The sequence below is a fragment of the Macrobrachium nipponense genome, chromosome 33 (genome assembly GCF_015104395.2).
Source record: "Macrobrachium nipponense isolate FS-2020 chromosome 33, ASM1510439v2, whole genome shotgun sequence".
NCBI classification, from domain to species: Eukaryota; Metazoa; Arthropoda; class Malacostraca; order Decapoda; family Palaemonidae; genus Macrobrachium; species Macrobrachium nipponense.
The window spans coordinates 12,537,302-12,609,390 of NC_087219.1; the positions used below are offsets into that span (position 1 = coordinate 12,537,302).

The window sequence follows — 72,089 nt, forward strand, 5'->3', positions numbered from 1 at the left end:
AAGACGTTAGAAGGGCAAATCTTAGTTTCTGTAAGACGCACATCAGGAAATTTCATACTTTCAGAAAGTGAAAACAAAAACAGAGCTTGTTGATGAATGTGGAAAATTTGCATGCGATATTACACACACGCATATATATATATATATATATATATATATATATATATATATATATATGTGTGTGTGTGTGTGTGTGTGTGTGTGTGTCTAATATCATATGAAATTTCCTAAAATGCGCCTTGCAGAAACCAAGATTTGCCTTCGCAACGTCATAATTACTTAGAGATGGGGACTTATCACTTTGCTTATAAATAGCTTTATGGAGATCTATCATCTCATATCTTTAAAAGTTATTGGTCAACAGCTTGTAAAATATATATATATATATATATATATATATATATATATATATATGTGTGTGTACATATATATATATATATATATATATATATATATATATATATATATATATATATATATATATTTGATATATAATAGCACGTATACATATAATATCTTTTAATATAACATAACAGCCGTTATCGAAGGATTTCAATCCTTTCAGCCACCGTCATGTACAATGTGGATCATACTTTATGAGGATTTTTAACATATGGTGAAGGTGTTATATTCGGCAGTTGATAACCTTTATCATTGTGTCTGTTCATGAAGGATAATAGAAAAATGATAAGAGAGTAATAACTTTTGCTTTAATACGAGTTTAGGCACACTGAGGGAGACTGTCGTATTCGAAGTATTATTTACACTTTGGTGAAGATCTGCTTCGACCCACATCGCTAAAAAAAAAAGTAAGAATTACTTTCGTAATATTTCGTGGAAAATGGATCGCTGCTATATTCTGGCGCCGTCCATCGAATTAATTCATTCAGGTCTTCATTACTCGGTAGTTGCTGCTGGTACTCCCCTTGGGTAGAAGTTAGGGCCGAAGGGATACCCGAGCCCCTGGTTGTATGGGAGTGGGAATCTATTGCTGTAGGTGAGAGGGAGGTCGTGGCCGTAGGTGAGTGGGAATCGATTGCTGTAGGTCAGGGGTAGGCCTAGGTTGTGGATGAGTGGGAATCCGTAGGCTGTGGAAGAAGAAAGGAATTTCGATTATTTTCATAATAAATTAATACATTTATAGTTCTAAAAGGGATGCCTTTAATCCAACAGAGAATAAAATAGATATTTTACAAAAAAGTTTCATAGATGAAGCCTGAATTTTGGTTTTCAAAAATGGAAACTTACGGTGTGCATAGTGGAGGGTACTGGCATCAGACACTGCAATGGCCACAACTAAGACAAGCAAAAGAATCTGCAAGGAAAATTGCAAATGCTAATTATCAAATAGAAAAATAAAAAAATAAAAAAATAAATAAAAAAAACAGTATTTTGTGTAAGGTGAAGATCTAAAGAGCTTCAATTATTTCTTTTCTTAGTTGTGAAATAAAGAACTAAGAAGTTTTATTGTTGAAAATTGCAAATGCTGACTATCAATAAAAAAAAAAGAAATAAAGAAATACAGTATTTTGTGTAAGGTGAAGATCTAAAGACTTTGAAGTATGTATTTTCTTGGTTGTGAAATAAAGAACTAATTATTTTTATTGTTATATGATTATTAGAGGAATAAATATTAAGAGACAAAAATGTTTACTGTACAACTGAGTTAGATGCATTAACATAATGCTTTGGCTGTCTCTGATAACTATTAATTACTGACTGAAACTCAAGGTTTGAAATCATCTCTCTCTCTCTCTCTCTCTCTCTTCTCTCTCTCTCTTCTATAAGAAAAGCATCCAATAGCAAAATACATCGTTTCAACTCCACGAATTCCTCTACATATCGACCTTTGCATCTACCTAGAGGACCGTCCTCCTCGAATTAAAATCCCATTGTATTTCTTTAAACGATCATTATCAATAATTCCCAGTGAATAAGAATACTCAGAGACTCACCAGAACCTTCATGATGAATGAGTGAATGAGTGAGTGGGTGGGTTGGTTAGTTATCCAGTTGACTTCTCGGGAGCACTGACACCAGACCACAACGACGAATCGGTATTTATACAGAAAAGCAGCCTTGGGATGGGGGAGGGGTCCACTTGGTTACGCCTCTTTGGCAGTTTAATGAGTCTTCAAAAGGGACAATAATTAACAGCATTCCTTGGTGGTCAATCTGTTCTTAGAATGACCATTTTGTGAATTAATTTCCCCCTCTTTATTTCTTATTATTAGACGAGTAGAAGACACTAGTGGAGATTTGATACCATAATGAATCTGTTAAAAGGACTGTTAACAGCATTCCTTTGTGGTCAAATTAACTTCAAAATGACACTTTTGTAAATTGATTTTTCCTTTTATCTCCTGTTATATACAAGTAGAAAACATGAGATTAGATCCAAATTCTGCTCGCGACGGTATCGTGCAGATGTTAGGGCATTGACCATCTGCTATGAATTATTTGACTTTTCAGTTGAAGAACAATATCGTTTCCTTCCTTCTCGAGATTACTGATAATACAGAAGATTTGTCTCCGATTGTTTGGGCATTTTTTTTTTTTTTGCTTCTCTAGGCAAGTATGATATTGATGATCAATGAAAATCAGTAATAACTAGCTATACTTCCTGACAGTTGAGGGATGAAATGATCTCCTAAAGTGTTAGAATGAGAAACCACAATAGTAATGATTTCCTACTCAAGGACGAGTTAAGCCATAATTGTATCGACGTAAATCAAATTCTCACCCTATGCGGCTATATCATCCATTTTTGAAAGCGAGTTTTGTCTAATGAACTGCAGCATCTTTACAGGTATTTAATTTTATAGCTTCTGGGTCACATTAGGTCATAACATTAGGCCTTAATACCGTATTAGTATTGGATTTACGATTCTTTCCAAACTTTTATTTATTTATATGTCTATTTCCTAATATTTGTAAACAGACAGCTGTATTGTTACTTATTTGTCTTTTAAGATGTTTCTTTTAGGAATAATAATAATAATAATCACCCCTGCAAATAGACGACGTATAAATCTCCTTCCGGTAGGGGGTTACTGCCGTCAGTGCACCTCATGCGGTGCACTGTAGGCATTACTTAAGGTTCTTTACGGCGTCCCCTCGGCCCCTAGCTGCAACCCCTTTCGTTCCTTTTACTGTACTTCCTTTCATATTCTTTTTCGTCCATCCTACTTTTCATCCTCTCCTAACAATATATTTATTGAGTAACTGCTTTGAGGTTTTCCTCCTGTTACACCTTTCAAACCGTTTCAGCACTGAATGACCTCACAGGTCCCAGTGCTTGGCCTTTGGCCGAAATTCTGTATTCAGTTCAATTCTATAAATCTCCTTTGTAATGAGCCACTGACCAGTAGGACAACAGGTCTCTAGACTCACGCCAGGTATCTTATTCCCTCCAACACCTTCATCCACTTTCTGATCACCTGGAGGACAGGGATCGTGCTGACATAAGGCCACCTCAGATTAAGCCGAACGCATCTGAATTACATGAAGGAAGACCTCTGATTTTATTCATCCAGGTTGGTGGTCCTAATCCAGAGGTCCTTACCAGGTATCTTATTTACTTTACACTTTACCCTTTTTACAGGGTGAAAGGGTTAGGAGACCTGATGTGGACCGCTGGACTCGGTGCAAACAGTAGACGTTCTGTGTCCTACGAGCCCCAGAGGCGATAAATAATCCATCATAATTTCTCTCTATGTTACAATAGCGTGACTTTTTAAGAACAATACACAATTTAAACAATGATTCCTCGTTGGACGAGTGGATAAGGTGCCCGCCTACCGATTGGGTAGTCGCGAGTTCGATTCCCCGCTCTGCCACCGTGGAATCAGAGAAATGTATTTCTGATGATTAGAAATTCATCTCTCGATAGAATGTGGCTCGGATCCCACAATAAACTGTAGGTCCCGCTGCTAGGTAACCAATTGGTTCCTAGCCACGTAAAAATATCTAATATCTAATCCTTTGGGCCAGCCCTAACCTTACCTTACCTTACAGACCTTACATCTTGTTCGGGTTGCCCCAGGTCCCTCAGTGTGAGGCACCTCTAATGTCTACCAGAGAGTTGCTAGTACATCTTCCGGTATATTTTGCATCTTCCAATCTTGGATGGTCTGGGATGCAGTTTAGATATTTGTCGAGCTTATTCTTAAACACATCTACGCTCACTCCTGATATATTCCTCAGATGAGCTGGCAACGCATTGAATAGACGCTGCATTATCGATGCTGGTGCGTAGTGGATTAATGTCCTGTGTGCTTTCCTTATTTTTCCTGGTATAGTTTTGGGCACTATTAATCTACCTCTGCTTGCTCTTTCTGATATTTTTAGTTCCATGATATTTTCTGCTATTCCTTCTATCTGTTTCCATGCCTGAATTATCATGTAGCGTTCTCTTCTCCTTTCTAGACTATATAATAATTTTAAGAATTGTAGTCTTTCCAGTAGTCTAGGTCCTTAACTTCTTCTATTCTAGCTGTAAAGGACCTTTGTACACTCTCTATTTGTGCAATATCCTTTTGATAGTGTGGGTACCATATCATATTGCAATATTCAAGTGGACTACGAACATATGTTTTATAAAGCATAATCATGTGTTCAGCTTTTCTTGTTTTGAAGTGCCGTAACAACATTCCCATTTTGCTTTACATTTTGCCAACAGAGTTGCTATTTGATCATTGCATAACATGTTCCTATTCATCATCACACCAAGGTCTTTAACTGCTTCCTTATTTGTGATGGTCTCATTATTAGGTCCCTTATATGCATATAGCTTTCTTTCTCTGTCTCCATAATTTATTGATTCAAATTTATCAGAGTTAAATACCATCCTATTTACCTCTGCCCAATCATATACTTTGTTAAGGTCTCTTTGTAGAGCGTTCCTATCTTCATCACAAGTAATTTCTCTACTTATTCTTGTGTCATCTGCGAAACTACTCACTACCGAATCCTTAACATTATTGTCTATGTCTTCAATCATAATAACAAACAGTATTGCAGCTAACACCGTACCTTGCGGCACACCGGATATTACCTTGGCTTCATCCGATTTCTCGTCGTTTGCAATAACTATCTGTTTTCTGTTGTGTAAAAATTCTTTTAACCATCTTCCTACTTTATCCACGATATTGTGTTTTCTAATTTTTTTCGCTAATATATTATGGTCTACTTTATCAAAAGCTTTTGCAAAGTCTAAATAAACCACATCTGTTTCATTTCCGCTTTTCATATTTTTGAATATGTTCTCACGGTGGACTAACAGTTGGGTTTGTGTACTTTTTCCGGGTACGAAACCATGTTGTCCTTTATTAAACAAATTATTTTTTATTAAATGTTTCATAATATTTTTCTTCATTACCCTTTCATACACTTTCATAATATGTGATGTTAGACTCACAGGCCTATAATTACTTGCCTCTAGTCTTGATCCACTATTGAAAGTAGGGGTAATATATGCTAATTGTGCTCATCATATATCTTGCCTGTATCTACACTTTGTCTTAATAATATTGCAAGTGGCTTTGCGATAGAATGAACTACTTTCTTTAACAAAATAGCAGGAATTCCATCAGGCCCTGCAGCAGCTCCATTTTTAATTTCATTAATAGCCTGCACAATATCAGCTTCATTAATATCTATGTCAGCTAAATATTCACTATTTTCATCCCTTACTTCTATATCATTATCTTCATTATCTATTCTAGGGGTGAATTCTCTCTTATATCGTTCTGCCAGAATGTTGCAAATTTCCTTTTTTCATTCGTTAATCTCCCTTCAATTCTCAGAGGGCCTATTTCTATTCTTCTTTTATTCATCTTCTTCGCATATGAGTATAATAGTTTGGGGTTTTGCTTGATATTTAATAGGGTTTTTTCTTCCAAGTCCCGTTTTTCATTTTCTTTTGATTGTATAATCTTTTGTTCTGCATTTTCTATCTTACTTTTTCCACTTTCTGATTTTCTGGAACAAGATCCTTCTGTCTCTTGGTATGCATGAATGATGTTTACTTTTCTTCTTCGGTATATATTTTCCACTATTTTCTCCAATATTTTATATAATATCTCCGTATTTACCCTTAGTCATCACTTACGAAAATGTTATCCCAATCTTTGTCTAATTCTTCATTAATTTCTGACATTTTTATATTTTTACTGTAGAAGTTGTATTTTCCATATCCTTCCCACTTTTTCATTTCTTGCTTATCTCTATTTCACTTGACTTTGGAATGAACTGTTAAGTCTATGACATTATGGTCTGAAATACTCGCATTATAAACTATTATTTCTTTAACATAATTCATCTCGTTCACAAATACTAGGTCTAAAGTATTTTCCTTTCTTGTTGGCAGGTGATTTATTTGTTGAATGTGTATTCTAGTAGCATATCTAATAGCTTTTCAAATTGCCTCTTATCTTCTGCACTACTATTACTCTCTTTTTTATGTATAAGTACACAATCTCCTATTCGTTCTTTCCATTCTACGAAAGAAAGTTGAAGTCACCAGATAGGAGAATAGTCCAGTCCTTGTGATTTCTACATATATCATCCAATTTTTCAATTATTAAGTCAAACTCTTTAGTATTAGGAGGTCTATATATTACTATGTTCATCAATTTTTCAGATTCAAATTCTACCGCTATTAGTTCACATTCTGAGTTACTATATTTCTCATATATTTTTCCTTGTTTTTTGTCTTTCCCATATATTGCAGTTCCCCCTTGATTCCTATTTTTTCTATCTGATCTATAAGTTTGGAACCCTTTTATTTGATCATCATTCCCAGTCTCTTGGGAATACCAGGTTTCACTTATATTCATTATATCTATTTTCTTTTCATTTTGGGTTAGTTCTTCTAAGTACTCTATTTTTCTTTTTGAGTTACTCGTAACTAAACCCTGCGCATTCATCACTATGATGGTTTGCGTGTTTTCTCCTTCATTTAATACTGGTAGTAATAAGGATTTTCCCATGTCTCTTTCCTGTTCTGGTATGTTGTTCTTTTTTTCATTTCCAGAAATTCTGACATTAAAAATCCAACTTTTCCATAATATTTGATCTTCCTTCATCATAATTATTAATTTTGTGTCTGAATCTGCAATTTTCTCCGTTTCTGCAATATCCTCTTGCATAATAAATACAGTTATTATCTCTTGAGTAGAATTTCGGAGCTGATGCTTTGTAATTTTTTGCTGACACCTCTGCATATCTCATTGGTGGTTTGCTTTTCTCTTTTACCTGATATTCTTGATTTCTCTCTTTATTTGTTTCTTTCTTATTTTGGATTTTATTACTTGGTTGGTTATTTATTTGATTATGATTCATGGCTACAGGGTGCATATATTTGCATTTTTTGTCGAACTTAACATCCTTTTCCTTCTTTTAGGTTTTACATATTTTTGATGCAGATCTCTGCAATCATCCCCATATCCATCTAAGTATGCACATTTACCATATATTTCATAGTTTTGGACATATCTTAGGATGTTTGTAGTAACATCTTTCTCCAAATCTGCAATTCCCTCTTTTCAAAAGGTTGCAGATTTTGTCTTTCTTGTCTATTTTTTCCTCTTTCCCGTCATTGTATAGATCTGGGTAGAGCCTCTTCGGGATTTGCTTTTCTGTTGTCATATCGTAATTTATTTCTTCGTAGGTATGCTGCTTTATTGCCTCATATGTAGTATCAATGAGTATCTCTGCATCCATACTTTTATCTTGTTCTTTGTTTTCCTTCTTTTTTTCTGTCATTTCATTTTTGTTTACTTCTCTTCCGTTTTCCTCTTCTTCTTTTTCTTCTTCTTCTTCCTCTTCCTCTTCTTCTTCATCCTCAACTATTTGTACATTCAATCTTGATTTAATAACATTGTCTATCCATGATAGACATGTTGAACAAAAAATTCTTGTATCTTTTCTCAAATCTTGTATTACCTCAGCACACTGTGGATGGGTCGGAATGTTGCATGCAGCACATTTTCTGATTAGGTTTTGTGGATTAACTATGCTATACCAAACCTTACACAGTTTGCATGCTTTTGGCATTCTTTTTCCTAATGCATCAATTAGGATATTCACAAGATTCACCTTATTCATTTTCTTTGTCGGAATATGTTGGTTTATGTATATTTTCTTTATGAGTCTCTTGACCACTTGGATTTTATTTGGAACTTCTTCAATTATTTTCAAGATGTTTTCATTAGATTTGTTCCAGTTTGAAGGATTATATCCTTCTAATATATCTATGATGCTTTTGTATCTTTTGGTTAGGACTGTTGCTGATTTCATAGATGAGAAATGCCAGTTCCCTTCCTGCTACCTCATCGTATTGCGAATCTGCTAAACACGCCAAATTACGCCACCTCTTCCCGCAGTTGGAACTTACTGCCATACTTGTTCTGATTTATAGTATTACACTTGATAAACTAACTTAGAAGACGCTTTATCCTACTATTTTCACACTAATCTTATCACCGATAGTTCACGAACACTTCTAGATATTTCTCAAATTCTAGTCGTATGTTAAACTTGTGATATCTGTTGATTATTGTGGTCTGGTTAAACTGAGATAGACTTAACTTTTTTAAGCCTTACAAGACAACCATCAGGAGCAGAACACAGTGGGGAAAAGTCTATGAGTTGCAATATGCACCGATGGGTCAAAATCTCCTCCTGGTGTGCTATTTGGTTCCTTGTTTCTACAATAAAACCCATTTCCGTGACCTAGTTTAGCAGTTGTCTCCGTAAGAGAATTATCCATACTCCAGAATAAAAAAAATCGCCTGACAAAAATCTTTTCCCTCATGTGGTACACTGCAGGCATTCCTTAAAGTTCTTTGCAGCGTCCCTTCGGCCCCTAGCGGCAACCCCTTTCATTCTTTTTTTTAGTGCACCTCCGTTCATATTCTCTTTCTTCCATCAATCTTTCCACCCTCTCCTAACAGTTGTTTCATGGTGCAGCTCTGAAGATTTCACCTGTTGCTTTTTTCAAAACTTTTTATTCTCAATTTCCCTTTCAGCGCTGAGTGACTTCACAGGTCCCAGCGCTTGGCTTTGGGCAAAAATTCTATATTCCATTCGGGTTCTAGCTGCAACCAGTTTCATTCCTTTTACTGTACATCCGTTTATATTCTCTTTCTTTCATCTTGCTCTCTATCTTCTCCCAACAATTGTTTGGCGGTGCAGCTGCTCTGAGGTTTTCTTCTTGTTACACTTTTCAAACCTATTTACTCTCAATTTCTCTTTCAGCCCTGAATGACCTCGTAGGTCCCAGAGCTTGGCTTTGGCCTAAATTATATATTCCATTCCATTTCGTAAGTTATGTTGAAGAGAAACAAAGAAAATAAGAATAACAGAAGAAAATGAAAGCATCTAGAGGAAAGGAAGTTATTCTCAATTTCTGTCAACTTGTCAAAGGAAAATGGTTCTGCATTTCTTGCAATCAAGGTCAACCTTTGAAGGGAACAATATCGTCGATTGATTGATCAACTGCAATTCATGTGGCGTAACATCAGGGGGGAACAGAAATAACACAAATCTAATTCCATGTAAGTAAATTTAATTCATTCTATGAACAGAAATATAGAAAAAGATGAAAAATCAGCTTAATTACAGATAATCAAGAGATTCCAGTTTTATCCAAGAATGCTCTGATTTGTGGATTCCATAAAAATTCCAGGTGTCTATTCCTCGGTACTGGCGGTCTTAACAACTGGGTATGAGTAAGGGTATCCCAGGGGATAGGCTGCTCCATACCCGGGGGTAAGGGGATACCCATGACCATAAGAGAGTGGATATCTGTGGCCGTATGCGAGGTGATGCCCATATGCTAGAAAAAGAAAATAAATTGTTGTTAAAAATAAGTAGGTATATATATATATATATATATATATATATATATATATATATATGACTGGTAAAAATGTTGTTACAACAGAATTCCATCTAATAAAAGGAGCCCATAAAAACGCCAAAATATAGAAGGTAAGTAGTATGATATTTTTTTACCTATACCAGAAGAGAGAGACAGCAGTCTCTGAAATATAATACTTACTATCTATATTTTGGCGTTTTTATGCGCTTCTTTTATTAATTGATATATATATATATATATATATATATATATATATATATATATATATATATATATAGACATATATATATATATATATATATATATATATATATATAGCTGTTGAGTATATCAAATTATGAGTGAAAAATAATTAACAGTACTTCCCCAATGCACTTACGGTAGTGGGAGCCCCCAGCGTTGATGGAGTGGACGAAGGGGTTGAAGTAGTTCAGGGAGTGAGGGAGGAGGAACTGAGGATCCGCCTCAGGTTCTGCCTCAGGGAGGGCGAGGGCCACAGCCAAGAGGCACAAGAAGACCTGCGGAGGATTCATACGAAAGTTATCATTGACCTTTTGCTAAATTCAATTTGAAAATCCAGAGTTTTGCTTAAACGTAAACTGAAATTCATGACTCGGTTAATATGACAATTACGAGTAAATGTAATTCAACTTAAATTAATTGAAAATTACGGGTAAATGTAATCGATTTGTCACCATTTGTCGCATTAAACAGCTTCTGTTGTAATTACAGATATTTACCCGTAATGAAGAATAATTATCGAATTATCTCATTCATCTTAATTTATTGAATAATCAATTATACTTACATGATGCATTTGCCTATTAATGGTTTTTATTGAGTGATTATAAATGAGCACCATTATAAGTAAAAATTAAAGATATAATAATAATAATAATAATAATAATAATCAACTGAAAAATAGAAAAATTTTCAGACAAGGAGGATTAGAAATAAATTGTCTTCAATAATAATAATAAATAATGATAATAATAATATCTAAGTAAACATTACTTAACAAAGCATTAAAGGAGCCTTACCATAGAACGCATGATGAATGTATGTGCAAATTGGTTCCTCTGGAGGTAACTGACGTCCGAAATCTCAGGACATCCGATATTTGGACCAGAGGGAGAGGCGACCGCGCCCCTCGCTCCTTGTGGGACTCGATTTGGTGCACAAAGACTTGGGAGAGTAATTGGTGTCATTAAGCCTTTAGATTGTGAGGTTTTTATCTTCTTCTTCTGCTTCTTTCTTCTTCATTGGTTTGGGGCATAATGCTAATTCTGATAATAATAATATAATAAAAAATAGTCCTAATAATAATAATAATATTATTATTATTATTACTATTATCATTATCATTATCATTATTATTCTGATATTACTTTTAATAATAATAATGATAATGGTTGCAGGTCCACAATATTATCGCAAGTGAAGTATAAAGTATTTAATGGATAATAAAGCTTTTGAACCTTATACTAGGTTCATCTTCAGTCAAGTGAATATTATGACTTTAAAAATCCGTCGAAGTAAACTTCTGAACAAGACAATTCCACAATGACGAACGCAGATGGAGGAAGCGCTTAACAGCCCAACTAGGTAATTCCGTTGTTGATGTTCGAATTCCTGTTTGCTGTTCTGCTGGAACGTCTTGTGGGTTGTGATGATGCTGCACGGTGTTCCCCTGGCGGCACGGCTGCAACATTGCTGGACGTCACGTCCCCCGTGCCGTAATCTGTCTGAGGGAGGAGAGCAGAAGAGGGGGCAGCAACAGTATTCTCCCTCCATAAAATTCACAATAGAGAGAGAAGTAGATTACAAGCTACCTTTTTTGGACGTACTAGTCATTAGAAGTCACAATAATCATAAATTTAAATTCTCTGTGTATCGCAAAACAACCAACTCAGAAAGTTACATACATTTTTATTCATTCCATGCCAATAACATTAAGAGCAATGTAGTAATAAACTTTGCCCTACGTGCGTTTAAAATATGCGACCCGGAGTTTGTCGATGGAGAAATTCAGCATATACGATCAACCTTCCGAGGACTAACATACCCCGATCATTTTATTGACAAAGCCATTTCACGAGCTAAGAAAGCATTTTATCGTCCCGGGGGACGTGACGTCCAGCAATGTTGCAGCCGCGCCGCCAGGGGAACATCGTGCAGCATCATCACAGCCCACAAGACGTTCCAGCAGAACAGCAAACAGGAATTCGAACACCAACAACGGAATTACCTAGTTGGGCTGCTGAGCGCTTCCTCCATCTGCGTTCGTCATTGTGGAATTGTCCTGTTCAGAAGTTTACTTCGACGGATTTTTAAAGTCATAATGTTCACTTGACTGAAGATGAACCTAGTATAAGGTTCGAAAGCTTTTTTTTATCTATTAAAGACTTTATACTTCACTTGCGATATTATTGTGGACCTGCAACCATTGTCATCATTTTCGACACGGAAAATTGTGCCCCCTAATAATGATAATAATAATAATAATAATAATAATAATAATAATAATCTCCCATGCGAATATACGGCGTATAAATCTCCTTCCCATAGGGGGTTACTGCCGTCATTGCACCTCATACGGTGCACTGTAGGCATTACTTAAGGTTCTTTGCAGCGTCCCCTCGGCCCCTAGGTGCAACCCCTTTCGTTCCTTTTACTGTACCTCCTTTCATATTCTCTTTCTTTCATCCTACTTTCCAGCCTTTCCTAACAATTGATTCATAGTGCAACTGCTTTGAGGTTTTCCTCCTGTTACACCTTTCAAACCTTTTACGGTCTATTTCGGTTTCAGCGCTGAATGACCTCATAGATCCCAGTGTTTGGCCTTTAGTCGAAATTCTGTATTCAATTTTATTCTATAAATCTCCTTTGTAATGAGCCACAGACCAGTAGGACAACAGGTCCCCAAACTCAAACCAGGTCTCTTATTCCCTCCAATACCTTCATCTACTTTCCGATAGCCTGTAGGACAGATGTCGTGCTGGCATAGGGCCATCTCAAATTAAGCCGACCGCTTCTGAGTTACTTAAAGGAAGACCTCTGGGTTATTCATCACTGTTGGTGGTCCTAATCCAGAGGTCCTTACCAGGTATCTTATTTACTTTAGCACTTGGCCCTTTTGACAGGGTGGAAGGGTTAGGAGACCTGATGTGGACCGCTGGACTCGGCGCAAACAGTAGATATACTGTTTCTTACGAGCCACAGAGGTGATAAAGAGTCGATGATAATCTCTTTCCGCATATCAGTAACGTGATTTTTTAAGAACATTACAAATTATTAAACAAAGATTCCTCGTTGGACGAATGGTTAACGTGCTCGCCTACCGATTGCGTAGTCGCTAGTTAGATTCCAGAGGAATGCATTTCCGGTGATTACAAATTTATTTCTCGATATAATGTGGTTCGGATCCCACAATAAGCTGTAGGTCCCGCTGCTGGGTAACCAATTGGTCCCTAGCCGTGTCAAAATATCTAATCCTTCGCGGCCAACCCTAGGAGAGCTATTAATCAGCTAAGTCAGTGGTTTGGTTAAACAAAGATATGCTTAATTCTTTTTAAGCCTTAAAATTTTAGGCAGCCATCAGGAGCAGAACACAGTGGGGGAAAAGTCTACGCGTTGCAATATGCACCGATGGGTCAGAATCTCCCACTGGTGTGCTATTTGGTTCCTTATGTCTCGGTAATAATACCCCATTTCCGTAATCTAATTTGCAAGTTGTCTCCATAAGAGAATTATTCGTACTCCACTAGAAAAAAAATGCCTGACAAAAATCTTTTCCCGTAAGGGGGTTGTGTCGTCAGTACACCTCATGTGGTATACTGTAGGTATTACTTAAGGTTCTATGCAGCGTCCCTTCGGCCCCTAGCGGCAACCCCTTTCATTCTTTTTTTACTGTACCTCCGTTTATATTCTCTTTCTTTCATCTTGCTCTCAATCCTCTCCTAACAATTGTTTCATGGCGCAACTGCTCTGAGGTTTTCCTCCTGTTGCATTTTTCAAAACTTTTTATTCTCAATTTCCCTTTCAGCGCTGAAATACTTCATAGGTCCCAGCGCTTGGCTTTGGCCTAAATTTTATATTCCATTGCATTCCATTCAGTCTCTGGCTGCAACCACTTTCATTCCTTTTACTATACATCCGTTTATATTCTCTTTCTTTCATCTTGCTCTCAATCCTCTCCTAACAATTGTTTCATGGCGCAACTGCTCTGAGGTTTTCCTCCTGTTACATCTTTCAAACCTTTTTTACTCTAAATTTCCATTTCAGCGCTGAGTGACCTCGTATGTCCCAGCCCTTGGCTTTGGGCTAAATTTCATATTCCATTACATTTCATAAGTCATGTTGAAGAGAAACAGAGAAAATAAGAATAACAGGAAAAAATGAAAGCATCTGAGGGAAAGAAGTTATTCTCAACTTCTTTTAACTTCTTAAAGCATAATGGTTCTGCATTTCTTGCAATCAAGGTCAATCTTTGAAGGGAACAATATCGTCGATTGATTGATTTAGCTGCGATTCATGTGGCGTCGTAACATCAGGGGGAACAGAAATAACACAAATCTAATTCCATGTAAGTAAATTTAATTCATTCTATGAACAGAAATATACAAAAAGATGAAAAATCAGCTTAATTACAGATAATCAAGAGATTCCAGTTTTCTCCAGAATGCTCTGATTTGTGGATTCCGTAAAAATTCCAGGTGTTTATTCTTCGGTACTGGCGGTCTTAACAACTGGGTATGGGTAGGGGTATCCCAGGGGATAGGCTGCTCCATACCCGGGGGTAAGGGGATACCCATGACCATAAGCGAGTGGGTATCTGTGGCCGTATGCGAGGTGATGCCCATATGCTGGAAAAAGAAAATAAATTGTTGTTAAAAATAAAGTAGTTATATATATATATTATATTATATATAGGTATATATATATATATATATATAGATATATATTTATATATATATATATGACTGGTAAAAATGTTGTTACAACAGAATGCCATCTAATAAAAGGAGCCCGTAGGCCAAATTATAGAAGGTAAGTAGTATGATATTTTTTAACCTACCTGAAGAGAGAGACAGCAGTCTCTGAATATAATACTTACTTTCTATATTTTGGCGTTTTTATGCGCTCCTTTTATTAATTGATATATATATATATATATATATAGATATATATATATATATATATATATATATATATCTGTTGAGTATATCAAATCATGAGCGAAAAGTAATTAACAGTACTTCCCCACTGCACTTACGGTAGTGGGAGCCCCCAGCGTTGATGGAGTGGACGAAGGGGTTGAAGTAGTTCAGGGAGTGAGGGAGGAGGAACTGAGGATCCGCCTCAGGTTCTGCCTCAGGGAGGGCGAGGGCCACAGCCAAGAGGCACAAGAAGACCTGCGGAGGATTCATACGAAAGTTATCATTTGACTTTTGCTAAAGTCAATTTAAAATCCAGAGTTTTGCTTAAATGTAAACTGAAATTTATGACTCGGTTAATATGACAATTACGGGTAAATGTAATTCAACTTAAATTAATTGAAAATTACGGGTAAATGTAATTCAACTTCAATTTATTGGCAATGGCGGGAAGAGAAATAATTGATTTGTCACTATTTGTCAAATTCAACAGCCTCTCTCATAATTACTCGTATTTACCCGTAATTATGTATAATTATCGAATTATCTCATTCATCTTAATATATTGAGTAATCAGTTATACTTACATGGTGCATTTGCCTAATAATGGTTCTTATTGAGTGATTATAAATAAACAGCATTAGGAGTAAAATGGAAAGAATAATAATAATAATAATAATAACCTGAAGTGGATGTCATGCTTCAAACAATGTACTTTAGAGGTAGATTATATGATAATAATAATAATATGAAGAGGAGACCATGTTTCAGACAAGGTGCACTAGGAATAAAGTATCTTTAGTATTAATAATGATAATAATAATAATAATATCTAAACAAACGTTACTTAACATAGCATTGAAGCCTTACCATAGAACGCATGATGAATGTATGTGCAAATTGGTTCCTCTGGAGGTAACTGACACCCGAATTCTCAGGACATCCGATATTTATAGGGAGATTTGGGCCTTGGACCAGAGGGAGGGGCGGCCGCGCCCCTCGCTCCTTGTGGGACTCGATTTGGTGCACAAAGACTTGGGAGAGTTGTAATTGGTGTCATTAAGCCTATAGATGGTGAGGTTTTTATCTTCTTCTTCTTCTTCTTCTTCTTCTTCTTCTTCTTCTTCTTCTTCTTCTTCGCCTTTCTTCTTCATTTGTTTGGGGCATAATGCTAATTATAATATAACAATAATAATAAAAATAGTCCTAATAATAATGTTATTATCATTATTATCATTATTCTGGTATTACTTTTAATAATTATAATAATAATAATAATGATATTACTATTATTATTATTATTATTCTGAACTTACTTATTATATAATAATAATAATAATAATAATAATAATAATAATAATAATAATAATAATAAATATATTATTATTATTATTATTATTATTATTATTATTATTATTATTATTATTATTATTATTATTATTATTATTATTATTACGCTTAACACCAAACTAAGAGGAAATCGATTGGACGGAGTTGTTCAAATTTCAAATGTAAATACCGTATACCTAAAATCAATACTTTTGATAACCATTCTGACAACGCAAATCACTTGACATAGAGGCCATAATGGATTCTGTAAGAAACATAAATTCATAAAAACATAAATGTATGTGGCCATATTTATATCTTACTGTCTGTCATGATTGCTAAAAGAAAAGTCTTCATAATTTGCAAGATTCCTCTCTCTCTCTCTCTCTCTCTCTCTCTCTCTCTCTCTCTCTCTCTCTCTCTCTAGATATATATATATATATATATATATATATATATATAGATATATATATATATATACATATGTATATATATATATATATATATATATATATATATATATATATATATATATATATATATATATATATATATTTATTGGAAAATGGAGCTGTCAATCTGGTGCTGGTGCCAATTCGTCAACGTTATAGAACTTTCAGACTAATTGTTCATTTCCCTCCCTTCAAATTTGGTTGACAGTAGACAGGTTAGCATATATGAGACAAAGCGAATTATATAGGAAAATCAACTCAGTACCATATATATATGTAGATATGCATATATATATAGTATATATATGTATATATATGCATATATACACATATATATTATATAATATATATATATATATATATATATATATATATATATATATATATATATATATTTATATATATATATACATATATATATTATATATCTAATATATATGTATATATATGCATATATATATATATATATATATATGTATATTTACATATATGTATGGTACTGAGTTGATTTTCCTATATAATTCGCTTTGTCTCATATATGCTAACCTGTCTACTGTAAACCAAATTTGAAAGGAAATGGACAATTAGTCTGAAAGTTATATTACGTAGGACGACAATTGGCACCAGCACATGATTGACAGCTCCATTTTCCAATATATATATATATATATATATATATATATATATATATATATATATATATATATATATACAGAGAGAGAGAGAGAGAGAGGAATCTTGCAAAATATGAAGAATTTTCTTTTAGCAATCATGACAGACAGTAAGAATATAAATACGCTCACATACATTTATGTTTATATGAATTTATGTTTCTTACAGAATCCATTATGGCCTTTATGTCAAGTGATTTGCGTTGTCAGAATAGTTATCAACGTATTGATTTTAGGTATATGGGTATTTACATTTGAATTTGAACAACTCCGTCCAATCGATTTCCTCTTAGTTTGGTGTTCATATTATTTTTTAAAAGCCATACTCATGTTTCAGTACGGTTACCATGTTTTGTGGCAATGACGTCATTTCTTTTGGCGTGGATATCGTCTTACAAAATAATATTGGCGCGTATTTATAAGATATATGTATGCATATATATATATATATATATATATATATATATATATATATATATATTTATATATATATATATATATATATATATATATATATATATATATATATGCATACATATATTTTATAAATACGCGCCAATATTATTTTGTAAGACGATATCCACGCCAAAAGCAATGACGTCAATGCCACAAAACATGGTAACCATACTGAAACATGAGTATAGCTTTTAAAAAAATAATATTTTTCTTCAGAACTACTATTCAACGAATGTCATTTAAAAGTGATAAATGAGACAGCTTCTTGTTCAAGGTAGAATTGTATTCGATTGCCTTAGGAAATTTGCTATTATCTAGAGTTAGTTTGGAAGCAGTGAACAAAGAGAGACTCGAGTATAGGATACAGACCAAAAAAATAAAAATAAAAAGGAAAGAAGGAGAAGAAGGAAGAAAGAAGAAATGAAATATGGGAGAAGATAAATAAGACTCAAGATTAGTTAGTAGAAGTAAGTATATCTTAGTTTAACTAGACCACTGAGCTAATTAACAGCTCTCCTAGGGCTGGCCCGAAGGATTAGATATTTTTACGCGGCCAGATACCAATTGGTTACCTAGCAACGGGACCTACCTACAGCTTCTTGTGGGAACCGAACCACATTACATCGAAAAATGAATTTCTAATCACCAGAAACAAATTCCTGTGATTCCACGTTGGCAGCGCACAAGGAAAGTCATGGTCTTAGTAAGAGTTGGTATACGGAGCGTTCTTTAAGGCACTTATAAATTCTTCTTCTTCTTCTTCTTCTTCTTCTTCTTCTTCTTTTTCTTCTTTTATTCCAAGAGTGAATTATAATTATTCATATCTCTGGAAAGGAAAGATTTACATGAATTTTCGTTAATTTTTTTTTATCTTATTTTTATTCCAAGAGTGACTTACTCATGTCTCTGAAAATGAGAGTTAATGAAATTTCCGTAAATTTTGTACTTTTCATTCCTTATTTTATTTTATTTTTTATTCCAAGAGTGACTTATTCATGTCAGGAAAGTAAAGACTTGCACTAATTTTCGTGTAAAAATGTATACTTATGACCTTAATAAATCATGCTTTACTAATATACTATTTCTCACGATATACTTCAGTTTACTTATTTCCGTGAGTTAGAAAATGAAAAAAAATGCGAATTAATTTAAATATTTTTTTTACGTACATTCCCTGGATAATAATGTTCATCTATCTTCATGTTTCACATAGCCAGCTTAATCTTCATTCCCCCTTAGGAGGGAATTACCGTCAGTGCACATCACGTTCTGCACTGTAGGCATTACATACGGTTCTTTGCTACATCACCTCGGCCCCTAGCTACAAAACCCTTTCATTCTTTTACGGTACCTCCGTTCATATTCTTTCTTCCATCTTTCTATCCACCCTCTCCTAACACTTAGTCCATAGTGCAACTGCTTTTAGATTGAATTATACCTTTAAAACCTTCTTTATTCTCAATGTCTCTTTCAGCCCTCAATGACCTCATAGGTCCCAGCGCTTGGCCGTTGGCTTAGATTTTATATTCCATTTCATTTTCATATTGTTCCTGTATATTGTGGGATATGGAGTTCTGATAACAATAAAATAATTTCTGTCCATTTTTTCATTATACTTTCAGTTTGGAAGAAGGAATGAAAAATAAATTTGGAACAACTAAGATGATTTGTTTTATTATTGGAAATGAAAGATAATATTACAAAGTTGTTCTGATAGTTTTCCTGTTGGATCAGAATTTAAATAAACGGACTGTTATATATATATATATATATATATATATATATATATATATATATATATAATATATAAAATATTCTTGTGGCTTTGAGGAATAATGTAAGAAGGGTTGGAAAAAAAATTGAAACTCAATTAAGATGATTTTTTTTCTTTTTATTGGAAAAGATAGATAATATTACAAAGGTTTTCTGATATTTCTCCTGTTGGATCAGAATGGAAATAAAGAGGCTGTTAAATCTTTCTTTCCTGGAGACCAAATCATTAAGTCGAATTATTGGTAAAGACTTTCCATGCCTCTTAATCTTGGGCACCTGCTGATGCTGCTGCTGGTACTCCTCTTGGGTAGAAGTTAGGGCCGAAGGGATATCCGAGTCCCTGGTTGTAAGGGAGTGGGAATCTATTGCTGTAGGTGAGAGGGAGGTCGTGGCCGTAGGTGAGTGGGAATCGATTGCTGTAGGTCAGGGGTAATCCTTGGTTGTGGATGAGTGGGAATCCGTAGGCTGTGAAAGCAGAAAAAGACATAGGCCTATTAGGAAGATGTATATGACCTAAAAGACATTAGCAGAAAAGAACGAGGATTTGAACTCTTTTTGTAGGCCTAGGTTGTGGATGAGCGGGAATCCATAGGCTATGAGAGAAGGAATGTATTTAGAATCGCTAATAATAATTTAAGTAAAGAGAATCAAAATCTATCCTGAAAACAAAATTAAACTGGCAGATAAAAAATGGAGGGATATCTTTACTGATTTTACACAAAATATACTCACTTCTAGACTGATTCAATTTTAAAATTCAAAATATTTCACGAATAAAAAAGGTTATACTCAGAAGGACTCACGATGGCTGTAGTGCAGTGGGTGACCGGCCAGCACCTGCGGGTTGTAGTAGGGCTCAGGTTCTGCCAAGGCAACGGCCAAAAGGCACAGGAACATCTGCAATGGGGGTCAGATAAACAAGCATGAACTTAATTAATAACATAATTGAAAGCTATTTTATATCAACACTAATTTTGAAATTATCAAAAATATCTAAAAAAAAATATATATATAATTGTAGAAACACTGCAATAGAATAAACAAAGTTCATCTATAGTACTAGTAGTGACGAACATATAGGATCATGTATAGGCCTACCACTGTGTTAACTATTCTGGTCGATCTTTGTGAAGATTTAAATCTATTAGTACTTACAACAACCTTCATGATGAATGAGTGAGTGAGTAGCTGAGGTTCCTCCTCGGAATATACTGACGACAAACCATTCGAAGAACCGTCATTTATACAGAAAAACCAGCCTTGGAGGGGAAGGATTCCAGTGGACACGCCCCTTCTTCGTGATAATTGCCCGTCAGAGGTAATCATTCAGGACAAAGATGAAATGCGAAAGGATTATATAGTCCGTCTTCTTTGTCAGAGCATAGCAGATTCATGTCGTTAGAGAGAGAGAGAGAGAGAGAAGAGAGAAAACAGTTACTCCTTTCAAACATTTCATATTATAATACAAAAGTTAATCATTTTTCTCTTTTACTGCAAGTCATATTATTATTATTATTATTATTATTATTATTATTATTATTATTATTATTATTATTATTATTATTATTATTATTATTATTATTATTATATTGAAACTGCTCACAAGTGATATCGTGTTAATTTTATAGTTAATTTTATTTTTTTTTGGTATTTGTTATACTTTTCATTATTATCACTATCGTTTCCATTTATTATTATTATTATTATTATTATTATTATTATTATTATTATTATTATTGAGAAGTTTGTTATTATTATTATTATTTAGAAGTTTGCAAGATAAAAAGACCATGTGAGAGCTTTTAAGTCTACTGATATTATAGCTATTTACCCTCTTCATCTTGTGTAATTTCCTTTTGTATAAAGCGCCGCCATCATAGTTATACCTAGGTAAATCAGTCCTCTATGTATTTCCACAAAGCACCATTCCTCTTTATTTCAATCTGTTTCAAAGATATCCCTGCGAGTTCTTTAAAAATAAATAGAAATAAAAACTAATCCAGTTTTGACAAAGCATTTGTCAGAACTCGTTCCCACTCTCCCATCTGGAAGTCAAAGATGTGGTTAATGGCAACTTTTTTTTTTCTTTTTTACGAAACACGAATAAAGACGATGAATAATAACGTCACTCTTATTTCAAATACTTGCAATACAACTTTGCAATAAGAGCAAGGATGATGTTAATTCTAACAGAGAATAGGAGTCCCAGCATAAATGGCCGGTAATTACAGATGTTTACTGTATGTTAGTACCATGTATAGTTTGGTGAGCCGTCAGAGCACCATATAGGTACTATAGTAGATTCGCATCAACCGTGCATCTGATGTCTAGACCAGTCCCTTACGACGCTCCTGATTGGCTGTTGATAAGCCAATCACAGGGCTGGAAACTCGAGAGAGAGAGTTCACATAGGCGTATCACTCAGCAGAGGTGGAACATACATCTTGCCTATGTGAACTCTCCAGTCTCTCTCGAGAGTTCACATAGGCGTATCCCTCGGCAGAGATGGAACATACGTACTGCCTACGTGAACTCTCCCGAGAGACTGAGAGTTTCCAGCCCTGTGATTGGCTCATCAGCAGCCAATCAGGAGCAGTCGTAAGGGGTTGGCCTAGACATCAGATGCACGGTTGATGTGAATCTACTGTAGTATTGCACGAGCAACGGTTTTTTCTTTATTTTTCCATGCCCTTAGGGCAGGTTAGGTTAGGTTAGGTTGGTTCAAAAATATATTGGTTAGAAATTTGGGCGTGGGAAACATAATGAGATTATTTTCAAGAAGATTCTACTGTTAGTTTTTAAAGATGTGGCATCCCGTTTTTACAGGGAAGGTTCGGTACTCGCTTACAGTTCGGTTTATTGCTCAGCAAACTTTAACCCTTAATGGACGGATTGGTCCCCAGGAGTGGCAATAACAGATTTGGGGTGGTGGACGTTAATATAAGAGAGGCTGATTATAACAAAGACAAACTTCGTAAAACCCATTCCTCCTAAAGGAAGTCACTCGGAACTCCGAGTTTAGTTTACTACAACTGAAAACAACTGAGATGGCTTTGTCTGCCCGTCCGCACTTTTCCTGTCCGCCCTCAGATCTTAAAAACTACTAAGGCTAGATGTCTGCAAATTGGTATGCTGATCATCCACCCTCCAATCATCAAACATACCAAATTGCAGCCCTCTTGCCTCAGTAGTTTTTATTTTATTTCAGGCTAAATTTAGCCAAGATCGTGCGTCTGGCAACGCTATAGGACAGGCCACCACCTGGCCGTGGCTTAGAGCTTCAGGGTCCACAGCTCATACAGCATTATATGTATGCTGTGAAGCAAAAGTGAATTTTTTTTACATTTTTTTTTTACAAGACTGACGTATTTTTTGCATTTTATTTAGTTATTATAGGCCAAACTAGAAGTAAATTGTAATATTTGTTTATTTTTGCAGAAGAGTTTCTGTTATGATGTTATTTACTTAAACTTTACCATAAGTGTATTTTTGTTTCTACTGTTGTATATTATTAGTATTGTCATTTTTTCATTATTTCAATTTTTATAAATTTATTCATATTTTTCATTATTGTATATTTTCTATTTTCCTAATCTTATTATTCATATGTTTGTATTATATTTTAAATTTTCATAAGAATTTAAGTTTTATTCTTATTCATATTAAATTTAACTTCATTCCGTTACGATTCTTCCTTTTTTTAAATATTTTTCCATTTATCTATTTCCAAATGTTAGGAAAACATTAAAAAATATTGCTTAATGTTTATTTTTGCGTTTTATTTACAGTTTAAGACAGGTCTATTGCGTGGTAATATTCGGAATAATACTGGAGATCATGAACAATCACCCATCACTATTATACACATCAATTTTATAATACAATGTTGTATTTTAAATTTAGGTTATTATACAGCTTATTACATCTTTGTCCGTGAATTATCCGCACTGCCTAAACCTGGGCACCTCCTGCTGGTACTCCTCTTGGGTAGAAGTTAGGACCGAAGGGGTACCCAAGTCCCTGGTTGTAAGGGAGTGGGAATCTGTTGCTGTAGGTGAGAGGGAGGTCGTGGCCGTAGGTGAGTGGGAATCGATTGCTGTAGGTCAGGGGTAGGCCCTGGTTGTGGATGAGTGGGAATCCGTAGGCTGTGAAAGCAGAAAAAAGGCATAGGCCTATGAGGGAGCTATACAGTAACTTAGAAGTCATTAGCTGAAAAGAAAGAGGATTTGAACTCTTTTTGTAGGCCTAGGTTGTGGATGAGTGGGAATCCGTAGGCTGTGAAAGCAGAAAAACACATAGGCCTATTAGGAATAAGGACGCTATCCAGTAACCTAGAAGGCAATGGTGCAAAGAACGAGGCTTTGAAGTCTTTTTGAAAACTGCTTCGCTCTTACAAAACCAAATACTTCATGAAAAAAAGTATAAACAATAAATATTTAGGACTCACGATGGCTGTAGTGTAGAGGGTGGCCGCCCAGCAACTGTGGGTTGGCCTCAGGTTCTGCCAAGGCAACAGCCAAAATGCACAGGAAAATCTGCAAAGAGCGTCGGAAAAGCTATCAGTAACTGTTATATGTGTAACATAATGAATAGGATTTAATTATATTGATAATCACAAATCATCAAGAATATCAAATTATGATTACAATAGAAACGCTGCAACAGATCAAACAAAAACCGTCTACAATAGTACTACTAGGAATACTCGTGAAGAACGCATTAGATATTGTAAGCTACTAAGTTACCCATTCTGGTCGATCTCTTTAAATATTTGAATTTGTCACAACTTACAGCAACCTTCATGATGAATGAGTGAGTGAGTGAGCAGCTGAGGTCCCTCTTCGGAATACTGACGACAAACCATTCGAAGAACCGCCATTTATACAGAAAAACAGCCTTGGAGTGGAAGGATCCCAACGGACACGCCTCTTCTTTGTGATAATTGACCATTAAAGGTAGTTATTCAGGACAAAGATGAAATTCCAAAGGATGATACTGACCATCTCCTTTGTCAGGACTTGCAGACTCATCTCCATGAGAGAGAGAAGAGAGAGTTGGGACAAATGCCCTTTTCACACATTTAATATTCTAATGCATGTGTTTGATAATGTTTTTTTTTTCTATACTGTACGTCAGATTATCATTATTATTAAGCTGCTCACTTATTATTATTATTATTATTATTATTATTATTATTATATTATTATTATTATTATTATTATTATTATTATTAATTAGAAGCACGCAAGAAAGCGATACCGTGGAATAACTTACAAAATTAATAATTTAATAACTATTGTTCATCTGTGCGTTCGTAACTGGGAATCTTTTTATCTATGAAGCGTTTCCTGCGATTGCTTCTTAAATTTTGTTCATATAAAGCACAGATATCTTAGTTATCGCTACGTAAATCGATCACAGTATATTTTACAAAAGCAGCATACCTTTTTATTGTAATTTTATCCGAGAATCTCAACTGCGTTGAAGAAATATTCCGGTTCTGACGAAGCGTTCATCCGAACTCATTCGTAGTAACCGCACCCTATCGGTTGGCGGGGAGGTGGTTAACTGCTCCGACGCACCGCAAATTACGACGATATAACATGACGTTCCGTTTATTTTAAATACTTGTAGCACAAATTAGGAATAAATTATGTTTAGTTTTAGTGATAACAACAGTTTTTGTATATAGGGAGACGTGTACACCCACCAGGTCGGTGCTGTTTGTAGCCAGTCTTGCTAATGCTCGTTTGCTATGCTCATCGACTTGTTTTCGTTATTATCGTGATATTAATAAGTCGTGCTGCTTCCAATATCAACAATGGACACGAGAATTCTTCAAGAGGAAGTGGAGTAACATATCACAGGTTAGCAAAGTATATTGAAGTTTATTTACCCATAATATTGTGCTAGGCAGATCGGTGTCACTAACTAGGCCTATATAACAGCCTTCTATTAATCTGTCGCATATTTTCAGCGTATTTGTTGCTTATAAGAGCAGTGGCAATTTAGATTTTGCAATATGACATCATTATTCTTATACATGCCATATCGTACAGAGTAAAAAGAAAAGATTTGTTCGTTATTAAAATTGCAAAGACCAAAGATTCAGAGGTGTTGTATCAACACCCTCGTCTTTACAACTTAAACCTGTTACGCATAATGACACCTGTCGTATTTTTTCATTCACTAAGGATTTCTTGCAGTACGTAAGCCTGTGAGTCCACCCCCCCTCCCTCTCCCCCTGAAGCAGGGGAGCGAGGGGAGACGATCCAATATTGGAGACCTGATAACACAATTTAAATGCCTTACCAAGCCCTGTTTGCCGCCTCCATCACACAACTACACAACGAAATTAAATTGTCCACAATACAACAACACCACAAGGACTACTTTTAGCACTTCAAGACAAATGGGTGTCCCAGTCTTTATTCATCTCCCTAATATTATCCTTTCACATCCCCCCCCCCCCCCTACCACAACCCTAATTCCCCGTTCCAAAACCCTCTATCTTCCTTCCAAGGGAACTCTCCCTATCCCATCCCGCCCCCCCCCCCCTCACCCCTACCTAGACCTAGGTTAGCCTGGAGGATATTGTGTTTGACATCTGTTTTACAGTTTTAGACTTGTCAAGGCAGCGTTGAAGTGATTAAACTTCAACGAACTAACGAAACGTCTCACTTGGCGAGAGTATTATTCAGGACGACGAAAGAAATCGTAAAAACCAATCCAAGTTTTAAAGAATGGATTATTCATTCTACGTAATAAATCCTGGTTTGATTTTAGCTATCATGGAACGCTATCATTTAAGTTTTCATCGGACGATAAGTTGCATTAGATTAATGTCTAAGAAAATTTATTTTGTTAGCCTAGCTTGAGCCTACGTCTTCGAACTAAAGTCAGGAAAACTTATGCCTAAGTACAACTTAATTTCAAATTCATAGAAATAATTTCTCAAGATAGATTTATGAATATATAAAAATACTTTGTATATTGTGAAAGTTATTGAATCACCTTGAATTGTAACACAGAGAAGAAAGTAGGCCAAAATCACCAAAAGCTAGGCCTATGCGTGTCTATAGATTCGGTATCTTCACGGTTTTTTCCTTCTTTAAGAACTACCTGAAGAACTTACTCTCTTCTGATAGAACCCATTTCATAATACGATCTAATTATTATTTCAAATCATATATATATATATATATATATATATTTTATATATATCAGTATATTATATATATATATGTATATATATATATATATATATATATATATATCATATATATGTATATAATATACATATATATATAATATATATATATCATAATATATATATATATATATATATATATATAAATATATATATAACACATACATATATCTGTATATATATATATATATATATATATATATATATATATGTATATATATATATACAGTCCACACACACACAGATCTATATATATATATATATATATATATATATATATATATATATATATATATATATATATAAGTGTGTGTGTGTGTTTGTGTGAACAGTGTATAAACGTACATACATATGTATATACATATGTATATTTTTTCTTGTGTAAACGCGTGTGTTGGAAGAAATGTATAGATAGATTGATTTTTATTTGTTTATAATACTGTTTTGTTACATGTAATATTTTTAATGTTTTGTTTAATGTATTTGAATCATTGATTTCTCGTTATAAATCAACATTTCACTTTTCAAAGATAATGTTTACTTATTTATTGATATGCATATGATTTTCTGATCATTCAATAACGGTAAATCATTTGTTATACTGAAGTTGTATTTGACTTTCTTATATTTTAGATATCTGCAGATTTAAGATGGGTGATTCTTTTATGTAACATTTTGTTTAATGCAAATCAATCTTACAGGGTATTTTTTTTAAAGAGAATATATGGTTATTTGTATGCATATTAATAACTCAGTGGTTAATAAGGGAATAAATTAAATTATGCTTTTTAAATATTTCGAAATACATGATGCACGAAAGGATCACAGTAACACTGGTTCTAATATCATTTCAGAACTTTTTTCCATTTTAAAAAAATGCGAAACTGGCTTCAATACCGCTTCGGCACTAATTCATTATTAAGAAGTTCAATACTGGTTCTAATACAACTTCAGCACTTCTTCATTTTTAGGAAGTGCAATGCTGGTTTTAATACCATTTTAGCACTTTTTAATTTTGAAGCAGTGCAATACTGGCTCCCATACCACTAAAACACTCATTCATCTTTAAGAAGTGCAAAACTGGTTTTCATACCACTTCTGCACTTATTCGTTTTTTCAACAAGTGCAATACCGGTTCTAATACCACTTCAGTTTTTTTATTGTTAAGAACTGCAACTTTTTCCCATTTTTGAAGCACTTCTTTGTTTCTTCGGTTTTCAGAAGTGAAGTCCTGGAGTACTTCTAAGCTTTTTAATTTTTAAAAAGTTCAACCCTAGAGCACTCTAAAGTTTCCTCACTTTTAGAAATGCGATTTTGGGTCATTCAGAAATTTCCTCATTTTGGAGAAGTGCAGTTCTGGACCATGTGAAGTTTTTATTCTTAAGAAGTGCATTCCTGCACCCCTGTAAGAAGTGGCACTCTGGAGCACTTCAACATTCCTTCATTGTTAAGAAGTGCACAAGTAGGCCACTTCCACTTAATTTTAATTATTTTTTCTATTTTTGCTTGTTCATTTATTATTCTTTTTATTATTTCTATTATTCGTATTTTCATTCTGTAAATTATTCTTATATCTTAATATACATCATCCCATTTCCTTAATTTAAATTGCCGGAAATATTTAGAAAGATCAAGTTTATTATTTTTCCGTTTCGTTATTTTATTTACAGTTGAAAATAAATTTTTTTTAGTCTTACTTTACAATAATCACAGGCATTTCGGTAATCATAAACAGATCAGCCTTAAGTATGCTTCTTAATCTTGGGCACCTGCAGCTGCTGCTGCTGGTACCCCTCTTGGGTAGAAGTTAGGGCCGAAGGGGTACCCGAGTCCCTGGTTGTAAGGGAGTGGGAATCTATTGCTGTAGGTGAGAGGGAGGTCGTGGCCGTAGGTGAGTGGGAATCGATTGCTGTAGGTCAGGGGTAGGCCCAGGTTGTGGATGAGTGGGAATCCGTAGGCTGTGGAAGCAGAAAAAGACATAGGCCTATTAGGAATAGGGAAGCTATCCAGTAACCTAGGAGACATTGGCTGAAAAGAAAGAGGATTGGGACTTTTTTTTTTTTTTAGACCTAGGTTGTGGATGAGTGGGAATTCTTAGGCTGTGAAAGCAGAAGGTAAAATAGATAGCGAATTTTTTTTTCATATTTCAGAATAAAAAATAAATAAATAAGTAAAAATAACGTTTAGGAAAGAGATGAGGAAAACTATTTCCTTCTACCTGTAAATTCTTTGTTTTCTCGTAAATTATTGCTTTGTAAAAGAATGAATCTTCTAGTGTTCCGAGGTGTAACACAGCTGGAGTAAACCATAGCTGTGTAAAATATAACAACACCTGAAGATGTATTTTTTTACAATAGTATTTCAGAAAGAAACAAAGTATTTACAGATGAAAAGAAAATAGTGCCAGCGAAGATTTTTTTTAGATAAATGTTAGGCTTAATGAAATTAGATTTAAATTCATAAGCCACTAAAGTCGCTTTTAAGGGATAATCCGAGATTTACAAAGAACAGAGAGAATTTTGCTTCTCACAGTAAGGAACTTACGGTGTGTGTAAGGGACGAGACTTGCTTAAGACATTGCAGTGGCCACAGCCGAAACAAATAAGATAGTCTGCAAAGAAAATCACAAAAAAATATCAGTCATATGATTGTAACTCTCTCTCTCTCTCTCTCTCTCTCTCTCTCTCTCTCTCTCTCTCTCTCTCTCTCTCCCCTTATGGGGTGCACTCTAGGCAGTGCTAAAGGTTCTTTGCAAACCCTTTCATTCCTTTTACTGTACCTCCATTCATATTATCTTTCTTCCCTCTAGCTATCCACCCTTTCCTAACAATTACTTCATAGCGCAACTGCTTTGAGGTTTTCCTCCTGTTACACCTTTCAAACCCACCTACTCTCAATTTCCAGCGTTGAATGACCTCACAGGTCCCAGTGCTTGGCCTTTGGCCTAATTTCTATATTCCATTCCATTCCTCTCTCTCTCTCTCTCTCTCTCTCTCTCTCTCTCTTCTCTCTCTTCTCTCCTTCTCATATGTAGTTTTCATCACAATATCGAGTTCAGTGTGCTAGAAAACTAAGGATGTTCAGAGATTCTACTCACCACAACCTTCATGACGATCGCGTGAGTGAATTAGAGGGTGAGTGATCGAGAAGCGCTTCCTCGGAATAACTGACGCCCAAATACTTCGAGGAACCGACCTTTATACTTTGAAGAGTGACCTTGGAATTGGGGAAGAGTCCTCGGACAAAGAATTCGTCATGCACCTGGCCCTCGTAATCGCAACCCTGGTCAGTGAGTTGGTTTACACTAAGCTGCTAGTATGCCAGCCTGGCCCTTGTAACCGCAACCCCTGTCAGTGAGTTGGTTTACACTAAGGGCCATTTTTCCTACGTGTGATACGGTGTGTGAGGGAACAGGAGAGCCTGGTATCGCCTTTAGGACTCTGCCCAACCAACAGGGACAAAACCGCACCTTTTTAAATGTTGTGGTAACGTTGGTTAATGTGGGCGAAGCACCGGTTTTTACGAGTCATAAATAAAAGTTATGCACAATCATGTTCCTTTTATAACATATGCTGCGCTAACTGAGATGACAGCAGTGATATGATTTACATTGTAAATGACACACACACACACACAGAAGTCAATCAATAAAAAAATTAGTTAAAAGAAACTTGGGTGATCATATCCCAAAATCCCTCCAATCGGGACTACGCTCTCACGTTTCTAAACTCATAAGTAATTTCAAAACTTAAATCTGGTACAGCATTGCTGTTTCTCGTATACGTAGTAGCTGTGATGCTGTAAAAAAAACATATACTATTAAATTAACATTTCCATAAAGCCAATCTGTGTCATTTATGCAATCATGACAGTTACAGAATTTGTTTGGTCACTTTATCTCGTTTCTAATTTCAAGAATCGAATTCCCTGGAATGGAGCGCTGATGAATAGTTGTGGTGACGCCAGTTTTCTAAAATCAATCAGTCAGTCAGTCAATATGCACATCCTAGCAGAGACTGTCTGCATTATTGAGACTGTCAGGTGAGATTTGTTTGTTGCTGATAAAGGCAACAACAATAGTAATAAAATATTAATGATAATAATGCAATGAATGAAAATGAAGAAATATACGCAAACTGTGAAAACACTGGTAATGACAGTAATGATTACAACAACAAAAATGTTAACTATAATTGTAATAAACATAATATTTATTAGCTTATTAGCGCTCCAAATAACCAAGAAGGATTTCACTAAAGTCCTATGAAGGACAATTCTCGCAGGTTGCTCGCATTGTCGGATCTGTGAGTCTTGAAGAAGATTCCAGACCGTAATCCTCTGTTTTTTTTTTTTTTTTTTTTTTTTTTTTTTTTTTTTTTTTTTTTTTTTTTTTTTTTTTTTTTTTTTTTTTTTTTTTTATTTTTTTTTTTTTTGTTGTTTTTTTTTTTTTTTTTTTTTTTTTTTTTTTTTTTTTTTTTTTTTTTTTTACTTGCATGGAACCAGGGGTTATTCAGCAACGGGACCAACGGCTTTACGAGCGCCTCAGTGGGGTGGTTGGTATGGTCTTTACCTGCCACCTCGGTGACCGCGAGTTCGATCTCGACAAGCCATTGAGGGGTCAGAGATGTGTATTTCTGGTGATAGAAGTTCAATCTCGACGTGGTTCGGAAGTCACGTAAAGCCGTTGGTCCCGTTGCTGAATAACCACTGGTTCCATGCAACGTAAAAACACCATGCAAACAAAGAACGGCTTGACGTGACTTCCGAACCACGTCGAGACTGAACTTCCATCACCATATAAACAAAAACAAAACAAAACATAATCTTGGTCTGTGTAAAATGATATAGTTATCTTCTTAGCCTCTTGCGAACTGACACTACGCATTTTGGAGTAGTACAAAATTATTACCTCAATAAATCAAGCGTTCATCTTTGTCCAGACTTTTGGTGGTGATAATTGCCGAAAATGAGGCGTCTTGTTACGTTACGTAACCCGTCCTGGAACCCACGTAATTATGCACAACGAGAAAAACGAGACAACCAACGGAACCAAGCATTGATGAATAAAGGCCTTATTAACCTACGTACGTGATGATTCACATTCCATACAATGTCCTTAGAAAATCGCGTGGGAGCGGCTCCGTTCTCACGCCCTCTCATCCCAAGGCTCCGACGTCTTATAAATATCGAATAATCCGAGTGATTCTTCGTCAGTCGGCAAAAGGAGAGCGGCCCTGTTCATCTATACAACATGAAGGTTACGGTAAGTAGGGGTAAATCAGTCAGTAAATAACAGGCAAAGTGCTCTGTTCTGAAATGGATATTCGTTTCCTTCCCTGGAATCACAAAGTCAACATTTCCCAAGAGTTTACTACCATTACTACGGCTACTGCAAAGTTGCAAACAGTAAAAATATTATGGAGAGAAGACTAGACTGTGATGAAAATACCCTTCACCATTACCTTATCTGAAGCCTCCTTCACTTAGGTCAAATCAAATAGAATATTGCTGAGTAACTATGAACGATATCAACAATTAAAGATAATAATCACTTCTAGAGACTGCAGCTGAAGTATTTGATCTATCGTGTTCAAAGTTTCTACTACTGTTATGATGACTTATATGATTATACATCAACGTCATAGATATCTGATTAACTGACCTTTTAGGCTAAAACTTCGATCACCCGGCAACTAGCCCGTCTCTAAACTGTGATTTATTTCCATTATTATTCTTTCGTCCAGGTGTTCTTGTGCCTGTTGGCTGTGGCCCTCGCCTTGCCTGTAGCAGAACCTGAGGCAGATCCTCAGTTCCTCCTGCCTCATTCCTTGAACTACTTCAACCCCTTCGTCCACTCCATCAACGCTGGGGATTCACACCTGTATTCCTACCGTGAGTATAGCAAGGTTAAATGTTAACCCAATTGGATTCCTATGAGAGTCGTCTGGCTTCAGCTAGAAGCGTAGTAGGATAGCGCTTCAGTGAGACCTGAGACCTAGGTATTTGAGCAATGGATAGGAAAAGACTGGCTCTGTAGGACAGTGCCCACTGGTGTCCTCTGGGAAACATCTTAGGAGGGTTTCTCAACCAAGCATGGCCTTAAGATCACTCCAGAATCCCCAGAGGGTACCCTAATAATGATTTTGATTCGGGTTAGGCAAAGCAATGTACTCTTAACATTTGACACAACTAGATTCTTAAAGGGTTAATTAGTATTGAGTTTTACTTTGATATGTTTCGCAGATAATTCCCTTTTTCTATAAAATAACATATATATATATAGATATATATATATAATATATATATATATATATATATATATATATATATATAACACGACTTTTCAACTTTTAATGATATTTCTAATCTAATTTTTCCAGCATACGGGCATCACCTCGCATACGGCCACAGATACCCACTCGCTTATGGTCACGGGTATCCCCTCACTCCCGGGTATGGAGCAGCCTATCCCTTGGGGTACCCTTACTCATACCCAGTTGTTAAGAAACCCGCCACTGAGGAATAGACACCTGGAATCGTTATGGAATCCATGGAATGGAGGATGCTTAGAAAAAGATTTAAGTCCTTTGTTCATCTGTAATTAATCTGAATAGTCTTCTTTTGTATATTTCTGTTATGAATTCCATAAACTCACTCAAATGAAACTGATGTTATGTCATTTCTGGTCCCCTGTTGTAACGCCATAAAAATTCCACACAATCAATTAATCTATTTGTTTTTTCTGACTACATTGTTGATTGGGATGGAACGGAATACCTCATCAAATTGCTTTTTTTGTTTATGAATTTTTTTGGAGGTACCTGTACGTTTATTTGTTTCTCCCTTTTAAATTTTTCGTTTTCTTTAATTTCACACACCAGTATCAAGAACACAAGAGTAGATTAACTATGCAGGTTGAATGAGAGAAAGAAAAGTAACAAATAAAGAATCAATATATTTTGACCAGAAATAAAATTTAACTAAAAGTTAGTAAAGACAAAAACATAACAAAAAACTATTAATGACAATAAATTATTCTTAAATTCTTATAACTGCCAAAGAAAGGTGTAAAGGTAACGTAAACTAGATGAAAAAAAATTCCCAAAAAAACTAAGAAATCTATAAAAAGAAAGAAAATCCTTTCTAAACTTTTGGTGTTTTTTGTGGAATAAAAAATGAGATGAGACTTTTTTTTTTTTTTTTTTTTTAGGCTGCTTCATTCTTTCCTTTATAGAGATTGGCAAGACTTCCAGCTTCAGCTTCCTTAATTACAAAGAATGGTCTTGCCTGTATTCTTTGAGGTCAGGTCAGCTGCAAACTGAGAAGGTGCCTCGTCATATCCTAAAAGTAAAAAAAAAAAAATGTGATAGATTAGTAGACTTAGAGGGACCCCACTTTTCCCTGGGCTTATTTCATAGTTAATTATTTTTCATGTCCATTTTACTTTGTTATTTATGTTTATTAATGAATTCGCTGTTTTCTTTCCCTTCAACTCGTCCATCCACTCGATCCAAGGTGATGGTTCCCACAGCTATCCCTGCCATAAGTACAGCAAGGTTGTCGACTGACCAGCATTCGTTTATGCTTTGATATATGCAATAGATTATTCCGTGCTCTTTATCCCCTCTCCGTGTATGTTCTGAAGCCTTTTCTTAAAAGAAAATCATCACTTTTTCTCTCTCTCTAATCCTTTTCATAAAGCAAAAGTACTTTTGTTCTAAACAAAAAAAAGTAATGCTACTATAGTCCCTTTTTTGGAGTTTTGCCATATTACTTGAATGGTGTATCTATTTCCGTTTTTCTAGTTTATGGGCATCGATACCCATGTGCTTCCACTTCACCATGGGCATGGACTGGGCTATCCTTGGGCTTGCCCTTCCTCATGCCCCTATGTCCCAAAGACGGCTGAAGAATTGGTTTTAAGAGTGGACCTTGCCATGAAGTTCTCTCTTAAAATATAGGAATACTACACTTGACTTCACCTTCAGATATCCGTAACCTTTTTCATTTAGTCTTCTCTCTCTCTCTCTCTCTCTCTCCTCTCTCTCTCTCTCTCTCTCTCTCTCTCTCTCTCTCACAGAAGGATTCCCATCTCCTTTGTCACCTTTTTCATTAGTCCTCTCTCTCTCTCTCCTCTCTCATCTCTCTCTCTCTCTCTCTCTCTCTCTCTCTCACAGAAGGATTCTCATCTCCTTTGTCACCTTTTTCATTGAGTCTCTCTCTCTCTCTCTCTCTCTCTCTCTCTCTCTCTCTCTCTCTCTCTAAGAAGGATTCTTCCCACCAAAGGATTCCCATCCAGAACGAACTTTGCCTACAGGATTCTTTTCCTAATGGAGAACCTTCCTTGAGAAGACTTGTTTCATCAAAGTGATTCTTTTTGAAGAACTTTTCCTAAGAATGATTCGTATGCTTGAAGGATTCTTGTTCATCAAGGATTCTTTCCTCCAGCAAGATAATTATTTTTTTCTTAATATTTGTCAATCCTTTAGCAATATTTTCATATATAATAGCTTTCAGTTACGTTTGACTTCTGGTCGAATATATTATTTGATTTATTATTCTTTTTATCACTTTTGCACTCTCATGCAATTAGCTTAGTGAATCTACTTCTATGTTCTTGAAAATGGTGCAAAAAAAATTAAATAAAACGAACAATGTGCGCGAGCACCTCAGTGGCGTGGTCGGTATGGTGTTGGCGTGCCACCTCGGTGACCGCGAGTTTGATTCTCGGGCATTCCATTGAGGAATGAGAGATGTGTATTTCTGGTGACGGAAGTTCACTCTCTCGACGTGGTTCGGAAGTCACGTAAAACCGTTGGCCCCGTTGCCGAATAACTATAACGGTTCCACGCAACGTAAAAAAACACCAAACAAACAAAACACGACCAATGGAAATACAGAAAATGAACATAGAAGTAACACTGATCCTTTGAAATATAATAATGAATTATGAAGATCAGGTATTTCTTAATCTTTATAGTCAGAAAAAACACCAGTGTTCGATTGATTATGTCCAAATTTTATGGCCTGACCACCACCAGGTGAAAATAAATGACACAAAATAGTTTCATTTGTGTTTATGTATTTCATAAAAATATACAAAAAAGAAGGAAATTCAGCGTAATTACAGATGACCAGATCAATTCAGTCTTTCCCTAAAACTTCTCCGATCGGCGGATTCCATGACAATTCCAGGTGTCTATTCCTCAGTAGCGGCTGTCTTAACAACTGGGTACGAGTAAGGGTATCCCAGGGGATAGGCTGCTCCATAGCCGGGGGTGAGGGGATACCCATGACCATAAGCGAGTGGGTACCTGTGGCCGTATGCGAGGTGGTGCCCGTATGCTGGAGAAATAAGGTTAGGTATATTATTTAAAATTTATATATATATATATATATATATTTGTGTGACAGAGAAAAATATATGTTAAATGGATCAAAGTACAAATTAATCTAATTACTTATTTACTTAAAGTTCTTTGCACCATCCTTTCGGCCCCTAACTGCAACCCCTTTCATTCCTTTTACTGTACCTCCTTTCATATTCTTTCTGCCGTCTTACTTTTCACCATCTTTTAACACCTGTTTCGCTGTGGAACTGCGACGTTTTCCTCCTGTTACACCTTTTGAACCTCTTACTCTCAATTTTACTTTCAACGCGGATTGACCTCATGGGTCTCAGCCCTTGTATATTCTATTTCGGAGTTCCTATCGTAGATTCACATCAACCGTACATCTGATGTCAAAGCCTATCTCTTGCGACGCTCCTGATTGGCTGTTGATAAGCCAATCACTGGGCTGGAAACTCTCAGTCTCTCGAGAGAGTTCACATACACAGGACGTATGTTCCACCTATCCTGAGGGAGAGGTGGAACATAGATCCTACCCATGTGAACTCTCGAGAGAGGCTGAGTTTCCAGCCCTATGATTGGCTTATCAACAGCCAATCAGGAGCGTCGTAAGTGCCTGGCCTAGACATCAGATGCACGGTTGATGTGAATCTACTATAGCTGAAGTCAGTCAGAATCTTAAGGTTAGAGAAAGCGAAAAGTTCCTTTATCTCACGGGAATTCAATGGGGTTGACCTTTAACCTCGTTATACTCACGGTAGGAATAGAGGTGGGAATCGCCGGCGTTGATGGAGTGGACGAAGGGGTTGAAGTAGTTCAGGGAGTGAGGAAGCAGGAACTGAGGATCCGCCTCAGGTTCTGCTACAGGAAGGGCGAGGGCCACAGCTAAAAGGCACAAGAAGACCTGCAGAAGAATCATTCCAAAATTATCATTATACTTTTTCAAAAAATGTAATATGAAAATCAATTTTTTCAAGAGCAATTATGCTGAAAATATGATTTTAAGATTCTTTCCAAAATTATCATTTTTTGTTTTTAATAAGTGAGATATGAAAATCAATTTTTTCGAGAAGAATTATGCTGAAAATATGATTTTCAACAATGGATTTTTGCTGTTGATAGGGATTTCATAAAGGAGGAAAGATAATATGATGCTTTATCTCTTTTATCTTCAATATATAAGTTGTTGCATTATCACTTTGCCAAATGTCTAAGCTTTGTGAATTTTCGTATCATCCGTTAATTCTGAAATCTAATGGACTTTATTATATTTTCCAAATGTTATCATCTGTAATTTTATAATAACATAATGGCTGAGCTACAGTATTTTCACATAAACCAGTTCAAAAACATTATCAACGTTAACATAGCATATCGATTTACTTAAGTGATATTTCTGTATTACTTTTGCTTTAAAGGCGAAGATTAGGCAGTATCTAATTTTACACATACAGGTTTAAGTAGATACATTTCAGTTTATCTATCAATTGTCATGATAACAATGATTTACCTTCCCAACTTGTTCAAATAAAACTTCTTGTTGTGCAATGCGATATTACGATGATGAGCAGTCACTGTACATAATAATTATACTACTACTACTACTACTAGTAGTAGTAGTAGTAGTAGTATTAATTTCCCTCAAGCGGATGAGGACTTACCATACAACGCATGATGAATGTATATGTGGATTGTGTTCCTCTCGAGGTAACTGACGCTCGAATTCTCAGGACATCCAATATTTATACGGTGATTCGAACCTTGAAATAGAGGGAGGAGTGACCACGCCTCTCGCTCCTAATTGGTCTGTGATTTGTTGTACAAAGACTTGGGGCTTGGCCACGGGCTTCCTCTTCGCCATGGATATGGACTGGTCTAACGTTTGGCTTACCCTTGCACATACTCCTAAGTGCCAACGACAGCTGACGAATAGGTTTTTGGAGCGAACCTTGCCCTGAGGTCATCCCTTGGAACCCACGAATATAGCCTTTTCTCTCTCTCTCTCTCTCTCTCTCTCTCTCTCTCTCTCTCTCTCTCTCTCTCAGGAGAATTCTTTCCACAGAAGGGTTCTTCCCTCCAAAGGATTCCCACCTAGGAGGACGCCTTGCTCGACAGGATTCCTTATTTCAGAGGAATTCTTTCCACAGAAGGACTCTGCCTGCCAAAGGATTCACATCTAGAAGGATTTTTTTGTATAGAAGGATTCCTTTCCTCAGAAAGATTCTTCCCTCAATAGGATTCTCACCGAGAAGGATTTCTTGCATAGAAGGATTCCATTCCTCAGAAGGATTCTTTCCGCACAAGGATTCTTCCCTGAAGAGGATTCCCACCCCGAAGAATTTTTTGCCTAGCCGGATTCCATTCCTCAGAAGGATTCTTTCCACAAAAGGACCCTTCGCTCCATTGGATTCCCAACCAGAAGGATTTCTGCTGAGCAGGATTCTTTTCTAATGAAGATTCTTATTTTAGAAAGATTATTTCGTCAGTGGGATTCTTTCCCAATAAGAATTCTGTCACAAGAAGGATTCATTCTCCTGAAGGATATTTGCAAGGTCTTTTTACCCTACAAGATTCGTCATGAATAAAGTTCCTTGCGTAAGTACCTACTGAAAATGCAGTAGTCTTAACGATTTAGAATTTTTTTTATTCTGTCAAATCACATAACGGTTTATTTATTATTCTCAGATTATCAGAAGTAAATTAATTAAGAAATAATGTTTTGATATCCAAACTTATAATGAAATAAATTTCCAAATAAAATCTTTGGAGGTTTTGAAATGTCTCTTTCTATTCTTGCACATGGTGACAGAGGTGTCTTAACCCTCTGAATCCTACTAATACTTTAAAATTGACTTCAGCAATAAATAATTAAATTCTTTACTCATTCCTTGTTTCATAGTGGGTCACTCTAAGCTTATAAATAAATACGGTATCTTAGTGTGATGGTAATTGCTTCATAGCAAAGGAAGATAGAGGAAAGGAGAACGCATTTTCGAGAAGTTCGGCAGTAAGGAGGTTTTCGCGCCCGTGTTGGAGGCGCCTGTACCTGTTTCTCGCGGCTGTTCTGGAATCGTCGGGCGTGTTGTGGAGCGCAAAAACGCGCCAATGTGACATGAGAAATGCCGCGTTTTCTGATGAAATACCTCGTCTAGATTCATCTAGGGAGTCCTAGTAAACTCGGGAGTCTGTGACGTTCGCCGTAGGTTCCGCCCCCAGAGTGCCGTATAAATACGACGAACGAACTTTGGAGAGCAGTGATCGTCAGAAGGAAGAGATCGTAAAAGAGAGAGATCACCAGTTAATCACAGAGAGATATCCTCAGTAAGAGCCACAGATCAGATTATCAGTGAGAGATCAGCAGCAGTGATCGTCAGAGAGAGACTGGAGACGAAGGAACCGACGAAGTATCAATCAAAAGAAGAGTTGTTCGAGAGTTGGTGGGATATTGGTCTAGTCGTCTTCAGGAGTGGACGGCCGTGTTTTTTCGACGTCGAGCAGACTTCAGAGAAGAAAAGGTCCTGCTACAGGTTTTGGGGAGTTCCTGCCTTTCAAGTAGACTAGTTTCTGCAATACGGAGTCAAGAGACGACTGCAATTGCCGCTCTACATTTATGAAGCCAGCGCATCGAATTGCCAAATTGCCTAGCAAGTATTTGAATTGCCTCACTGTTCCCCCAGTTATGCAGTGTAAGATTCTATCTTTTTATGTAAATAGGAGATACAATTCTGCATTTACCTTTGTTAGTAAGCTTGTAAATAAACCTTTGTTGTGTTAGTGTTTCTTTCTATATTCGTATCCCCAGTTTCAACTGTTGGTATTGAAAAATATTTTTTTTTATTATTTCATATCGAACCTGAAGCGGACCTCACTCAGAGGCCGTAACATTGTGTCGACCCTTTCCACGATATTCGACACCGTAAACATTGTCTCTGAGATCTCAGAGGCCGTAACACTTAGCATATGAAAAATGCCGTTATTCCAAAATAAATTACACTATTTCGTGATCATTTTCTACTGTAATAAAGTATAGAAGTCATTTTTAATTAAATTTCATTTATTATTACACAAGATATTATTCATGAAAAATAACAAGATGGAACCTGACATTTCAAAGTAAAAAAAAGTTTTAATTTGTTGATTGCAAGACCATTAAATATAATTCATTGAAAGAATGTTAAATGGTTTTCAAATACAGTTAGCTGCCTTTACGTAGACCACGGTACAATGACTGACATCTTTTGGGAATTTAAAACTCAAATTAAAATCAGAAACAACTGAAATGATTCTCCCACATTGAAATGATTTTCTCAGAACCTTTCACACCATTTGAGGAAAACAACTCTTGGAAGTTGATATTTATTAATGTTTTAGCGGACAATCTTGATAACACAGGGTGAGAGTTCGTGTCCTCCCTCAGGCGAAGAAAGACTTCTTCCCCTAGGGAACAGGGCCGTTGGGCTTGTTGTCTCATTCCCCACCCCTGTCATGAGTCGCACGAAAGGAAGGTTCCAAGGGCATCGAGGTCAGCTTTCATGCGAGTCTTGCCCCTGGGTGAAATTGGATGGTCGAGACTCCTACTAAAAAAATAATCTTAAAGAATATCGCTTACACAGGGAGTAAGCCTACAAACTACTTTGTTTTTGTTGTTTTTCTTCTTGAGGGATTAGGAAAGAATTGAAAAGCCTAAAAAGATATGAACAAGTTGTTTCGCGTTGAGTTAAAGGTTCAGGAATTTTAGGATAGGATAATTATGATTTATTCATTTGAATGAAAATGTAAAAAATAAATAATGTGCATGTTGAACAGTAGAGACAAATTATTTCTAATAAAATACAGCGTATTTTATTTTAATTTTCGTTATTGAAAACAAGGCTCTATTTGACCGTAGATTTTATTACGTTTTAATTTAAGTTAGATTAAGAATATAATGTTTACAACTTATGCATGAGGAGAAAATCTTGCTTGCTCCCCTAGTATGCTGGAGGTCTGATCATTGTTTGAATAAGATCTCTGGAAAGTGAGACCATCTTCAACGGTCTGGTTCGAGCAACTGTATACAAGAAAGGAAAAGAATTCAAGGTTGAACTACGAAAGAGAAATAACAAAGGAAAAGTCAGCAAGATAAATGACAAAGTGAGATAGATTAGGCAAATAACAAATGAACTATGAAGCGAGACCAGAGGAGAGTTTTCTTTCGCTTGACGAGGTACAACGTCAACTAGCAGTTTACCTGACCTGAAGAATGCAGGTGAAACCTTTTTTGGCAATTACGGAGGCCTAAGTTCTCGTAGGTATTTATAAAGGTATAATAGAGGCACCCCAGAAGAGTCTTATCTTTATTATATTTTTGAAAACAAACAAAAAATAACGACTTTAGATAGGATTTTCTTTGAGTTTATACATTTGTCATTGTTTTATGTATTATTGTTTACAAGTTTTTGCATTTTTCTTTGGAAGTTATATCTTCTTTTGAGATATTTTTTAAACCTTCTTATTTTTTATTTTATTTATATATTTATCTATATATAGCATTTTCTATCTTTATTGGCGTAAGGTACATTTGATTTGGGGTCAACTCCATTTAGTTTATTCTTTATTTATGACTGTTTCATTCTCATAATTTGTAGTTCATTTATCCCCGTTTTTATTGATACTGGTTTATATAATAAATATAACAACCAATATAATAGCGAAACAAAGAAAATATACATACAGGTAACAAAATAGTTCTACAAAAGATATGAAATATAATAAAATCAGATATTTCATTCCATCTTTATAAAATGTTTAGCCAGAAGACACAAACGATCGATTGATTAAGTCTAAATTTTATGGCCTGACCACCACCAGGGGAAAAGAAAGGAAACACTAGTTTTATTTGAGTTTATGTATTCCATAAAAAAAATACAAAAAAAAAAAGGAAATTCAGCGTAATTACAGATGACCAAATCAATTCAGTCTTTCCCTAAAAATTCTCCGATCGGCGGATTCCATAACGATTCCAGGTGTCTATTTCCTCGGTAGCGGCTGTCTTAACAACTGGGTACGAGTAAGGGTATCCCAGCGGGTAGGCTGCTCCATAGCCGGAGTGAGGGATACCCATGACCATAAGCGAGTGGGTATCTGTGGCCGTATGCGAGGTGATGCCCATATGCTGGAGAAAGTAAATTGAATATGTTATTTAAAATTGACCGGCAGGGAAATATAGATAAACAAACACAGATATATATATATAAAGTAAAGTTTATATATATATATATATATATATATATATATATATATATATATATATATATATATATATATCCTTTGAGACTATTTATTGTGTAAAATGCTAAAGTACATCATTACTTTTTCTCCAGGGCAAATTAAAATCCATTATTAAGACGTCCTCAGGGATTCCGGAGGGATCTTTGGGCCACGTTCCGCCTGGGAGCTCTCTTACAATGTACCCCAAGGGACACCAGTGGGCACTGTCCTACAGAGTCAGTCTTCTCTACCTATGCTAAGAACCCAGAACTTAGAAGCGATGACCTACCTACTTTAACGTCATGGGACCTCCGAATGGGTTGACCTTTTAACCTTCGCTATATCACGGTAGGAATAGAGGTGGGAATCGCCGGCGTTGATGGAGTGGACGAAGGGGTTGAAGTAGTTCAGTTGAGTGGAGGAAGGAGAAACTGAGGATCCAGCCTCAGGTTTCTGCCTACAGGGAAGGGCGAGGGCCACAGCCAAGAGGCACAAGATACTGTAGAGGATTCATTCCAAATTTATCATTTTATTTTTGGTAATTCAAGACGTTTTCGAGAATCATATCCATTTTTATTATTTAAAATATGAGATTTGTGTTAAGGGAGAAGGAGTTTATAAAGGAGATAACATAGGAACGATATATTAACTTTATGTCTACATTATAGTGTTGCATTCAAACTTTGTCAGATTTTTCACCTATCATACCATTTGGAAAGGCATTTATGCCTCTGTCAATTCCCAGTATTGATATCTTTACGGTACTTTTTTGCGTAAAAGAAGTAAAATTTAGCAATGTGTAGTATTTTATTTGAGTAAGTTTATAGGTCTTCCAGCTTCATCAATCCAGTAATATGGTTAATAACTACTTCCTTTCCTAACTTATTTGCACAAGGCTTCTTGTACAGCAATCGGATATTAGTTAAATGAACAAGCTAACGATACTAATAGTAAAGTAGTAGTAGTAGTAAGGGTAGTAGTAGTAGAGTAGTAAGTAGTAGTACCCCTCAAGTGGATGAGGACTTACCATAGCACGCATGATGAATGTAATATGTGGATTGTGTTCCTCTCGAGGTAACTGACGCTCGAATTCCTCAGGACATCCAATATTTATACGGTGATTCGAACCTTGAAATAGAGGGAGGAGTGACCACGCCTCTCGCTCCTAATTGGTCTCGATTTGTAGTAAAAAGACTTGGGGCTTGGCCAGGGGCTTCCTCCTCGCCATGGATATGGATTGGTCTAACATTTGGCTTACCCTTGCACCTACTCCTAAGTGCCAACGACGGCTGGGGAATAGGTTTTTGGAGCGGACCTTGTCATGAGGTCATCCCTTGGAACTCCGGAGGAATGTTACACTTGGCCTCAACTTCTGAAAATTTTCTTACCCTTTTCATTGAGTTCTCTCTCTCTCTCTCAGAAGAAGAAGAAGAATTCTTTCCCACGAAAGGATTCTTCCCTCCAAAGGATTCCCACCCACCCGAAAAACGTCCTTGCTTAGTGCAGGATTCCTTATTTCAGAAGAATTCTTTCCATAGAAGGACTCGTCCTCCAAAGGATTCCAACCTAGAAGGATTTCTTTTCATAGAAGGATTACTTTTCTCAGAAGGATTCTTCCCTTTAAAGGATTCCCACTCAGAAGTATTTTTTGTATTGAAGGATTCCATTCCTCAGAAGGATTCTTTCCACAATAGATTTCTCCCTGCAGAGGATTCCTACCCCGAAAGATTTTTTGCTTCGCAAGATTCCATTCCTCAGAAAGATTCTTTCGCTCCATTGGATTCCCACCCAGAAGGATTTCTACGCAGGATTCTTTTCTAGTGGAGAGTCTTGCTTTAGAAGGATTATTTCATCAGTAGGATTCTTACCCAAGAAGAATTCTGTCACAAGAAAGGATTCTCTCTCAAGGAGGATTCATTCATTTTTTCCCCCCTGAAGGATATTTTGCAAGGTCTTTTTACCCTACAAGATTCGTCATGAATAAAGTTCCTTACATAAGTACCTGCTGAAAAGGCCACCTGGTCTTCACAATTTGAAATACGAGTTTTTTTTATTCTTTCAAATCACGAACGGTTTATTTATTATTCTCTCATATATCAAAAGGAAAATCTTTGAGAAGAGAAATAACGTTTTGATATCTAAACTTAAAATGATATAAATTTCCAAGTAAAATCTTTGGAGGCTTTGAAATATCTCTGTCTATTCTTGCACATGTGACATGTCTTAACCCTCTGAATCCTACTATTACCTTAAAATTCACTTCTGCAATAAATAATTAAATTAAATTTACTCATTCCTCGTTTCATAGTGCGTCAGTCTAAGCTTTAGAGACAACACGGTATCTTAGCATATAAAAATGCCGTTATTCCAAAATACATTCGCTATTTCGTGATAATTTTTCGAGGGTACTTAGTATGAGAGGTCATTTTTAATTAAATTTCATATAGTATTATTCAAGATCTTATTATTCATGAAAAAAAAAAAAACAAGATGAAACCTGAGACTTTAACGTAAAAAAAAGTTTAGGTTGTGATTACAGACACCGTTAACTATAATCATTGAAAGAATGTTAAATGTTTTTATATACAGTCAGCTGCCTCTGCGTAGACCACAGTACAATGACTGACACCTTTAGGGAATTTAAACTCAATTTAAAATCAGCAACAAGTGAAATAACTCTTCCACCTCGAAATGATTTTCTCAGAACCTTTCACACCATTTGAGGAAAACAACTCTTGGAAGTAGAGATTTATTAATGTTTTAGCGGACAATCTTGATTACCATAGGGTGAGAGTTCTTGTATCCTTCCTGAGGCGAAGAAAGACTTCTTCCCCTGGGAACAGGGCCGTTGGCTTTCTGTCTTATTCCCCCCACCCCCACCCCCCCCCCCCACCCCCCCCTGTGATACGACGTATGAAAGTAAGGTTCCAAGGGCATCGAGGTCAGCTTTCATGCGAGTCCCTGCCCTTGGAAGAAAAAATTGGATGCAGACTCGTACTAAAAAATAATCTTAAAGAATTTTCGCTTACTCGGGGAGTAAGTACAGACTACTTTGTTGTTGTCGTTTTTCTTGTTGGGTTAGGAAAGGTCTCTTGAAAGACTAAAAAGTTGTGAAAAAGGTGTTTCGCGTTGAGTTAAAGGTTCAGGAATTTTAGGATAGGACATTTATGATTTATTTATTTAGAAATGAAATTTCAAGAAATAAATAATGTACATGTTAAACAGTACAGACAAATTATTTCTAATAAAATAGTGTATTTTATTTTAATTTTCGTTGGTGAAAAAAGGCTCTATTTAAACCTAGATTTTAGCACGTTTTAATTTACGTTCAGTTAGGAATATAATGTTTACAACTTATGCATGAGGGGAAAATCTTGCACGCAAAAACCCGAGTAAGCTGGAGTCTGGTCAAGCCTTGTTTCAATAAAATTTCTGGAAAGTGAGACCATCTTCAACGATCTGGTTCGAGCATCTGTATAAGGAAAAGGAAATGAAGAATTCAAGATTAAATTACGAAAGAGAAATAAAGGAAAAGTCAGCAAGATGTATGACAAAGTGAGATAGATTAGGGAAAAAAAAGAACTATGAAGCGAGACCAGAGGAAAGTTTTCTTTCGCTTGACGAGGTACAACGTCAATTAGCAGTTACCTGACCTGAAGAATGCAGGTACAACCTTTTTTGGCAATTACGGAAGTCTAAGTTCTCGTCAGGTTTATAAAGGTTTGACAGGCAGCCCAGAAGTGTCTTATTTTTACTATAATTTTTAAAACGAAAAAAAAAAAAATAACTACTTTAGATGTGATTTTCTTTGAGGTTTTAGATTTACTTTTGTTTTATGTATTATCTTTTACAAGTTTTTGTATTTTTCTTTGGAGGTTACATCTTCTTTTGAGATTTTTTTATCCTTATATTTTTCATTTTCTATTTTTTTTTTTTTTTTTTTGCCTTTTTTATTTTCGATTGGTGTAAAGTACATTTGATTTGGGGTCAACTCCATTTAGTTTATTCTTTATTTGTCACTATTCCATTCTTCCTCATACTTTGTAGTTCATTTACCCCCGTTTTTATTGATACTGGTTTATGAAATATATATAACAAACCAATTATAATATCGAAAATAAAGAAAATAGGCATACAGGTAACAAATAGTTCTTTAGAAATAAAAAATATTAATAAAATCATATATTTCATACCATCTTTTATAAATATTTATCGAAAACACAAATGATCGATTGGTTAAGTCCAAATTTTTATGACCTGACCACCACCAGGGGAAAAGAAATGACACTACAATAGTTTCATTTGAGTAAGTTTATGTATTTCATAAAAAAAATAAAATAAACACAAAATAGTAATTCAGAAATTCGGAGTAATTACAGATGACCTGATCAATTCAGTATTCCCCTAAAAATTCTCCGATCGGCGGATTCCATAAACGATTCCAGGTGTCTATTCATCGGTAGCAGCTGTCTTAACAACTGGGTACGAGTAAGGGTATCCCAGGGGTAGGCTGCTCCATAGCGGAGTGAGGGATACCCATGGCCATAAGCGAGTGGGTATCTGTGGCCGTATGCGAGGTGATGCCCATATGCTGGAGAAAGTAGATTGAATATGTTATTTAAAATTGACCGGCAGGGAAATATAGATAAACACACAGATATATATATATATATATATATATATATATATATATATATATATATATATATATAGGTATTATAATATATATATATATATATATATATATATATATATATATATATATATAGATATATATAATATATATATATATATATATCCTTTGAGACTATATTAGTGAAAAATGCTAAAATACATCATTACTTATCCGAGGGCAAATCAAAATCTTTATTAGGACGTCCTCAGGGGATTCCGGAGGGATCTTAGGGCCACGTTCTGCTGGGAGCTCTCTTACAATGTACCCCAAGGGACACCAGTGGGCACTGTCCTACAGAGTCAGTCTTCTCCTGACCTATGCTGAGAACCCAGAGAACTTACAAGCGATGAACTACCTACTTTAGCGTCATGGGAATCCAATAGGGGTTGACCTTTAACCTCGTTATACTCACGGTAGGAATAGAGGTGGGAATCGCCGGCGTTGATGGAGTGGACGAAGGGGTTGAAGTAGTTCAGGGAGTGAGGAAGGAGGAACTGAGGATCCGCCTCGGGTTCTGCTACAGGAAGGGCGAGGGCCACAGCCAAGAGGCACAAGAATACCTGTAGAGGATTCATTCCAATTTATCATTTTATTTTTGGTAATTCAAGACGTTTTCGAGAATCATATCAGATTTTAATATTTTTAAATTTAGTTTTTGTGTTAAGGGAAAAGGAGTTTATATAGGAGATAACATAGGAACGATGTATTAACTTTTGTCTACATTATGGTGTTGCATCCATAACTTTTGTCCGATTTTTCACCAATCATAGCATTTGGAAAGGCATTTATGCCTCTGTCAATTTCCAGTATTGATGTCTTTGCGGTAATAGTTCTATTTAAGTAGGTTTAAGTCTTCCAGCTTCATCAATCCAGTAATATGGTAACTACTTCCTTTCCTAACTCATTTGCTAAGGCTTCTTGTACAGCAATCCGATATTAGTAAAATGAGCAGCTACCTAATCAATAGTAGTAGTAGTAGTTAGTAATTTAGTAGTATCCGTCAAGTGGATGAGGACTTACCATAGCACGCATGATGAATGTATATGTGGATTGTGTTCCTCTCGAGGTAACTGACGCTCGAATTCTCAGGACATCCAATATTTATACGGTGATTCGAACCTTGAAATAGAGGGAGGAGTGACCACGCCTCTCGCTCGTAATTGGTCTTTGATTTATAGTACAAAGACTTGGGGTCTGGCCAGGGGCTTCCTCTTCGCCATGGATATGGACTGGTCTAACGTTTGGCTTACCCTTGCGCATCCCCCAAGTGCCAACGACGGCTGGGGAATAGGTTTTTGGAGCGGACCTTGTCATGAGGTCATCCTTCAGAACCCAGGAATGTTACACTTGGCCTCAACCTCTGAAAATTCTTACCCTTTTCATTGAGCTCTCTCTCTCTCTCTCTATCAGAAGAATTCTTCCCACGAAGGGTTCTTCCGTTCAAAAGATTCCCCCACCCGCAAGGGCGTCTTGCTTAGCAGGATTCCTTATTTCAGAAGAATTTTTACCACAGAAGGATTCACACCCAGAAAGACTTCTTCTTAAGCAGGATTCCTTATTTCAGAAGAACTTTTTATTTACAGAAGGATTCACACCCAGAAGGGACTTCTTAGCAGGATTCCTTATTTCAGAAGAATTATTTCCACAGAAGGACTCTTCCCCTCAAAGATTCCCACCTAGAAAAGTTTTTTGATTTTTTTGCATAGAAGGATTCCTTTTCTCAAAAGGATTCCTCCCTACAAAGGATCATTCCCACTTAGAAGTATTTTTTGTATTGAAGGATTCCATTCCTCAGAAGGATTCTTTTCACAATAGATTTCTTCCCTGCAGAGGATTCCTACCCCGAAGGACTTTTTGCTTAGCAAGATTCCATTTCCTCAGAAGATTCTTCCACAAAAGGACCTTCGCTCCATTGGATTCCCACCCAGAAGGATTTCTGCTGAGCATGATTCTTTTCTAATGAAAATTCTTACTTTAGAAAGATTATTTCGTCAGTGGGATTCTTTTCCCAATAAGAATTCTGTCACAAGAAGGATTCTTTCTCAACAAGGATTCGTTCCCCTGAAGGAAATTTGCAAAGTCTTTTTACCCTACAAGACTCGTCATGCATAAAGTTCCTTACGTAAGTACTTACTGAAAATGCAGTGGTCTTTACCGTTGTAAATACTTTTTTTTTAATTCTGTCAAATCACAAACGGTTTATTTATTATTCTCTGACATATAACAATAAATTCAAGGAGAAATAATGTTTTGATATCCAAAATTACAATGAAATAAATTTCCGAGTAAGATCTTTGGAAGCTTTGAAATATCTGTTTATTCTTGCACATGGCGAATAGAAGTCTTAACCCTCTGAATCCCTCTGTTACCTTAAAATTGACTTCTGCAATAAATAATTAAATTCTTTACTCATTCCTTGTTTCATAGTGCGTCAATCAAAGCTTATAAGAAAACACGGTATCTTAGCATATGAAAAATGCCTTTATTCCAAAAATAAATTTCGCTATTTCGTGATCATTTTCTTATGTTATAAAGTATGTTAAATCACTTTTAATTAAAATTTCATATAGTATTATTCAAGATCTTATTATTCATGAAAAAACCACAAGATGAAACCTGACACTTCAAAGTAAAAAAAAAAATATTTGAACTTGTTGATTGCAAGACCATCAACTATAATTCATGGGAAGAATGTTAAATTGTTTTCAGGTATAGTCAGCTGCCTCTGCATAGACTACACAATGACTGACACCTTTAGAGAATTTAAAACTCAAATTAAAATCAGCAACGAGTGAAATAACTCTTCCACCTCGAAATGATTTTCTCAGAACCTTTCACACCATTTGAGGAAAACAACTCTTGGAAGTAGATATTTATTAATGTTTCCATGGACAATCTTGATACCACAGGGTGACAGTTCGTGTTCTCCCTCAGGCGAAGGAAGACTTCTTCCCCTGGGGAACAGGGCCGTTAGGCTTCCTGTCTCATTCCCCCCTGTGTTAAGGCGCATGGAAGGAAGGTTCCAAAGGCATCGAGATCAGCTTTCATGCGAGTCTTGCCCCTGGGTGAAATTGGATGGTCGAGACTACTACTAAAATAAAATTACTTTGAATAATTTTCGCTTACTCGGGGAGTAAGCCTACAAACTACTTTGGTTTTTGTTATCGTTTTTCTTGTTGGGGGACTAGGAAAGGTCTATTGAAAAGACTAAAAAGTTCTGAAAAAGGTGTTTCGCGTTGAGTTAAAGGTTCAGGAATTTTAGGATAGGATATTTATGCTTTATTTATTAGAATGAAAATGTAAAAAATAAATAGTGTGCATGTTAAACAGTAGAGACAAATTATTGCTAATAAAATACAGTGTATTTTATTTTAATTTTCGTTGGTGAAAAAAAGGCTCTATTTAACCATAGATTTTAGCACTTTTTAATTTACGTTCAGTCAGGAATATAATGTTTACAACTTATGCATGATGGGAAAATCTTGCACGCAACCCGAGTAAGCTGGAGGTCTGGTCAACCTTGTTTCAATAAAATTTCTGGAAATGAGACCATCCTCAACGATCTGGTTCGAGCAACTATATACAGAAAAGGAAATGAAGAATTCAAGATTGAATTACGAAAGAGAAATAAAGGAAAAGTCAGCAAGATAAATGACAAAGTGAGATAGATTAGGCAAATAACAAATGAACTATGAAGCGAGACCAGAGGAAAGTTTTCTTTCGCTTGACGAGGTAAAATGTCAACTAGCAGTTTACCTGACCTGAAGAATCCAGGTCAAACCTTTTTTGGCAATTACGGAAGCCTAAGTTCTCGTAGGTATTTATAAAGGTTTGACAGGCAGCCCAGAAGTGTCGTATCTTTACTATAATTTTCAAGAAGAAAAAAAATAACAACTTTAGATGTGATTTTCTTTGAGGTTTTAGATTTACCATTGCTTTATGTATTATCCTTGACAAGTTTTTGCATTTTTCTTTGGAGGTTATATCTTCTTTTGAGATATTTTTTATCCTTATATTTTTCATTTTCTATTTTTTTGTTTTATTTTTGCCTTTTTTATTTTCATTGGTGTAAAGTACATTTTATTTGGGGTCAACTCCATTTAGTTTATTCTTTATTTGTCACTATTCCATTCTCTCATACTTTGTAGTTCATTTACCTCCGTTTTTATTGATACTGGTTTATGAAATATATATAACAACCAATATAATAGCGAAATAAAGAAAATAGGCATACAGGTAACAAAATAGTTCTTTAAGAAATATGAAATAGTAATAAAATCATATATTTCATACCATCTTTATAAAATATTTATCCAGAAAACACAAATGATCGATTGGTTAAGTCTAAATTTTATGACCTGACCACCACCAGGGGAAAAGAAATGACACGGCAATAGTTTCATTTGAGTAAGTTTATGTATTTCATAAAAAAAATAAAATAAACAAAAAATAGTAATTCAGAAATTCGGAGTAATTACAGATGACCTGATCAATTCAGTATTCCCCTAAGAATGCTCTGATCGGTGGATTCCATAACGATTCCAGGTGTCTATTCATCGATAGCAGCTGTCTTAACAACTGGGTACGAGCATGGCCACCGAGAGCTCGGTGGCCATGGTACGAGTAAGGGTATCCCAGGGGGTAGGCTGCTCCATAGCCGGTAGTAAGGGGATACCCATGACCATAAGCGAGTGGGTATCTGTGGCCGTATGCGAGGTGATGCCCATATGCTGGAGAAAGTAGATTGAATATGTTATTTAAAATTGACCTGCAGGGAAATATTAATAAACACACAGACTATATTAGTGTAAAATCCTAAGGTACATCATTACTTTTTCGAGGGCAAATCAAAATCAGTATTAAGACGTCCTCAGGGGATTCCGGAGGGATCTTAGGGCCACGTTCTGCCTGGGAGCTCTCTTGCAATGTACCCCAAGGGACACCAGTGGGCACTGTCCTACAGAGTCGGTCTTCTCCTGACCTATGCTAAGAACCCAGAACTTACAAGCGATGAACTACCTACTTTAATTCATTCATGAGAATCCAAACGGGTTAACTTTTGACCTTGCTATACTCACGGTAGGAATAGAGGTGGGAATCGCCGGCGTTGATGGAGTGGACGAAAGGGTTGAAGTAGTTCAGGGAGTGAGGAAGGAGGAACTGAGGATCCGCCTCGGGTTCTGCTACAGGAAGGGCGAGGGCCACAGCCAAAAGGCACAAGAATACCTGTAGAGGATTCATTCCAAAATTATCATTTATTTTTGGTAATTCAAGACGTTTTCGAGAATCATATCAGATTTTATTATTTTTAAATTTAATTTTGTGTTAAGGGAGAAGGAGTTTATATAGGAGATAACATAGGAACGATGTATTAACTTTTATGTCTACATTATGGTGTTGCATTCAAAACTTTGTCAGATTTTTCACCTATCATACCATTTGGAAAGGCATTTATGCCTATGTCAATTTCCAGTATTGATATCTTTGCGGTATTTTTGCGTAAAAGAAGTAAAATTTAGCAATATGTAGTTTTATTTGAGTAAGTTTATAGGTCTTCCAGCTTCATCAATCCAGTAATATGGTAATAACTACTTCCTTTCCTAACTTATTTTCATAAGGCTTCTTGTACAGCAATCGGATATTAGTTAAATGAACAGCTACTATACTAATAGTAGTAGTAGTAGTAGTACCCCTCAAGTGGATGAGGACTTACCATACAACGCATGATGAATGTATATGTGGATTGTGTTCCTCTCGAGGTAACTGACGCTCGAATTCTCAGGACATCCAATATTTATACGGTGATTCGAACCTTGAAATAGAGGGAGGAGTGACCACGCCTCTCGCTCCTAATTGGTCTCGATTTGTAGTACGAAGACTTATGGCCTGGCCAGGGGCTTCCTCTTCGCCATGGATATGGATTGGTCTATCTTTTAGCTTACCCTTGCACATACCCCTAAGTGCCAACGACGGCTGGGGAATAGGTTTTTAGAACGGACCTTGTCATGAGGTCATCCCTCAGAACCCAGGAATGTTACACTTGGCCTCAACCTCTGAAAATTCTTACCCTTTTCATTGAGTTTCTCTCTCTCTCTCTCTCTCTCTCTCTCTCTCTCTCTCTCTCTCTCTCTCTCAGAAGAAGAAAAATTCTTTTCACAGAAGGGTTCTTCCCTCCAAAGGATTCCCACCCCGAAAGACGTCTTGCTTAGCAGGATTCCTTATTTTAGAAGAATTCTTTCCATAGAAGGATTCCCACTCCGAAGGACGTCTTGCTTAGCAGGTTTCCTTATTTCAGAATTATTCTTTCCACAAAAGGACTCGTCCCTCCAAAGGATTCCAACCTAGAAGGATCTCTTTGCATAAGGATTATTTTTCTCAGAAGGATTCCTCCCTTTAAAGGATTCCCACTCAGAAGTATTTTTTTGTATTGAAGGATTCCATTCCTCAGAAGGATTCTTTCCACAATAGATTTCCTCCCTGCAGAGGATTCCTACCCCGAAGGATTTTTTGCTTAGCAAGATTCTATTCCTCAGAAAGATTCTTTCCACAAAAGGACCCTTCGCTCCATTGGATTCCCACCCAGAAGGATTTCTGCTGGGCAGGATTCTTTTCTAATGGAGACTCTCGCTTTAGAAGGATTATTTCATCAGTAGGATTCTTACCAAAGAAGAATTCTGTCACAAGAAGGATTCTTTCTCAAGGAGGATTTATTCCTCTGAAGGATATTTGTAAGATCTTTGAACCCTACAAGATTCGTCAAGCATAAAGTTCCCTGCATAAGTACTTACTGAAAATGCAGTGGTCTTAACGATTTAGAATGTTTTTTATTCTGTCAAATCATGTAACGGTTTATGTTATTATTCTCTCATATATCAAAAGTAAATTTAATGGGAAATAATCTTTTGATACCAAAGCTACAATCAAATAAATTTCCGAGTAAGATCTTTGGAAGCTTTGAAATATCTTTGTTTATTCTTGCACCAGGTGACAGAGGTGTCTTAACCCTTTGAATCCTACTATTACCTTAAAATTTACTTCTTCAATAAATAATTAATTTCTTTACTTATTCCTTGTTTCAGTGCGTCAATCTAAGCTTATAAGACAACACGGTATCTTAGCATATGAAAAATGTGGTTATTCCAAAATAATTTCGCTATTTCGTGATAATTTTCAAAGGTAATAAAGTATGTGAAATCACTTTTAATTAAATTTCATATATTATTATTATTTAAGATTTTATTCATGAAAAAAAGAAAAAAAAAAGATTAAACCTGACACTTCAACGTAAAAAAGGTTTTAATTTGTTGATTGTAGGAACATTAACTATAATTCATTGAAAGAATGTAAATTGTTTTCATATACAGTCACCTGCTTCTGCGTAGACTCCACAATGACTGACATCTTTTGGGAATTTAAAACTCAATTTAAAATCAGCAACAAGTGAAATAACTCTTCCACCTCGAAATGATTTTCTCAGACTCTTCCACACCAGTTGAGGAGAACAGCTCTTGGAAGTAGATATTTATTAATGTTTCAGTGGACAATCTTGATACCACAGGGTGACAGTTCGTGTCCTCCCTCAGGCGAAGAAAGACTTCTTCCCCTGGGGAACAGGGCCGTTGGGCTTGCTGTCTCATTCCCCCTGTGATAAGGCGCATGGAAGGAAGGTTCCAAGGGCATCGAGGTCAGCTTTCATGCGAGTCTTGCCCCTGGGTGAAAGGTCGAGATTCGTACTAAAAAATTATCTTAAACAATTTTCGCTTAATCAAGGAGTAAGCCTACAAACTACTTTGTTTTTGTTGTTTTTCTTCATGAGGGATTAGGAAAGAATTGATAAGCCTAAAAAGTTGTGAAAAAGTTGTTTCGCGTTGAGTTAAAGGTTCAGGAATTTTCGGATAGGATAGTTATGATTTATTCATTAGAATGAAAATGTAAAAAATAAATAATGTGTATGTTGAACAGTACAGAAATTATTTCTAATAAAATACAGTGAATTTTATTTTAATTTTCGTTATTGAAAACAAGGCTCTATTTGACCGTAGATTTCAGCATGTTTTAATTTAGGTTGAATTAAGAATATGATGTTTACAACTTATGCATGAGGGGAAAATCTTGCACATGCCCCGAGTAAGCTGGAGGACGGATCACGTGTTGTTTGAATAAGATTTCTGGAAAGTGAGACCATCCTCAACGGTCTGGTTCGAGCAACTGTATACAGGAAAGGAAATGAAGAATTCAAGATTGAATTACGAAAGAGAAATAACAAAGGAAAAGTCAGCAAGAAAAATGGCAAAGTGAGATAAATTAGGCAAATAACAAATGAACTATGAAGCGAGACCAGAGGAAAGTTTTCTTTCGCTTGACGAGGTAAAATGTCAACTAGCAGTTTACCTGACCTGAAGAATGCAGGTCAAACCTTTTTTGGCAATTACGGAAGCCTAAGTTCTCGTAGGTATTAATAAAGGTATAACAGACGCAGCCCAGAAATGTCTTATCTTTACTATAATTTAAAAAAAAAAATATAACAACTTTAGATATGATTTTCTTTGAGGTTTTAGATTTACCATTGTTTTATGTATTATCTTTTACAAGTTTTTGCATTTTTCTTTGGAGGTTATATCTTTTGGGATATTATCTTATCCCTACGTTTTTTTCATTTTTATTTATTTATCTATTTATTGCATTTTTTATCTTCATTGGCGTAAAGTACATTTGATTTGGGGTCAACTCCGTTTAGTTTATTCTTTATTTGTCACTATTCCATTCTCTCATACTTTGCATTTCATTTACCCCGTTTTTATTGATACTGGTTTATGAAATAAATATAACAACCAATATAATTGCGAAATAAAGAAAATATACATACAGGTAACAAAATAATTCTATAAAGAATATGAAATATTAATAAAATCAGATATTTCATTCCATCTTTATAAAATGTTTAGCCAGAAGACAGAAGACACAAACGATCGATTGATTAAGTCCAAATTTTATGGCCTGACCACCACCAGGGGAAAAGAAAGGACACAATAGTTTTATTTGAGTTTATGTATTTCATAAAAAAATACAAAAAAGAAGGAAATTCAGCGTAATTACAGATGACCAAATCAATTCAGTCTTTCCCTAAAAATTCTCCGATCGGCGGATTCCATAACGATTCCAGGTGTCTATTCCTCGGTAGCGGCTGTCTTAACAACTGGGTACGAGTAAGGGTATCCCAGGGGGTAGGCTGCTCCATAGCCGGGAGTGAGGGGATACCCATGACCATAAGCGAGTGGGTATCTGTGGCCGTATGCGAGGTGATGCCCATATGCTGGAGAAAGTAGATTATGTTATTTAAAATTGACCTGCAGGGAAATATAAATAAACAAACACAGATATATATATATATATATATATATATATATATATATATATATATATATATATATATATATATATCCTTGAATAACTTGATCACAAAGTATATAAAACGTGATGCTATGTATAAATAAAGGTTTTTTTGCCATGAAGGAAAAAATTAAAAAGCGAGATAGCCAAGTACTTTCGGTCCTGTTCGGACCCTTTACTGAGGCGCCTCAGTAAAGAGTCCGAACAGGACCGAAAGTACTTGGCTATCTCGCTTTTTCATTTTTTCCTTTGTGGCAAAAAACCTTCATTTATATATATCCTTTGAGACTATATTAGTGAAAAATGCTAAAGTACATCATTACTTTTCCGAGGGCAAATCAAAATCATTATTAAGACGTCCTCAGCGGATTCCGGAGGGATCTTAGGGCCACGTTCCGCTGGGGGCCTCTCTTACAATGTACCCCTAGGGACACCAGTGGGCACTGTCCTACAGAGTCAGTCTTCTCCTGACCTATGCTAAGAACCCAGAACTTAAAAGCGATGAACTACCTACTTTAACGTCATGGGAATCCAAAAGGGGTTAACTTTTAACCTTGCTATACTCACGGTAGGAATAGAGGTGGGAATCGCCGGCGTTGATGGAGTGGACGAAGGGGTTGAAGTAGTTCAGGGAGTGAGGAAGGAGTAACTGAGGATCCGCCTCGGGTTCTGCTACAGGAAGGGCGAGGGCCACAGCCAAAAGGCACAAGAAGACCTGTTGACGATTCATTCCAAAATTATCATTTTATTTTTGGTAATTCAAGACTTTTTCGAGAATCATATCAATTTGTCCGATTTTTCACCTATCATAGCATTTGGAAAGGCAATTATGCCTCAGTCTATTTTCAGTATTGATATCTTTGTGGTATTTTTGCGTAAAAGTTGTAAGATTGATCAGTATGTGGTTTTATTTAAGTAGGTTTATAGGTCTTCCAGCTTAATCAACCCAGTAATATGGTAACTACTTCCTTTCCTAACTTATTTGCATAAGGCTTCTTGTACAGCAATCCGATATTAGTAAAATGAGCAGCTACTATAATAGTAGTAGTAGTAGTAGTAGTAGTAGTAGTAGTATCCCTCAAGTGGATGAGGACTTACCATAGCACGCATGATGAATGTATGTGTGGATTAGGTTCCTCTCGAGGTAACTGACGCTCGAATCCTCAGGACATCCAATATTTATACGGTGATTCGAACCTTGAAATAAAGGTAAGGGTGACCACGCCTCTCGCTCGTAATTGGATTTGATGTATAGTACAAAGACTTGGGGCTTTTGGGTGTAATCTCCGCGTCATTAAGTTTACTAATTGTGAGGATTCTGTTACGTCAAGAAGCTCTTCTTCGTTTGTTAAGAACATAACCAATTTGCAGTCGCTGTAGTGTGTGAAGTGGCTTTTATCATTGAACCTTATTATTCAAAGCACGAATTAATTTTTTCTGGACAAGAAGAGGTTATACAAATGGATGAAACTTACATCAATTATAAGGTCATCAATTATAAGTCAAGAGACTTTTAGGAATGTGTTCTAACTCAAGAGATTTCTCTGTTTATATGTGGAATAAAATTGTCTCATCTGGGAGTAACAGAAACCGACATTTATTTTAACCTCAGTTTATTTGAATGAGAAATGAGAATATGTTATTCAGGCTTGAATACTTTACTTGGAAGCTAAGCTTGGTCTAAAACGACAGAAAGCATATGAAGAGTTAGTTCATGGTGAAAGCTTTAATATGCAACTAATGTGTATCTGTAGGTTGGGGATTTCTTAAATTTTCATTCATCAAGAAATTTATCATCATAAGACATTTTTGGAAAGGTAAAGAGAAAATTATGGTACTTACTATTAAACAACAGCAATTATTATCATTATTATTATTTTTTTTTTTTTTGTTCTATCACAGTCCTCTAATTCGACTGGGTGGTATTTATAGTGTGGGGTTCCGGGTTGCATCCTGTCTCCTTAGGAGTCCATCACTTTTCTTACTATGTGCGCCGTTTCTAGGATCACACTCTTCTGCATGAGTCCTGGAGCTACTTCAGCCTCTAGTTTATCTAGATTCCTTTTCAGGTCTTGGGATGGTGCCTCGCTAGTGTTCCTATGATTATGGGTACAATTTCCACTGGCATATCCCATATCCTTCTTATTTCCCTTTTCAGGTCTTGATACTTACCATTATTATATTATTATTATTATTTATTATTATTATATTATTATTATTATTATTATTAGAAAATACTCATACTAGCTTTCGGGGAATCGAACAGTTTCCCGATAGCTTTCTGTACAGATTTATCTTTAAATTTATGTGAATATACATAACTGTGGATTTGTTTCTCCATGATTATTATTATTATTATTATTATTATTATTATTATTATTATTATTATTATTATTATTAACCGGACCTTCGTTCAGGTCGTATGTACCCGAGCTCCTCTTGTTCCAATATTTTTTTCTGGCGTGAGAACCACCATTTGACCGTCACCGTTACTTTTAGAAGTAAACAAGATTTGAAGCTGCACTGTGACCTTGTTTCGTGGTTATCCTGCTTTTCTTGGTTCTGTCCCAGTGTTATAAACGGCCTTAGCTAATGAAATTACCAAATTGAAAGCTTTAGTACTTTGGTGTTTTGCAGAACGAATCGCTGGAGTTGGAAGGAGTCTTGGTGCTACGATTTCGTTTCTGAAGATCAGCAGATACCCCCATTGCACTGAACGTCCTACTTGATGGCGTCTCTCAGCGTTGGAAAACGAAAAACTGAAACGAATTTCGAATATCGTAATCTGCTTCTGTCCTGCTGTGAATAAGTTGTTACCTAAGATAACTGTTTGAACGTCAGCCAATTTGTAAAAGTCTCAAAGAAGAAATCTGTAAGGCAGTGTGTGGTTTCCATGTGGTCAGCTTCGATGTAGCCAGGCTCTACTGTTCTCTTTGGACGAGAAAAGGAATATTCTTGAAAACCAAGAACGCAAACCCGTCCACTACAGGCTGCATTTACTAAGGTAGGCATAAGGCATAAAAAGCCTACTGGTTTTTTCTTGTCAGAGTGATTATTTTTTTTATTTATTTTTAAGTGTTCTGCATTTTTGTATTCTTATAACCTCCGCGATGTATTTTATTCTTTAAAACGCCTCGAATTACTTCAGACAACAAAAAATTACCGGATTACTTCGTAGTAAAACAAATGACGAATTAGCGATTCGCTAAAGACTCAGAAAGAATTTGAGCTAATTATCTTTGAAATCCTGACACCACAAATTCCATAACTACTTCTTCTTCTTCTTCTTCTTCTTCTTCTTCTTTTCGAATAAAAGACAAGACGAACAGAAAAAAACCTTGAAGAAGACTTACCCTGGGAGCCACACCTCGCAATCATGGTTAGTCTTAGAGTTCGGGACAACAATTACATTTAAAAAAAAACAGAATTTTAAAGAGAACAAGAGATAATTGAATAGCGGAACAGAATTTTCAGGATGCTCCTATCATCTGTAACTGGGAAAGAAAAAGAATTCTTTGTTCAGTCTTTGATGACATAGTGAGAAGTATCGTATTCCTTTTTTTTTTTTTTTTTTTTTTTTTTTTTTTTTTTTTTAAGGATCAAGACCCATTTTCTGTTTACAGTTATTTTTGTATAATTCGTGTGGCTTAGTTCAAGGCACTATTTTACAACTCTATTCAGATATTGATGAAAGCGTCTATGAATCAGTCGAATGTGGATGACACCGATTCATTATCTCTCTCTCTCTCTCTCTCTCTCTCTCTCTCTCTCTCTCTCTCTGGGTGTCCTATACGATATGACAACGGTCTGTCCTGGGCCCTCTGTGTGTGTGTGTGTGTGTGTGTGTGTTTGTGTGTGTATGCAGGCCGTTGGTGCGTATGTTGAAAATCATCTATTATAATCAGAATCCTAAACATGAGGTGTCCTATAACGACATGGTCTAAGGCTTCCTATAGTGGCGACGCCCCCCTGGGAATTTCCCTTTACCGTCTTCATCCCCATCTCCATCCTTGGGAGAAGTGAATTGTAGGAAAAATAGAAAAAAATAAACAATATATAAAATCAACTCGCTTAATTCTGCCAATCTCTTTAACAGTATTATTATTATTATTATTATTATTATTATTATTATTATTATTATTATTATTATTATTATTATTCAGAAGATGAAACCTATTCGTATGGAATAAACACACTAAACAGGGCTACTGACTAGAAATTCAAGCTTCCAAAGAATATGGTGTTCATTAGGAAGAAGTAAGATATTAAATTAAGTGATCCCACTATTAATAAAATAACTAATAAGCATAAAAATGAATAAAAATGCAAAGTGAATAGTATTATGGTGGTCATGCACTGAATTGCATCTACCTGAAACATATCGATAGGAGGTGAAGTTAGTGAAGTTCGAGACTTTTTTCCATTAATTAATGTCACACCAAGCTTCCATATCATGAATCACACGAATGTGTATATAGTGACTTAAGTAACCACTTGAATCTATATATCTTTTCTCTATGTTCTTGTATGATTTACCACAAAACGCCAAGACGAGACTTGTCCATAATCTTCCTAAAATTGTGGATATGACATCGTTACCCGTCTTGTGCTTTAAATCTTTTATTCCATAATCGCTGGAAAATGATCGCCCCTCATGGATTCCAGTACCATGCGCGGAGCATCTTCCTCCTTTAGTAGATCACATCAACCGTGCATCTGATGTCTAGGCCAGCCCCTTACGACGCTCCTGATTGGCTGTTGATAAGCCAGTCACAGGGCTGGATACTCAGTCTCTCTCGAGAGTTCACATAGGCAGGGATACGTCTTTCAAAATTATCCCTCAGGAGAGGTAGAACATACATCCTGCCTATGTAAATTCTCTCGAGAGACTGAGAGTAAGTTTGGTAATTAGGAAATTATCCTCAAGCATTTTTAATGTTATATGAATTTTAATTCGGATAAGTTATTCGTCCTCAAAGCAGAATGATTAATTTAATTGGGGTGGAAGCTCTGGCAAATTGCCTTCCAAGGTTCTATTTTCGGTATATATATCAGTATCGCGTGGGGTTTCAGTATCAGTATCCTGAAGGCAAGCAGTTCTCAGTATCCTGCAAACAAGCAGTTCTCCAAGCAGTCATCATGAAAGCAATGGTAAGACTTTTAACTTTGATTTTTAACATTATTTTTCATATTTCACTCAACTTTGATTATTTTTAAAATGATTTTTCATCATAATTCACTCAACCTGGCCTTCTAGAGGATTAGTATTTTGAGCCATTTCTATTCTGTTTGGGACCTCTGTTGTATAAATTCATAAAGCTGTCTTATAGACTTATATACAAACGCACAGCTAGAACCACGTTTACACTGGCGATATGGATTAGCTATTTTGTGACTATTCCACGGTTTGACCAAAAGAATGGATCTCTAATGTCACGCAGAGATGAAAAGTGTAAGCAGACTGAATTTAATAGGTTTCATGAGCTAAAGATGACAAGTATCCCTACAAGAATTCAATGTCTAAGTATAGAGATTCTCCAAGCTATTTCCTCTGAAATATTAGTATTCTGATCCAAATTTACAGAGCTGGGCCTCAAATCAATAATCCTAGCATCTTAGCATGGCAAGGTTTCACCAAATTCTCAGTTACGGTCACGTTTCCGTTCATTCATGATGATGAAACTGCTTGTCTCGGTAATTAGCATTAAACCGTTCGAAATGATTGGGAAAGATGATTATTATGCTGCGGTGTTATCCTGCAAGTTCAAATGGGATAGGACAGATCCAGTTGCAAGGTTGCTTTTGCAAGGAAAAATGAAGGCGAAATGAAGTGAATATGGATAGAACCATCTTTCAGATTCTCATATTCTAGACCTTCTCCTGGATAGCGATGCTGCAAAATATACATAGATAACAATTGCATTATCTTCGTGTGTGTGCAGTGCTATTCATTCTACTACTATGACTGAAGATTCTATTTCTGTCTCTTTCTCTCTACAGGTTCTCCTGAGTTTGATGGCAGCATCAGCTGTTGTTGCTTCAGTCCCATCACCCCCCGTGTACGCCGGTCAAGCCGATACTTATAATCATCGTAAGTATAAGAGCATAAATGCCTCCTTTAGAATGGCTGTTCATAACAAGTTTGAGATTAGTGATGTTTCCTTAATTTTCTGAAAAGTTACGCGACTGATACACATCCGTAGCAAGTTTTGTGCAAAATGTCTGCGACTATGCAGTAATTCAGTTCCCTTTTGTGTAACAATCAATGAATATTCTTCTTACAGAACCCTACAACCCTCTTTTCTGTAACAATGATATTCCATTCCTCTTACAGAACCCTACTACCCCCACCACCAACACTATGGCCAGAACCTTCCTTTGACCTACAGCCATCGATTCCCCCTCCCCTACGGCCACGACCTCCCTCTCACCTACAGCCACAGATTCCCACTCTCTTACAACCAATGGGCTTCCCCCCACTACCACGTTCACGCCTACGGTCGTCGCTAGACTTCACGACTTCAGTTTCTGCCACTGGGAGTCGTTCGGTCTCTTAGTTTCATGAAGCTGGGATTCTTATTGAAGTGAATTATTCTGCTGACTTTTCAGGATAATGATTTGGCTTGTGGTGTCTGCCTGGATTACTATTAGATGCTTTTTAATGTTTTTTGTCTATTCATCTATGGGGACATTAGTTTTTTCTGCTTTTAGATTACTCTCGCTTTTGTCACTGATATGATTTTACTGACATTCTCTCTCTCTCTCTCTCTCTCTCTCTCTCTCTCTCTCTCTCTCTCTCTCTCTCTCTCTCTCTCCACACTTACTATTGTAAAAAAAATAAATAAAAATAAATCTCACAACAGGAACAATGTTTTTTTTCATCCTACGGCGAAATGAAACTGAATAAAAGAAGACAGAATTCGTATTAAAAATCGTTGAAATAAATACGTTTCGAGAACGGTCGTGATAGAAACGGTGCAAGAGCCCGAGCTGGCATAAGGCCATCTTAATTTAGCATATATTTCACTCTTTATGCAGTCGCTTTTTTTTGTGTGTGAATTTCATCTTTGTGGTGCGTAGCTATTCTAGTTTATGGATCAAGGAAAAGTATATTCTCTCGGATTTCATCTGAAAAATGCTATTCACGGCCTCTTCCGGATCCCCAAATTAACTGGGGAGGGTCCATGGGTACCACTATTTATCAGTTGTATCGCTAGTAGGCGTAATAGTATTACTACTACGTATTAATACTAGTAGGAGAAGGAAGAGAAGCAAAAATATGTACAAACAGTCCTGAGCAATTTCCCTTCTGTAAACCAACTCATCTTCTTCTGTCAAGAAACTCTTCTAACTTCAAAGACAAAACCAAAAGCTTCATTCCTCTGTCGGTTTGGGTGGGGATATAATTGGCTTCACACTCACGTAATGAGGCCTAATTATCTTAGGGCAGGTGTGGTTGTCACGGCCTCTTATCTCCCAAGGATAATTATGGGATATATATACGGTTGACTATAGGCTTCTAGCATCAGTAGATCCTTAGAGAAGGGATTAGCAAGTTCAAACACTCCACCATGATGAAGGTCGCGGTGAGTTTAAGTATATTGGATCTTGGCGAGAGATCTTTTGTTAAGACATTTATAAGAATTTCGAAGCCTTTTTTGGTCCATTATTTTCATTACTGCTACAGCATGATTGTTATTGTTGGAGATTAAGCTGGTCTTATGCCAGCACGGGCCTCTTGCTCAAAGAGCAGCCCGTAGCTGCAGCATGCTTAACTCTAATTTTTAACGAATATCTAAAAAATTATGCAGACCGATTTTACATGAATATTATGAAAGAATATAAATCTTAGTTATTTCAGCACATGAATGGATTCTTGGTTTACGAATAGTTAATATAAGTACATTGTTAAATTTCTTAGATTTATTTAACATTTGGGATTAAATCCTACGATGGAAATATTTCAGTTTTAATGATCTAAAAATAGTTGCGATTATTTTAGCAACGTTAAAGGCTAATGAGTTAGGCACTGCTTCTTATTTATAAAAAGAGGATTAAATACACAGATGCTCATATTTGCTTTGTTGTTATGCATGTCAATGTTTTTATTTATGCTCTTGCAATACAATGTTACAGATGTGAGAAGCTTCCCTTTCTGTTTGGATATTATTTGAACGTGACATTTAGATTATTTGAAAAAGGAACCCATAAGGAAACAAGTTATACACAATGATTTTGTGGGTTTCTTTTTCAATCTTCAGAAGAAAACCAAACTGAAAAGTTTTTGTTTGGTTCATTTGGATTATTATTTGTTTTACAGAATTATCTAGTTGTGCTGTTCATAATGCGCTTCTCTCTCTCTCTCTCTCTCTCTCTCTCTCTCTCTCTCTCTCTATGTATATATATATACATATATACGTATATGTATATATATTATATAATATATCTTTTTTCTCTCATTCATATATATATATATGTAAAATATATATATATATATATATATATATATATATATGTGTGTGTGTGTGTGTGTGTGTGTGTGTGTGTGTGTGTGTGTGTGTGTGTGTGTGTAGAAAGAAAAATGGGAAAATCACTAAATCACAAACGATCATTAGAATATAGTTGTTACACAAATGGTTATATATATGTACATATATATATATATATTATATATATATCTATATATATATATATATATATATGTGTGTGTGTTTTGTGTGTGTGTGTGTGTGTAAACTGGTCATACAGTACAAGCATACAAAACGAAACAAAGCTATATTAAAACAAACATACCTGCGTCATGAAGGCACACAAACACACTCACACATTCACACACTAAAAATTAAAAACACCATCTCCGTGGACCTCTTGTTGTTACTGGGGGAAGGTTTCAACTTGAAACATACACTCTCTATTATTCCCAGCTCCATTGGTGGGGGGGGGGGAGGTGGGCGCCACTCGACGAGAGAGACGGTGATCACTATTTTCTGTATGATTACGTAAGGTGGTTTTCCTAAAGGCCTGTTTGTCCTAACAGATCTTCATAGGTGCACAAAGCTTGGTTTTTCCCCACGTAAATTGCATTACAGCCATTTCACTCGTACTTATAAAAAACGTGAGACTGTTTTCCCGGGGGTACGATGTCTTTGTACTTAAACAAGCTACCAATGGTATACTTCAAGGAGGTATTAAACCTCCTTGGTGTACTTAGGTTTGAACACCACACTGACATTTAACTTGGGGATAAAATTCTCTTAAAAGCTTTAATAATCTATTTTTAACAGGAAAACTCCTATTACCATAGAAACACATAGTAAAATATAGCACCGCTCTATTGGCTTTTGAAACAGAAACTTTCGGGAACAATGACTTGTCTAGCTGTTTGCCAGCGTATGCATCTATGAAAGCAATATCAAAACCGTTTTATTTTCTGAAGCACTTCTTTTATTAACTGAAATTCTGAATGTAGACTAAAATTACTTGGACCGATGTTAAAGGCACGGGTTACGAATTTAGAGACTCAATGACGTTTATAAACTATAGGGATGAATGAAGATTTAGTTGCGAGTCCTGTAAATGTTGGTTTCCTGTAGATGTCGAAAAAGTTATTTCTGAGTTAACTTACAATCCCGACAAGAAAAGCTATAGTATTATTATTGTCTACTTCTGGAGTTAATTCAATATCTTGGGGTTTTTATTTAAAACAATAGCCACAATATCCTCTTAACTTCTCGAATTCTTTGCCCTTTTTAGGATACGCTTGTCACTACAAAGCCTTGAGCTCCAACTTCAAAGAGATTTGAAGAAATCATGATGTCCGGTAGCGGGAAACGAACCGCGATATAATATATATATATATATATATATATATATATATATATATATATATATATATCTAGGCCGTTCTGATTTCGTTCCCGTCCACTGGACGGTGGTTCGATCCCATGGGTGTACGAAATTATTATCAACTAAAAATTCACCTTCGGTACATATATGAAATATATCAATTCCGAGGTAGAGCGAATTAGATATTAAAGGACATTTGTAGCTCGAATGATCTATATGAATCACGGTGATGTGATAAGTATTCATATATATATATATATATATATATATATATATATATATATATATATATATATATATATATATATATATATATTATATATATATATATATGTGTGTGTGTGTGTATATATATATACATATATATAAGCAGGAACAGGATAGCCAGAAGACGTGGTAATATTCCAGACATTATTATTTCTTTAAAATTAAACAAGGGCACAGCCGAGCTTTCGGGAATACATTGTTTTTCCCATCATCAGGGTCACTTATCTATAAAATGATACAAAAAAAGAAACATTAAGAACTGTACTGATTAAGTATATCTAAAAACATTACAATACTTTAAAATACATAACACAGTAAAAAAGGAACATAAAAACTAAGTTAACTGCAAACCATAAAAGAGCAATGACAAGTTAAAAGAGATTACGTAAAATGCAGAAATATACTGAGAGCGAAAAATAAATACATGAATATTCAGAGTAAAAAAAATAATAATAATGATACTTTAGTACAAAATATTGGAAAACCTACTGTTCATGTCGTAGTCAAATGACAACTGGGAGAGTTAGAAAACTGCGAATGAAATGAGCAGAAGTGGTGTGGGTAAAAGAGAGAGCGAGAGAGAGAAGGAGGGAGAAAAAAAAACAAACAAACAAACAAACAAGCAAATTATGCAATGAACAAAGGAACAGAGGTGGTTTGGTTATTGAGTGTTGGAGATTGTTGTTTAATATGGAGGGACTCTAAAAAGGGAAGTGAATGGCTGTTTTTTGTTTGTCCAAGTATTTCAAAATCGCTGTACTGTATGTGATGGTGACAGGATATGGCATGAAGTCTAATTGCACTATTTTCTTTTTTGCTTAAAGGTGGAAGCCTGTACGATAGCTGACACCCCTATGAGAGTCGATGCGCACCTTAAGTAGGCGTTTAGAACATCCCACATAAGTCCCAAAATTACATTTTGGGCAATTAAACTTATAAACAGTGCAGGTACGCATCAACTCCGGGAGGGTGTCTTTAAAGTGAAACAGTCTTCCAATTGTTAGCGGGTTATTGAAAATAAATCTGAACTCAGCATAAGGGTATAGATGGCTCAAGAATGATAATAATTTACGTTTGAGTGGGCCAGAATTATTGGTGAATGGTAGTGGAACATACACTATCTTTTTGGGAACGGTGCAGACTACAGTTTTTGGCTTAAAAATATTGTCTAAAAATTCTTTAAGGATTTTATTGAACATGTTCAGGGGATAGCAATTGTTCTTAAAATAAGTTTCTAAAAACCTAACTTCCAGGTGAAAGTTATTCCAGTTGGAGCAAAGGGAAAAGGCTCGATGAATGAGTGTTTTATTTTACATGAATTAACCTTGAAAGCAAGGGACAGTGACTAAAAAAGTTTAACCCAAGGCCGGTAAAGGTTTTCTTTCTGAAAATACCAGTCATAAAATATCCTTCAGAGCGAGAGACCAAAATATCTAAAAAGGAAATACGACCATTACATTCTTTTTCCATGGTAAAAGTAATATTGGAATGAAAAGAGTTTACAAAATCTAAAAACAATTGGGCATGACTTTCCTCGGTGAAAAGTAAAAACGTATCATCTACATATCGTCTATAAAAGCTGGGTTTAAAATTATCTGGGCACTGATTAAAGAACTGTTTTCCTCTAAATGACTCATAAAAATATTAGCGAAAGAAGGTCCTAAAGGGGAGCCCATGGCCATGCCATCTATTTGCTTATAAACTTTCCCATTAAAAATAAAGTGAGTGTCAATGACTGAGAGTTCCAAGAGTTTTTTAAAATTATTTCTGGTAAAACCGTGGTAAACAGTATTCGGGGTAGGGAATAATTTTCCGAGGATAATATCAATGGTTTCAAAAACGGGAACATGGTAAATAGGGACTGGACATCGAAACTAACCATAAATGTATGTGGATTTTGCTCAAGAATGTCAGGGACAAAAGAAGAAGGATTTTGCAGTGTGAAACGGTTACTCGTGATATGGCTGAGGAGGGGAACAAGGTACTTGGCTATTTCGAAATTAGGTGAGTTATAAGCAGCAAGTATTGGCCGAAGGGGAATGTCATTCTTGTGAACTTTAGGGAGTCCATACAAAGTAGCAAAAGAAGATCCTGAACAATAAAGAGAATTATAGGTGCTTTCATTTCTGAAAGCACCTATAATTCTCTTTATTGTTCAGGATCTTCTTTTGCTACTTTGTATGGACTCCCTAAAGTTCACAAGAATGACATTCCCCTTCGGCCAATACTTGCTGCTTATAACTCACCTAATTTCGAAATAGCCAAGTACCTTGTTCCCCTCCTCAGCCATATCACGAGTAACCGTTTCACACTGCAAAATTCTTCTTCTTTTGTCCCTGACATTCTTGAGCAAAATCCACATACATTTATGGTTAGTTTCGATGTCCAGTCCCTATTTACCAATGTTCCCGTTTTTGAAACCATTGATATTATCCTCGGAAAATTATTCCCTACCCCGAATACTGTTTACCACGGTTTTTACCAAAATAATTTTAAAAAACTCTTGGAACTCTCAGTCATTGACACTCACTTTATTTTAATGGGAAAGTTTATAAGCAAATAGATGGCATGGCCATGGGCTCCCCTTTAGGACCTTCTTTCGCTAATATTTTTATGAGTCATTTAGAGGAAACAGTTCTTTAATCAGTGCCCAGATAATTTTAAAACAGATTTTATAGACGATATGTAGATGATACGTTTTTTTACTTTTCACCGAGGAAAGTCATGCCCAATTGTTTTTAGATTTTGTAAACTCTTTTCATTCCAATATTACTTTTACCATGGAAAAAGAATGTAATGGTCGTATTTCCTTTTTAGATATTTTGGTCTCTCGCTCTGAAGGATATTTTATGACTGGTATTTTCAGAAAGAAAACCTTTACCGGCCTTGGGTTAAACTTTTTTAGTCACTGTCCCCTTGCTTTCAAGGTTAATTCATGTAAAACACTCATTCATCGAGCCTTTTCCCTTTGCTCCAACTGGAATAACTTTCACCTGGAAGTTAGGTTTTTAGAAACTTATTTTAAGAACAATTGCTATCCCCTGAACATGTTCAATAAAATCCTTAAAGAATTTTTAGACAATATTTTTAAGCCAAAAACTGTAGTCTGCACCGTTCCCAAAAAGATAGTGTATGTTCCACTACCATTCACCAATAATTCTGGCCCACTCAAACGTAAATTATTATCATTCTTGAGCCATCTATACCCTTATGCTGAGTTCAGATTTATTTTTAATAACCCGCTAACAATTGGAAGACTGTTTCACTTTAAAGACACCCTCCCGGAGTTGATGCGTACCTGCACTGTTTATAAGTTTAATTGCCCAAAATGTAATTTTGGGACTTATGTGGGATGTTCTAAACGCCTACTTAAGGTGCGCATCGACTCTCATAGGGGTGTCAGCTATCGTACAGGCTTACCTTTAAGCAAAAAAGAAAATAGTGCAATTAGACTTCATGCCATATCCTGTCACCATCACATACAGTACAGCGATTTTGAAATACTCGGACAAACAAAAACAGCCATTCACTTCCATTTTTAGAGTCCCTCCATATTAAACAACAATCTCCAACACTCAATAACCAAACCACCTCTGTTCCTTTGTTCATTGCATAATTTGCTTGTTTGTTTGTTTGTTTGTTTTTTCTCCCTCCTTCTCTCTCTCGCTCTCTCTTTTACCCACACCACTTCTGCTCATTTCATTCGCAATTTTCTAACTCTCCCAGTTGTCATTTGACTACGACATGAACAGTAGGTTTTCCAATATTTTGTACTAAAGTATCATTATTATTATTTTTTTTTACTCTGAATATTCATGTATTTATTTTTCGCTCTCAGTATATTTCTGCATTTTACGTAATCTCTTTTAACTTGTCATTGCTCTTTTATGGTTTGCAGTTAACTTAGTTTTTATGTTCCTTTTTACTGTGTTATGTATTTTAAAGTATTGTAATGTTTTTAGATATACTTAATCAGTACAGTTCTTAATGTTTCTTTTTTTGTATCATTTTATAGATAAGTGACCCTGATGATGGGAAAAACAATGTATTCCCGAAAGCTCGGCTGTGCCCTTGTTTAATTTTAAAGAAATAATAATGTCTGGAATATTACCACGTCTTCTGGCTATCCTGTTCCTGCTTAAATTAAAGTTTTCTAGAAACGACAACATACCCAGTTACATATATATATATATATATATATATATATATATATATATATATATATATATATATATATATATATATTATATATATATATATATATATATATATATATATATATATAAAGTTAGGATTTCCCTCCCTGAGTATACTCGCTAATCATGTCCGTTCATTACCGCAGATTTTGCTGTTCCTCGTGGCTGTGGCCATGGCTGTGCCCCTGCCCGAACCCGAGGCCGACCCTTCCCTGCTGCTGCTGCCCCATGGGCATCACTACCCTCTGTACAGCCCTTTCATCAACGCCATCAAGGATGAGGACACCGGCGTCTACACCTACCGTAAGAGACTAGATTTTTTCTCTCTGTTTACCTGGATTTTCATCTGCTTAGAGGGTTAATTTAAGGACAATGAAACGTTACTATTAACAAAATTATACCTTAAAAAAACCGAGAGCAGAAGTGCATTCATTAAACTCTGAGGTATCTTAATGATTATTTCAGTTATTTCACAACTTACTAATTTCTTGAGGTACCCTTCCAACGTTTCTCAAACATCAAATTAGTTAACAATAAGACATTGTAACGATTAAATCATTATATGCACAAATCTCTAAATTAACCAATCTAATATCCAATGTAACGATTGAGTTATTATATTCACAAATCTCTAAATTAACCAATGTAATATCCAATGTAACGATTAAATTGTTATATTCACAAATCTCTAAATTAACCAATCTAATATGCGATGTAACGATTCAATTATTATATTCACAAATCTCTAAATTAACCAATCTAATATCCAATTAAACGATTGAATTATTATATTCACAAATCTCTAAGTTAACCAATCTAATATCCAATGTAACGATTAAATTATTATATTCACAAATCTCTAAATTAACCAATCTAATATCCAATGTAACGATTGAATTATTATATTCCCAAATCTCTAAATTAATCAATTTAACAGTTATAGCCGGAGTCTTTATCTAAGAAGCACTAATTGCCAAGCCATTCTCTCTTACCAATTATAAATATCAGTAGCATTTACAAATCTGTCTTTAATGCTTTCCGATCCTTCCAGCTAACGGACTCCTGGCTCCTGAGAGCAGATATCCCTTCGCTTACGGGTATCACGGATACCCTGCCGGTTACCCTTACCCGCTATACCCATATGGGGTCAAGCCCGCCAGTGAGAAGTGAAGGAATGGAGAGG

At 35.7% G+C, this 72,089-nt stretch overlaps 4 protein-coding genes and 1 long non-coding RNA gene across 6 annotated transcripts; 1 reads left to right on the forward strand and 4 right to left on the reverse strand.

The window, feature by feature from the left end:
• Window positions 1–19,826: 19,826 nt before the first annotated feature.
• On the reverse strand, window positions 19,827–20,933 carry LOC135202684 (uncharacterized). Its single transcript, XM_064232170.1, has 3 exons — window positions 20,879–20,933; window positions 20,527–20,620; window positions 19,827–20,188 (listed from the first exon to the last, which is right to left on the reverse strand). Exons 1-3 carry the CDS (start codon window positions 20,888–20,890, stop codon window positions 19,986–19,988), a joined length of 309 nt encoding a protein of 102 aa, XP_064088240.1. The 5' UTR covers window positions 20,891–20,933; the 3' UTR covers window positions 19,827–19,985.
• A 2,548-nt stretch (window positions 20,934–23,481) lies between these two features.
• Window positions 23,482–24,765, reverse strand: LOC135202686 (uncharacterized). 2 transcript variants are annotated; one of them, XM_064232171.1, is made up of 3 exons: window positions 24,515–24,756; window positions 24,171–24,258; window positions 23,482–23,868 (listed from the first exon to the last, which is right to left on the reverse strand). In XM_064232171.1, exons 1-3 carry the CDS (start codon window positions 24,671–24,673, stop codon window positions 23,675–23,677), a joined length of 441 nt encoding a protein of 146 aa, XP_064088241.1. In that variant the 5' UTR covers window positions 24,674–24,756; the 3' UTR covers window positions 23,482–23,674. The 2 variants fall into 2 exon arrangements, 1 of the variants encoding a protein (XP_064088241.1); XR_010311786.1 differs by lacking the exon at window positions 23,482–23,868 and adding an exon at window positions 23,872–23,998 and having other exon boundaries at window positions 24,515–24,765.
• Window positions 24,766–32,156: 7,391 nt separating this feature from the next.
• On the forward strand, window positions 32,157–33,613 carry LOC135202688 (uncharacterized). Its single transcript, XM_064232172.1, has 3 exons — window positions 32,157–32,196; window positions 32,678–32,825; window positions 33,314–33,613. Exons 1-3 carry the CDS (start codon window positions 32,185–32,187, stop codon window positions 33,457–33,459), a joined length of 306 nt encoding a protein of 101 aa, XP_064088242.1. The 5' UTR covers window positions 32,157–32,184; the 3' UTR covers window positions 33,460–33,613.
• Window positions 33,614–47,085: 13,472 nt separating this feature from the next.
• On the reverse strand, window positions 47,086–48,271 carry LOC135202687 (uncharacterized). Its single transcript, XR_010311787.1, has 3 exons — window positions 48,228–48,271; window positions 47,620–47,767; window positions 47,086–47,123 (listed from the first exon to the last, which is right to left on the reverse strand). It is a non-coding gene; the product is annotated as an uncharacterized LOC135202687 (long non-coding RNA).
• A 3,430-nt stretch (window positions 48,272–51,701) lies between these two features.
• Window positions 51,702–52,959, reverse strand: LOC135202769 (uncharacterized). The gene is made up of 3 exons (XM_064232232.1): window positions 52,921–52,959; window positions 52,286–52,433; window positions 51,702–51,937 (listed from the first exon to the last, which is right to left on the reverse strand). Exons 1-3 carry the CDS (start codon window positions 52,930–52,932, stop codon window positions 51,702–51,704), a joined length of 396 nt encoding a protein of 131 aa, XP_064088302.1. The 5' UTR covers window positions 52,933–52,959.
• Window positions 52,960–72,089: the final 19,130 nt, after the last annotated feature.

Bases quoted from the DNA above. Each gene is read 5' to 3' on its own strand.
- LOC135202769 (XM_064232232.1), bottom strand. The intron at 51,938-52,285 runs GTGAGTATAGCA...TACTTTCTCCAG, and splicing joins TTCCCACCTCTATTCCTACC to CATATGGGCATCACCTCGCA.
- LOC135202688 (XM_064232172.1), top strand. The intron at 32,826-33,313 runs GTGAGTATAGCA...TAATTTTTCCAG, and splicing joins TTCACACCTGTATTCCTACC to CATACGGGCATCACCTCGCA.
- LOC135202686 (XM_064232171.1), bottom strand. From the start codon at position 24,673: ATGGTCAATTATCACAAAGAAGAGGCGTGTCCGTTGGGATCCTTCCAC. The intron at 24,259-24,514 runs GTAAGTTGTGAC...CGCTCTTTGCAG, and splicing joins CATTCATCATGAAGGTTGCT to ATTTTCCTGTGCATTTTGGC. The intron at 23,869-24,170 runs GTGAGTCCTAAA...CTGCTTTCACAG, and splicing joins CCCTCTACACTACAGCCATC to CCTACGGATTCCCACTCATC.
- LOC135202684 (XM_064232170.1), bottom strand. The intron at 20,189-20,526 runs GTGAGTCCTTCT...CTGCTTTCACAG, and splicing joins CCCACTGCACTACAGCCATC to CCTACGGATTCCCACTCATC.